We start from the raw sequence: 72,089 nt of genomic DNA, 5'->3' as shown, positions 1-72,089 counted from the left end.
GAGTGTGAACAGCTTCCTATCAGACTACTAGTTCAGTCAATAATCCTCGTTATATGTCACTATACAAATAAGGAATATGTATCAAAAAATTAGTAACTTAAAAAATAAATTCCCAACCACACATATAAATACACGTGATAGTACTTATGCTTCAGCCACAATAAAAAAAATTTCTCCAATATCACATTAGGGGACAAGAATCCTCAATCAATTGCGTTGTGTCCGTTTTTCATAGGTTAGAAATCATTTAAAATTTTTAATTTAAAAATGAATATAAATACTATCTAACAAAAATTGATCGCACAATATAGGATGAACAAACAAAAACTGATCACACGATATATAATGAACGAATATAATTGATTAATTTCTGAATCCCCACAAAAAGGATCCGAAAACAATCCTTGTCCCACATAAGGCTTAGATTACGGCAGTGCAACTTTTATTTATTTGTTTTTGGCAGCTTTTCTCTTTAGCAAGAAATTTATAGTTATGATAGGAACACGAATGGTACTTCACTTGTTTTTATGCAGGTGGTGAAAAATTTTAATTTTTAAGTTATTAACCTTTTTACACATATAAAATACTATTTATATAAAAACACGTGATGTACCACATCGTGTGACAATCACATTGAAAAATTTCTTGCAGCCCAACTCCATCCGTGTAGAGAAAATGTCTTGTTTTTGGCATGAACAAAAACTGCCGCAGGTTTCAGAAACAACACTTGACAAAACAGCCGCCTAATCATTATCATTATCTTATTTCATTTATAAACAGACGCCTAATCATTATTATTAATTAATTTATACTCAAACAGACGCCCTGAGAAAAAGAGCAGCAGAATCAGCCGGAAGCCCAACGCAGTTCGTCTCCCTCAGTTCCGTCGTCAATCCTTTCCCTCCGCCGTTCGCCAGCGGATGCACCCCATGCTCGGGCCCACTCATATACGCCCGGTTCACCTTCTCCTCATCAAAACTCACCCCGTACCTCTTCTCGACGTCCCTCTTCAATCCCTCGTCCAGCTGACCGTCCCTGGTTAACGCCATCATAACCTTCGGAATCCCAAGGGGCAGATAATCCCCCTTGTCCACCTCCCAAAAATGCCACACCTTCCCATAGGTCTTGCACACCTTCTCGAGATCCCGCCTCTCGATCACGCCCGGCACTCCAGGCATGAACAGGACGCCGCTCTTGACCTCGTGCGAGTGCGAGTGCCATAGCGGCTTCTCCTCGTCCGGGAGTGTCATGAAGAGTTTCTCTGAGATGACGTACTCGAGGCCGATCAGCTTGGCGTTGGCCTCGGGGCCATTGTAAATGAGGCACTGCCTCATCTCCTCGTTCTGGTGGGCGCAATAGTGGTGCGCCTCCACTTGGCGGGTCATGTCGTGGGAGTAGAAGTGGAAGGCGCATAGGTGTTGGTGGATTCTGTTGACGGGGCCGAAGGCTTGGATGGCGGAAGTGGCGGTTTCAAGAAGGGCTGTCCCCGTCTTGGTTGGCTCGCCAGGGACTTGTGTGTGAGTCGTCGACATTATGATTGTGGTGGTGGGTTATTTTTGGAGGCCGTCGGTAAAGGGTATTTAAAGAAAAGGGATGAGGTTGTTGCAAATTACATGCATGCAGTGGGTATGCGTGGTGGGAAGATAAGGTGTCCATGTGTTGTTTAGTTGTAACGTGGCTATATAACGATGCTTATTTTGAGGAACTATTAGAACGTGCGCACATACATATATATAGAAGAACGTTTTGGGATGTGATGCAACTCAGCAATTAGTCTTTGTAAAACATGTATACTATCCTCAGGAGAACAATTTGTACGGGTCCATCGGCTGGTGTCATCTTGCGCCAAAGGATATGGAGAAAAAAATTTGCACGTTTCTTTATATTATTAGTATAGAATGTCATGTGATAGTATATAGTGTCATACAAATTTTTTTGGGAAATACTTTAAAATGGGACAATTTTTTAATTTTGAAACAAAAATAAGACAAATCAGGCCATGCACACCATGCACAAAACTAAAAATACTAAAAATACCCAAATATCAATGGGTTATTTCCTCCAATTTTCTGATTTCTCTCTCTACTCTCTCTCCCTTCCTCTCTCTTCTCTCACTTTCTCCCTCATGCACTCTCTCCCCTTCTCACTGTGCACACACAGTGCACTGTCATTACTGTTGGAAATGTGCCCTAAAACCAATCATATGATAATACTTTACGGACATTTCAAACTAATGTAGTTTAAATGTAAAGGGCAAACATTATTGTTTGAGCCGTCTCATATAAATGTTATATGCTTAAACGATAAGTCCAAGGAATATGTGATTGGAAGAATGCGATCTAAAGAAGTTAGATTCATGAGACCATTCTTTCGTTGACACATCCTAAATGTTCCTGATCATAGGATTGTCAATTGGGCATTGACAGTCCGTTAAGATCAGTACGTGCTATGTCTTCTCTCAGGGAGAGTGACTAGTCTCGAGTCATTGGTGTGTGTGACATCAAGACAAGTACGTAGGTGCTCAATAGAGAATGAGTTCACTGAACACGATCAACGAAGAGTTCTCATATTCATGTCACATGAGAACTCATGGTTGGGATAATGCAAATTAGTCTTTTGACCTGAGGCATCACAGTTGTCTTGTGGTTAGGTCCTTAATCTTTGATTATGTCAAAGTCACTCCATCAGGAGGGTGTCCATGGCATCGTTGGGGTTAAGCCACTTAGCCATGGAGGCAAGTGAATGCGCAACAAGGGATCTCTAACCTTCAAACTGTTTGAGGGAGAATACTCTATGATATGATTAAGAATCTTTGGCCAAAGTATGAATGAGATTTAGGAATGTGTTCCAAATCACATTCAAGGTAATCATATAAGCACAAGACTCACATTGGATAGTAGACATGAATAAACTATCAAACCAAACAATGTGGTCAAGAGTATTGTATTAGAGAAAGACCGTATTGCATTTGTAATCCTAAAACTGAATAGGTTCTCCACCTCTTCTGATTAGCTTGGGTAACCATGACATGCTGCTAGGCGTCAACCATGGTTTGTGGAAGCCCTAAAAGTGTATTATCACTAACGGGAGAATTGAAAGTAAGTTTCAATTCACAATCGATTAGAAAGAGTTTTAATCGCCCACTGCCTCGCTAAAAGGAACCTAATGGATCGTTCACCGAGTAAGGTAGAGTTTGAAGAAACAACGGAGATGAGTAAGAATAATTAAATGGTTTAATTATTTATCTAAGGCTAGGATTAATTAATATGTTAATTAATCAAACGAATAAGTTCGTTAAAGACCTCGGGTTAGTTTTGGGCCGCAAGGCCCAATGGGATTTGAATGTCAAGCCCATTAACTCAAGTTGTATGACAACTTGAATAAACAAAGGGCTTGAAAGCCCAATAAACCCTATAGGCTTGCCATGTTAGAAGAATAGGGCTTTTGGTCCATTAGGTCACTTATTTGAAGGGACTATATAAAGGACTTTATAGCCTAAAATTTACATATGGTAATTTTTGGGGAAAGGATGAGAACACAAGCTCTCCTTTCTCTCTAAAATTTAGGCCACCTTGGAGGGATCATCTAGCAATCAAACTCCTCCAAGGTCACTCATTTCTTCTTCATTATGCCTTGGTGATGAATCATTAGAGGTTCTCAATTTTGGGAACTTGGAGAAACTTTTTCATCCATCCAAATCCATGGATCTAAGATGCAAGGAATGAAGGCCCTCTCTTTGGGTGATTAGCCTTTGCTTATGCAAAGAGGAATCTACAATGGTATTGATTTCTCAACTCACTTTGTTTTGAGTTGAGTCTTGGTTCACCTATCTACTAGGCTTTGAATTTCATGGGTAAATGTTTTGTTTTTAAGTGCATACAAGCATGATTCCGCCTTTAATTGTTAATTGCATGCTATTGATGTTGCTTAAATGAACATGTTTTTCACAAATCTTCCTTCAATTACGACCAACACTATCCAAATCGAAGTCACCACCAATTTCATCTCGTCCTCACGAGTCCAAAACACCTAGCCTTATCACGAATCTCATCTCCTATCGTTGGGATCAAAACTCAAGCAAGCTGTGAGTTTTCCAACCATTTTCCAGCAACACGACAAACAATCGAGGCTCTAGACCACTACCACTAGACTCGCATCGAGGGTGGGAACAAATCTCAAGCATTAAATGTTGGTGCTTTGTTGGATGAATTTTTTAGGATTTGTTCATTGTATGTACACAACATGCACATGATATTCTCACAGATTTGAAGTTAAATACTTAGAAGCCCAGTCATTAAATGGGTTGTTTGTAAGATGAATTAATACTTAGAAGTTAAATTAAGGTTGTGTTTCATGTTAGGGCCTATGGATTGTGGAATAAATTTCAAGTTTTGACATACTACAAAACTGGGATGGAACAATTTTTGGTTCAAGTGTCCAATTGTAGAAATTTGTGAAATTTTTTCTGTAATGTGCATGTGGTGTGCATATGGTGTGCATGGTTACATCTTAATATGAAAAGCGGGAATGTTCACTAGATATGATGCACATACGTTGTGCCCCGGAATTTAGCGAGTATGACCACAACCTAGTCGGCCTCGGCAAAAAACTAAATTAAGAAAAAGCTTAGAGGATGTTAAGGATCATGTGTGTCCATGAAATAACAACAATGAGTATCATGTTTTCCACATGCACGATTAAGCGGTGATTGATATACTTAACAAGAATTTTCAAACTGCCATTGTAACCTTATATACATAACAATTATGTTTTAATTGTACAGGAGAGAGAAGTGAGTTGGTCTCGGCCCAGGCGAGTCTTGTCCATTATACCAATAGGTTGCCGTTAAAGTTTCTTATTAATGTGAAAAGCAGCTCGTTGCTTGATCTCCAATTCTGTGCATATCATGTGCATGTATTGTATATATGATGTGCATGTGGTGTGCATATAGTGTATATGGTGATGACATCATTGTTCTGATTTTGAAGAGAGAGCTGTGAGCCCTTGGGTTTTTGGGCTAGCTTCTGTGAGCATATCATACGCATGTCGTGTACTTATAGTAAGCATATCCTGAAAAATTCATCCAACAAAACACCAATTTTTGCCAATTTTTAGGAAACACCATCACAAACATTCAAACAAGGCAGGGAATCCCATTGATTAAATTTTTCTTCACTATTACTTCATACAACTTCTGGGTTTATTCTCCCCTTCCCTAAATATGAAAATGCTCACTTCTTTAATCGCACTAATTTGAAAATATTGGAAGGAAGAGAGCAAAAAACAAATAGGTTTTGTGCACCCGCAGTTAATGACTGGGCTTTGTTCCCACTTTCGATGCAAGTCCAGTGGTGGTAGTCTTAAGCCTCGTGAGCCTTGAATGTTTTTAGTATTGCCAGAAAATGGCCGGAAAACTCACGACCTGCTTGAGTTTCGATCCCAACGATCGGGGATGAGATTCGTGACAAGACTAGGTGTTTTGGACTCGTGAGGACAAGATGAAACTGGGGGTGGCTTCGATTTGGACGGTGGTCTAGACGACTATTCACCTTGTGTGCACAATGAGAAGTAGGGAGAGTGCGTGAGGGAGAAAGTGAGAGAAGAGAGAGAGGGAGAAAGTAGAGAAAGAGAAATCAGAAAATGGGAGGAATAACCCTTTTATATACGAGGGCAATTAAGTCATTTCAAGGTGTAGGAAAATCCTATTTCTGTCTAATTGTTGTGCATGGCGTGTGCATATTTGAAATGTCCTATTTTTGTCCCAATATTAAGAAATTGTCCTATTCCGGGTATTTTTACCAATTTTTTTTTCATGTAAAAATGAAAAAGAAAAATTACAACAGATGACCAAAGAATGACTAAAAAATATCACATGAATACCTATGGGATTGCTTGAAAGAGTTTGGGAAATTTTATGTGAACTTGCAATCTTATCTCTACAACTTTTTTTTTTTTTTTTTTTTTTTTTTTTTTTTTTTTTTGAGAAAAAAAAATTTATATTCCAATTTTGCCCCAAAATAAAAAAATGGGTGTAGAACTGGCAAATGGGTGGGTCGTCGTCGGAAATCAAGAGGGTTTGTTGGGTTTGGTTGCTGGTATGTAAGGAATGTAGCCATAGTTGGATTAGATTCATAAGAGAAAAGAAAGGGGTTATAATGTTGCAACGATAGTAGCCTCCACCTCCTCCTCATCGGCCGCTGTCTAGTATTGGGTCACCACTCTTTCTCTCTCAATTTTGGTCTCTCATTGTAACCATAAACCCTAATAGAAAAAGGCAACTTTGGATATGGTGCATACTCAAATTCACCATTGCCACCCCAACCCAAATTCACCATTGTTTCACTGTCCTCCATCATCAAACCCAAACTCTCAAGAAAAGCATCAACCCTATAACTCAAAAACTAGCTTAATCCACAATTCTCTCTCGCCCTCTCTCCCTTAAACAACAATCGGCGATCTTAATTATTAGTTCATTGAAGAAAATGAAATAAATCGGAACAAGATCCAGCACTATGGAGGTTGCTTAGAAAAACTAAACAGCAACGCGAGGAAAGATTTTTCAGTATAACCAGTACACGAGATGGTACACCACGTGTCACTAAAGATGAAGTTAAACCACAATATTGCTAGCCCATTGTGAGGCTAAGCCCACTCCCTCTCCTTAGTGTAGGGATGGGAAATTTTTCTATAAACCGATTTATCAACCGAACCATACTGATCGGTTCATAATGGTATGGTATACGTTTGGCATTTTTTTCATAATCAGTTGGCATTACCAAACCAACAATTAATGGTATGGCTTTGGTACTGGATTTTGTATACGGACTGTATTTTAGCGTTTAAAAAATATATTTTCTATTTAGATATTTTAGGTATTTTTTACATGCTTGACTCCTCAGTTTTAGGGTTTTAGAAAATAAATGACTGCTTAATTTTAGCGTTTAAAAAATAAAGGTTGTTAAGTTTTTTTTCTAACTCTTGCAGGATTTTGAGCAGCCTTGATCTCTCAACTTTCTTCGTCTCTTATAATAAAAACTATATAAATAAATAAGTTTATCCCACACAGACAGTTATTTTAGTTTTTGTTGATAAAAGTGATTAATTGGCAATGGAGCCTAGGTCCAAGCAAGGCATGGTGTTTGAAATTTGTTCACCACCATATGGTATTGTGAAATCACCTTAAGCACACTCTAAACTACTCAGGTTAGTAGGGCGCCTGCACACTATGAGTGGGCACCAAATAAAAGTAGTAGATTAAATTTATAACAAATCCGAGTTCACAACACAAATGCCCCTATAGCTTAGTGGTAGAGCGTCAATCTTGTAAACTGAAGGTCTGTAGTTTGATCCTGCATGGGGGTATTTTTATTATTTTTGTTGCTCTACGTGTTAAATTTATAAACAAAATTTTGTAAACTAAATGACATAGAAATTGATTTGATTATTACTTAAGCGTTGATAAATGTGCTCATTTATATTGATGATACATATTTAGTTTACAAATTTTTTCTACAAATTTAATTTCTCTAGTAGGACATATTAACGCAGGTTAAGACAAATATTCGAGGCAACCATTAAAAGACACATTTGCTTTAAAAATATTTCCTCGGATATGCTTTTAGTAGCAATTTTTTGGGGCATGGAAATACACAACTGACTGCAGTATCTGATCTCACATCAACCGCTTGTGTGTTATGTAAGAGAGGAGGAGCTTTGGCAAATAGACTATATATTCATAAGGAAATTACAAAAGAGAGAACCAGAATGAACAATAATTCCTCCCTACTCGGTACCTACTGATACCTCCGGTGAACATAATTCTACCGTCAAGTTACCCAAAATCACTTAACTACCTTGCTGATTTCTATGCAAAAGATTACCAATTGATCGATGCGCATGTGACTCCACGGAGAAGGCAAGAGTCATGACACAACGTTTCTTCACCATGTAGCTTTGGCACGGTTCTGGTCCTGAATTACCTTTTACTTATACCAAAAAAGAACTTAAAAGAACGAGAGGCATTGAAGTTTTCTCATCACCAAGGGGCTTTAGCCACCTCTTGAAACATAAGCTCAAGCTTCTCTGAACTCGTATTTAGAGTCTTCATCTCAGAGTCGAGCCGATTAATTCCGCTCTGAACTTCCACAAGCTTTGCCTCCAAGTTTCTCTTCTCTTCTTCTGCTCGGTCCTTTTCAAGTTTAGCCTCTTTAAATCTTTTTGATTTTAAAGCAAGACTTGCCAGATGGTCCAGCCGGGCACGCAGGAACCCAACATTCATGCCTAAATCGTCAAAGGCTTTCAAAGTCGTATCCCAAGTGGAAAAGTTACCTTTTGAGGTAGTTCTTTTGCAGGCCCTGATGGCATCTGCAATGTTGACTGTCTCAGAAATTACTCCAGCAACCAGTTTGCAGTTCAGACCCTCGATAAGCTGTTCATGAAGGAAAGCGTTCTGACTGCAGCAAAGCTCATAGTACTTTCTCAGAATGTGTTTTGAAAACACTGAGTTTATGTTTAAACCATTGACGAGAACGTTGAAGTTCTCCATGCAGTTCACTTCTTCAAAAGTGACAACAGTTTCTGAAAGTCTAAGTCCATCCAGAACTTCAAAATCGAGATTTTCACTATCATTTCCGGAATGGTCTGATGACGGACCAGATTTTGTATCAAAGGCTATTGCGTTGTCCTCAGGAATAGATTCCAAATTCTCACTATCTTCCCTTTCACATGCAACAATGTCTCCTGCATGATTTAATTTAAAGAAATGATACAGGGGAATCAAGAAAGTAAGAATCGTGATTGTCAAGACATTTGGCAAAACAACTTGGTCAATATTGAAGGGACTTACCAGTATCCATCTGTTTAGTGCAAGCATCTAATCTCATCAGGCCAAGAGCACCGTCCAAATCATCTGAACCATTTGATCTGACAATGTACACCTAAACAAGTAGGGAAAAAAAAAATTGAGTTGTTCGTATGGATACATAAGTAGCATCTTAAAGCGGTGAAATTCCTATAGTCTATGCTCAACAGCCTGGATTTAAGGGATCCACTAGAATTCTTAACTTTAGTGACAAATCCGGATGTACAATTAACGAAATTGTTCTTTCAAATTGCAAGATAAACATTCTAGTTATCGTCACAAACATAATAGCCACCCTAGCATCTAGCTTCTGTATAAACTCATTGATAGCAATTTTGATTTGCATGCTTTGGTCCAAAATTATGACAACATTTTCTAAAGGCATTGATTGTCTTCTCCAATTCAACAATTTTAACATGATGTATCATAAGGCACTTGCAACCTAACAATTTGTAGAATATTCACAATGGATGCACACATACACATTTCAAGAAGTTACCAATTACCTTAAGCTTGGTAGGAGTGAGTACATGGAAGACGACAACATCTCCCTCCAGCAGGTCGTGAGCAATCGAAAACCCTCTCCATCCACCACTCAGTCCCACCTTCTCCAAAAGATATTTCGTGTAGAACTCCTCCCCACTTTCGTCCTCCAAAACAATTATTGTATCTTGTTTTGGCAAATGCTCACAGCAGAACTTCTTAGGAAGACCCTGCCAAACCAAATTTAAGTTCCCATAAATTACATCTTCATACTAGTCCATGTATGTAAATAACACAAACTGTGAAGAGAGTGAGATTAGGGTTTACAAGCCAGAATCCTCCGGTAACATGTGAAGGCAGCATAACTTTGAGCAGGACAGGAAGCCTAGGATCTAGGGTTGCTTCCACCTCCTTGGCTCTTTCCAGAACAAAAGACTGTGCTTGGCAAGTACCATACAAGCTATCTACTGTAGCTCTCTTTCTTTTATTACTGTTAGTAGGAAGACTAAGATTAATTATAATAGCAGACACGAGTCAGGCCAATTAAATAAGACAGTTAATCCGCTATATGCATTCAAGTTTAAACCACCGTGTAAATTTAAGTAGTTTAGGGTTTAGGATATCGTCGTGTAAAGAACATTTATTATAACTAAAAAGAGATTAAAATATACCACTGACCTTTTAGGATTGGCACTGACCACCTGCATTCAAGAATTTGCAAGGTTTTTCAGTTAACTCAGTATTTGCATCAACTGAAAGGGAAGAGGAAACATTAATAAAACAATTAAAGAAATTAAAATGCTCACAATTTTTTACAACCGAGATAGAAAGGAGAGGAGTAAAGTTCTTTTTTCGGGAGAAGACAACAGAAAACTTGCAGTAATGATTTGTTCTACAATTTACCAGAGGATTAAATTTTGGAGTGATGCTAGGGAGGATTTTTTTTAAAACTAAATTGCAAACCAAATGATGTGTTACTAATAAGAAACAAGCACGTTAATTGATACTTAATTAATAATCCAATCATCTACAATCACACATCATTTGGTTTGCAAATTTAATTTAAAAAATTTAGTTTCTCTAGCATTACTCTAAATTTTGCCTTGTGAAGACCTATAAACGACGCTCAACAAACACGTGGCAGTTGCCCAGTAATGCCACTACAGTTGTGCAGCTCCCCCACTAACTCCTACTGTCTACCTAACTTGTAGAGCAAGTAAAATGGTAATTTCATTTTTTTTTTCCTTTTAAAAAAGGAGGACAATGTATAGAAAATCACTATTATCCATTTCTTTCGAATGTCGGAAAAACTCACACAGACATTTTAATCTTTCTCTGACCATAATTCTGACTTCCACAACAATAATGGGTTTCGAACTTGAAACCTCCACACATTTTTGTAGTGGTTGAATGAAGCTTTGTAATCTGCTATTTACCATTAGACCACCAACTTGTGGTTAAATGGCATTTTTCTTTTGATTGTGTGATTTCTGAGAAACTCAACAAACACGTGGTTACTTAAATTTTGATAATTTTATTCAAGAAAATACTTATTGCTCAAAAGATTATTGCTAACTTAATTTTAAAAGAAAACAATTTAATTTGAAATTTGAACTAAAAAAATAAAAAAACTAGGATAAGTTTGCAAAGTAAAAGAGCCACCACGTACAGGCAGTTAACCCATTTCCCTTTTTAAATTATTTTTTTCCTTTGAGCTCCATGTCAACATGGATACACTCGAAGCCTTAAAATTCAATTTTCCATGCTACTACTTTGTATTTTTATTTTTCAAAAGACAAAAGCCTAATGAGCTAGTGCATTTTAGTCCGGCCCAATATAAAAAATATTGTTTGAGACCCAAACAGTTTTGAGGATTTTCGTAAGGCTTAATTGGATTATCAGTTTCCGTAGTGATTAGGTGGTTTGAAAATACTGTTTGTCCCAAAACTTTCCTAGCAAAAACCCATTTCAAAAATTTCATAATATTCGATAAATTTCGAACTTAATATAATCATGAAACCATGTACAGTTCTAAACAAGAAAATACGAAAAAAGAAGAAAAAATATGTGCACAGGAATTGGTAATACAATAAGAAAACATAGAACATTATATATGGTGTTGTTTCATACAATGCTTTTAGTCGTCGGTTTCAGACATGAAGATTTCTTGCTAAGCAACTTTTCCTTCTCCTTCGGTGGCCTCCCCCTATTACTCTGCAAAACTCATATCAGCAGAAACAAAAAACAGTCAAAAACTCAGATAAAGTAAAATTAAACATCCAAAAATCTGAGAGAGAAGAGAAAGGAAGAAAGATTGGACCTTGGGGCACTGTTTCTGATCTTGAGGAACAGCCATTCTCTCTCTCTCTCTCTCTCTCTCTCTCTCTCTCTCTTTGTTGGTGCTTAGTAACAGTCAATGGCTTACTCAGTGTAGAAAGATGAAAAGACCGTTCGATTCAAATTTTTGCATTTTCTGTCAGACTCTCAATGACCACGAAGCTTGCCTAAAATGGAGCCAAATTTTCAAATTTAATAGGATTTTTGGGAACACCAGGGCCAAAAGTAACTTTTCATACCATTTTAAAACCTTTAATTAGGGAGGGGTTGGGTAAAAACACAATACTTCTCTCCGTGACGTGACTATATTTCTCCGCACAAACGTCGTAAAGATTATCTTTAAACAAATTCATTTAACCTGGACACCTTTGTCATTTGCATGCGTTGAACAAATCAACAACAATTGTAGTAACAAAATGACCGTTTATTTTTATAATAAATCGTTAATTTGTATGATTCATATGGATGATTAAATGAGTATTTTTATAAATAATATAGAGAATGAAATATTTCGATTATGATACTAGAAATGCTCTAAAAGACGTTAGGCGCTAGTCGGACGACGACAACTTGGGGCCTATCTCCTAGGCAGTTAGGCGGAACCTAAATGGACTAGGTGAATTTAAGTAAATATATTATATATCTTATAAATAAGTGTCTGCTTATATTAAAATATATATAATTTTATCATAAACTGCAAAATAAAATGACAAATATATTATAAAGTATTCAAACCTGATAAAAGCATAGGACATGACCCGCCCCAATCCCGGTGTCTGAAGGACAACAAGATGGCCACGTGTCGGTTGACACCCGAGGGTGACACCAGAAGTTGGTGGAGATAATGTATTTATAAGGAGGAGGTCGGTCATGGGTGCAGGAACCCTACACATGATGGCATCGTTGGCCAAGGTGAGTCGTGTGTAGGATGAAAGAGAAAAGAATAATCCCAAATATAGTAATTATATTTTGGGAAAATCTTTGGAAATATCCTTAAGCGGATATGATTGGAAATTCTTGCTTATTTGAGTTAATCTTCAATCATGAGCATATTAAAGATAGGATTTGGTAATTCATCTTATCTTTGCATTTGACTTTTCTCCTTGTCATGGGCAGAAAAGTTTGATGATGTCGTAGTCAGCTGCTCATGTCTTCAAGAGGTGGAACTATGAGTACATTAAATGCGAGCCTTGCCAATTTAACAAAGGCATTCTTGTCTTCTACAGAAATATTTGACGTGGCAACTCTATGATTTTTGAGATTATTTTTTTACTCCAAAATTCCAACCGCAACTTGAGAATGAAATTACTTTCCAACCTACCAACTCTTTTTCCCAATTCTTGGCTTTATAGTAAACATCCATCACCAGCTCACCATCACAAGCAGCAACCCAATCAACCAATTCACGAAAAGACCCCAAGCTGTCTCCTCTTGGTCGAACCTCACAACAGTTTCTGCCTTGTACTTGGAAATAAAAGATGGAGTAATCTTCAATAGGAGTGTCACCATACAAAGGGTTATCTACATGTCCATGTTCAACGATCTCATCGAGAACATACTCAGGTAAATTAGTTAAGTCAGGCAGTTTTCGATTGGCAGTGTTGTCAAATGATGGGATTCTTCATCTAGTGTGATCCCGTAAATGTCCAAGGGCATTTTTTCTTCTATTTCCTTAGGATCACCAACATCATCACCTCCTCACCATCGTTTCTTTTTTGCCATATGCTTCAGCATCCTTTTCTCCTTCTTCCTCTACTTGACCTTCAACTTCTTCTTCCGCATCTGCTTCATCTCACTGTCACTCTCATTTGTTCGTTTTCTTGAGATAGAAGTGGTCATCTAAAGATCTATTTTCTTTGGGCCTAAAAACCAAAATAAACCACATTACTTTGTTCTTCAAAAAAAAAAAAAAAAAAAACCAAAATAAACCCCTTATTTAGTTAGTTGAATTGGTGGATTTTGAAACCATTTATGAGGCCCTGAGTTTGAAACATTCTGGTGTTGTTTCGAAATTTTCCTCTCTTAAAAATATGCACAAAAAACAACTGGAGGTGGTGCAGGATTTTAACCTATAAGACCAACTCCAATGGTTGGGTTAAAACCAAAAATTTAAGTTTTAAACTCATACAAAGCTTCTACAATCATTTGGCTAAAAATGTATGGGTTAAAACATTTTTTTGGGCCAAATTTAACCAAGAAAATGAGCCAAGGTTAATTGTAACATCCCACATCACCCAAGAATCTTGTTAGCCTTATATGTATATTCTCATCTCTACCTAGCACACGGCATTTTGGGAGCTCACTGGCTTCGAGTTCCATTGGAACTCCGAAGTTAAGCAAGTTCCGGCGAGAGCATTCCCAGGATGGGTGACCCACCGGGAAGTTCTCGTGTGAGTTCCTAGAAATAAAACCGTGAGGGTGTGGTCGGGGCCCAAAGGGTACAATATTGTACTACAACGGAGTTGAGCCTGAGATATGGTGGGGGCCCAGACCAGGATGTCACATTAATAGTTGGGAGTAGTACTAAGACCCAGTTGGTGACACTGTTGGCCACTTGCAAAAAGCCAAAGACTTTTTTTCTATTGGATGGCCCACGTGGTTAGACCGTTGGTTGAACCAACAGTCTAGATTCAATTTTTTTTTTTTTAAATCAAATTCATAGATACATTAAATCCAATGGTTGAGATCGAATATGAGCAAATTTAACAATAATAAAAGATATACTAACCCAAAATTAAATCCTACGGCTTAAGCAATTGAAAAAACTATTTAAATCAAAAGTCACCCAAAACTATATAAATTCCGATGTATTTGTTTAAAATCCACACAAATTCACTTTAATCAAATGATTCCTCTTTTTTTTTTTTTCTTTCTACCCACCTATGTATTTGTGAATACAAATGGGGTAGGTTGTGTGGTTTTTCATGTGGTGCATATGTGTATGAAAGACCTAGGAAGGCCTTGAAAGAAACTATAAGAAAAGATATGAAGTACTTGGTGCAAAACCCAGCGCAATAACTTTCTAGGATTCATATAGCCGACCCACTTATTGGGATAAGGCTTGGTTCTTGTTGTTCTTACCTTTGAATTAATCATGACGGTTGATTATCAATTTTTTTTTTTTAAATCAGATCCTCTAGATTGTGATTGTGTCACATGGCACAACTTAAAAATTTCAATATTTTTAACGTTGAAAATCTAACAATTCAAATGAAAGAACCATTGGAAATCCATCGGCTATGAAGCAGGAAAAGGGGTGGTGTCACATTTCGACCAGGGCCTCCACCACATCTCTGGCTCGACTCCACCGTAGCACGATATTGTCTGCTTTGGGCCCCTACTACACCTTCACAGTTTTGTTTATGGGAACTCACATGAGAACTTCCTAATGGGTCACCCATCCTAGGATTCCTCTCGCACGAACTCGCTTAACTTCCGAGTTCCAATAGAACCCAAAGCCAGTGAGCTCCCAAAAGGTCTTGTGCTAGGTAGAGATGGGAATATGCATATGAGGCTTACAGGATTCACTCCCTTGGGCGATGTGGGATGTTATAGGTGGTTGTGCATGTGAGTGGGCCACACATAAGCATTTCTGTAGCAAACAGGCGTAAGCTCAAGCAAAGGAAGCTAGGGCAACTGAAAGACATTAGCCCTAGGCCTAATCGCCTCCACTTTTTCCTTTGCTAAGAGTAGCTCCACCGTATTCAATAGCTCGATAGACTAGTTGTTGCTCCAACCCAATTGCCCTAGGTAGAAGCTCTAGCCCATATGGGCGATGAGGCTCAAGGAAGGCCCAAGCGAGAGGCCATGCAAGAATTGACAGTCCGAGAGTCTAAGGGTTGTGTGATGTGTGGATGATGTGTGGCATCAGTGCATGCGGCAACCTTGACATCTCCTCGTCCTCTTTCAACATATTGTTGTTGAAACTGAGGCTTCCGACGGAGTTCTGCACCACCACCAGCTGCTGCTGCAGCTGAACCGTCGACTGAGACTGCTCCGTTTGCATCATCTTATCTTCAACCTCCTCTACTTCCTCTTCACAAAAACAAAAATCAGCCCTTTTCGTGAAATTCTCTATATTTTCTTATCTCTTTCTTTTTTGCTTTTGCTTTTGGAATGATGGGGTTTTGAAATTTTTGGTGGAAGTGCTCTGTTTTTTTTCTTTCTGTTCTGTCTTTTTTTTTTTTTTTTTTCTTGCAGAAGTTATGAATGGCTGAGGCTGGGAGTTGAGAGGGTGGTGTTAAAGGGTTTTAAAGTGTCAAGCCAGCAGCAAATTGTGTTATTTAGTTCCACCAATGCCGCATGCAAGGTCATGGTTGGGTTCCTTGAGTTCCAGGGATTCCAAAAATATTATTTTTGAGCTTGATTTGTTGAAGGTTTGAAGAGGAAGGAGGAAGAGAGCTCACGAGAGTGAGCTGAAAAGAGGGAGAGAAAGAAAGAGAAAGGAAGAGAGAGAGAGAAAGGGAGAGAAAGGGAGAGAGAGGAAGAACCAGTCAAATGAGGGGAAAAATGGAAAGGGTGATGGGGATGTCTGATGGATTGGGTGAGGAAAAAAATACTAATATGTTATTTCCTATTGCCATGGCTATTTAGTTTTAGGGGTCGAGATCCAAAAGGCAGTTACTATTCACTGGGTGGATTCAATAGTAAGTTGTCCTAGGGGGCCTTTGCAAAGCTGGAGTTGTTCTAAAGCAAATTTTTTTGGATTGGGGGGGCAATTCAACACAATTTCAAGCGTAATTGAGGAATGGGTGGAGATCTGACCTTGCGTGAAATTGAACGAAGAAACACCAATTTTGCTAAGTGCAAAATTTGGTATTTTATTATCCAAGAACATACATAACCTATATATTTGTATCAAGTTAATTATTTTCGGCCTTTCAAAATCAGAGGCTTTGGTCCTTCAAACCTAACCCTAACGCCATATGTGCAAAGTACAATATAATATGAAATTTTATGTTAGAGCCTATGTGTAAGTACAACATATGTGTAAGTACTGCTTATGTTTTATAAGTTTTTGTCATTATCAAAAGGCATGTACATCCTTTACCTATTAACAATAGTACATATACTGAAGAAAAAAGAAAAAAACAAGGAAAACTTTAAAGCATGAATACCCTGTCAGGCTAATAAAAGTGTGTGTTATGGAGTAAACCCCCATATTTTGGATCTTGACAAAACCATCCCTAATTAAGATTTCTAATTATGAAATTAAATTTCGTGAAAATTATAGCATGAAATGAACATAATTGTCTATGTATTTGTATCAATGCAATATAGAATAGGTGCATTTCATCAAATCTAGAAAAAATTGCCAAATCTTCTAATATTGGATCCTACCAAATCATCATCTTAAATCGATTGAGCGGAATTGGATCGTAGGTACCAAGTAGCTTATGAAAGGCATGAACAAGCCACCACATTTCAGCGAATCGTTATCAATGATCATTGTTTTTAGGGTTAAGTATGAATAATTACCCAACCTTTATAGTTGATTCTAAATTAGCCTTTAATATTCCAAATAACTACCTGATTGTTGACCATAAAAGCCTTCGTGGCACTTAGACCAAGTAGCTATGAGTTAATTACATCCTTCTTGTGAATGCAAGGGTGCTAACTTGCAACTGAGCTCGGTCTGAAGGAAAATTTATGTCCTTACTAAGAACATGTAAAGAACATTTGAATACATAGGCAAACTATTAACAAATTAAAGTAGGCATGCATCCAAAAACAATTCATAAAACCCATGACTTTCAAAGCCTAGTATATGGTGAACCATAACTCTTTAACAACATTAAAGAGAAGAAAGGATTTAGAGAATCATTACCCTTGTAGCTCATCCTTGATTACACAAGGGATTCACCCAAGTGGAGGGCCTTCAAGTCACCTCCTTTGCTTCCTTGAGGATTTGAGGATATGTTCTCCAAAACACCAAAAGCTTGATGTCTCCAAGTCTCTACACCAAAGATTAATTGTGAAGATAAAAGTGGATGACTTAGGGGAGAGGAAATTGCTAGATATCCCCTCCCTAAGTGGCCGGCCTCCCTTGTTGAAATAGAGAGAATAATTTCATCAAGAAAAACCCTTAACAAAATAAAGTTATAATTTTGAATTTATACTTCATTTCTTGTGAGTGGCAAACTTGTAATTAACACAAGTTTGGTACCCCTCACTATCCATGGCCGGCCTCTCTTAAGTGTTTGTGCTAATTGCCCATTTTGTTTTAGTTATCATACAACTTAAACATAATGGGCCTTGTGGACCAAAACACTTTTGGGCCCCTAAACCCAAAACCAACTCAGAAGTCCAATACGAACGTTTCGTATAATTAATTAACTTTGACCATACTTCAATTAACCATTTAATTGCTTATCCATTTCATTTAATTACCTCACTTTCATCCTTACTCGGTGTACGATCCATTAGGTTCCAATTAGCGAGGCAGTGGGCGATGTTACTCTTAACTATCGATTGTGAATTTAAACCATATTTCAATTCTCCCTTAAGATTAGTGTTTGCTAATCTTTAGGGCTTCCACAAACCATGAGTGACACCTAGCAGCATGTCATGGTTACCCAAGCTAAGTAGAAGTGGTTGGAGAACCTATCCAGTTACAACTACAATGCAATACGGTCCTTCTCTAATACAATACTCTTAATCACATTGTTGAAGTGATAGTTTGTTTCATGTCTACTATCCAATGTGATACTTCCCTATATGATTCGCTTGAATAAGATTTGGAACAAACTTCCTAAGTCATATTCATATGCTTTGGCCAAAGACTCTCGAATCATATCTTAGAGTATTCTCCTTCCACCATGGAAGGTTAGAGATCCCTTGTTGTGCATTCATATGCCTACATGACTAGATAGCTTGACCCCAACCATGCCGTGGACACTCCAAAGGAATGCCATTTGACACGATCAAAGATCAAGGACCTAACCATTAGACATCTATGATGCCTCAGGTCAAAGGACTACTTTGCATATTGTAACCATCGAGTTCTTACATGACATGTATGTTTGAACTCTCTTTTGATCATAGTTCAGTGTACTCGATTACTCTTTTGAGCACCTATGTGTTTGTCTTAGTGTCCAACACTAAATGACTTGAGACTTGTCATATCCATACTTGAGTCGACATAACACATACTAACCTTAGCGGATTGTCAATGCCCAATTGGCAACCCTATGGCTAGGAACGTTTTAGGAATGAACAAAAGAGAAAGGTCTCGAAAATCTAACTTACTTAGATCACTTATCTCTTAGATCAAATACATTCCTTGGATTCCCTTATTGCTTAAACACAAGATACAATAAATAGTGATTAACAATAAGCTTTGCCCTCCATTAAACATATAAAAGTTTAATGCATTAAGTATTCCAAAAAGCTATTACATCAAATGAGTGGCTTTATGGGCGTACTTCCAACAATCTCCCACTTGCACTCAAAGCCATCCTCCCATGTATCTAATACCCATCTTTTCCATATGGCGGTCAAGTTGGATTTGAGACATTGGCTTCGTTAATGGATCTGCTACGTTATCGGCTGAAGCAACTTTGAGGATGTTGACTTTCCCCTCGGCAGCATATCTTCTAATGATATTAAAGCGCCTATCAAAATGCTTGTTCTTTTGATGTGCCCTGGGTTCCTTGGCTTAAGCTATTGCCCCACTATTATCACAGTACAAAGTTACTGGTGATGTAATGGTTGGAACCACTCCAAGTTCAGTGATGAACTTCTTCATCCAGAACGCTTCTTTGCCGGCTTCAGCTGCAGCGACATATTCAGCCTCTGTCGTGGAATCAGCAATTACACTTTGTTTCTTGCTTTTCCAACTGACAGCCCCACCATTCAGAGTGAATACATATCCGAAGTTGGAACTTCTATCATCGATGTCAGATTGGAAATCTGCGTCTGTATAGCCTTCCACTCGCAACTCTGTCGCTCCTCCATAAACGAGGAACATGTCCTTAGTTCTTCTTAAGTACTTAAGGACCGTCTTGACAGCTGCCCAGTGTTCTGATCCTGGGTTAGATTGATATCAACTAGTAATGCTCACAGCATATGCGATATCAGGCCTTGCGCATATCATGGCATACATGAGACTTCCTATGGCGGAAGCATAAGGAATAGTATTCATTTGCCGTATCTCTTCAGGAGTCTTAGGTCCCATGGACTTAGAAAGGTGAATTCCATGTCTCACAGGAAGAAAACCTTTCTTAGATTGTTCCATCTGGAACCTACTTAGCACCTTATCAATGTACATAGATTGGGATAATGCAATTAGTCTTCTGGTTCTATCACGATAGAGCTTTATCCCAAGTACATAAGATGCATCTCCTAGATCTTTCATGTGGAAGGTTTTGGACAACCACAATTTTACAGAAGAAAGTACTGCAGTGTCATTCCCGAATAGTAATATGTCATCTACATATAACACTAGAAATACCACTGCATGCCCTATGACCTTTTGATAAACACAATTGTCGTCTTCGTTTTGAGTAAAATCAAAAGATTTGATTTCAGTATCAAAACGAATGTTCCAGCTCCTTGAGGCTTGCTTAAGTCCATAAATGGACCTCAGAAGCTTGCATACCTTAGTCTTTGCAGACTTGGACACGAAACCTTCGGGTTGAGCCATATAAAGCTCTTCCTCTAGGTAGCCGTTCAGAAAGGCCGTCTTCACATCCATTTGCCAGATTTCATAATCATTGTACGCAGCTATAGCAAGCAAAATCCGAATGGACTTAATCATGGCTACAGGAGAGAAAGTTTCTTCATAGTCAATCCCTTCTCGTTGCCTGTAACCCTTGGCTACAAGTCTAGCCTTATAAGTCTCCACGTTCCCATCAACGCCTATCTTCCTCTTGAAGACCCATTTGTTTCCAACAGGTACTATACCTTCTGGAGGGTCTACAAGAGTCCAGACCTGATTTTGATACATGGAATCCATCTCGGATTTCATGGCCTCTTGCCATCTCTTTGAATCAATGTCGGACATTGCTTCTTTGTAGTCCCTAGGGTCCTCCTTTGTGTCATTGTCACCCAGAAGGTACAATTCCGCAAAGTCATTGTCTAAGCCATACCTCTTAGGTGGCTTACTAACCCTTTCAGATCTACGTGGAGCTTAGGGTCCAGGAACAGGGTTGTCAATATGTCTTGTGCTTGTTTGTGTTTCATCTTTAATCTCATTAATTTCCATCTTTTTACTTATAGTTCCTTTGAGAACAAATTTGTCCTCTAGAAACTTAGCAGTTCTGGCGACAAAGACTTTTTGGTCGTCAGGATGGTAGAACTTATATGCCATAGTTTCTCTAGGATATCCCACAAAATAGCACCTTACTGATCTCGCTTCAAGCTTAGTAGCTTCAAGCTTCTTGACATATGCTTCACAACCCCAAATCTTAATGTGATTAAGACTTGGCTTTCTTCCATGCCATATCTCATAGGGCATTTGTGAAACTGATTTGGAAGGTACTCTATTAAGCAAGTAAGCTGCTGTATATAGAGCGTATCCCCAGAATGTTACTGGCAGATCAGCGGAACTCATCATAGAACGAACCATGTTCATCAAGGTTCGATTTCTCCTTTCAGAAACTCCATTGAGTTGTGGAGTTCCCGGTGGAGTCCACTGTGATATTATTCCACACTCTTTGAGATAATCTAGGAATTCATTACTCAGATATTCACCCCCTCGATCTGATCTTAGGATTTTTATCTGTTTCCCAGTTTGCTTCTCAACTTCATTCTTGAATTCTTTGAACCTTTCAAAGGATTCTGACTTGTACTTTATAAGATACACATAGCCAAACCGAGAGTGATCGTCGGTGAATGTGATATAGTAGGAGAAACCTCCTCTCAACGTAGTAGACATAGGTCCACATACGTCAGTGTGGATTAACCCTAGAATTTCAGTGGCACGCTCTCCTTTCCCAGTGAATGGAGATTTGGTCATCTTCCCTTTCAAACAGCATTCACAAGTACCCATCTGGTCATTACCTAATGGGCGGACATATCCGTCTTTCGACATCTTGCGAATCTTTTCAAGGTTCACATGTCCAAGTTTAAGATGCCACATCCTTTCTTGGTTAACTTCTTCTCTAGCCCTTTTGGGTTTTGAGGTATTCCCGCTTTCAATACAGTGCATCCCACTATTCGTCTCTAGGTGAAAAAGTCCCTCTATCATATTATCATGAGAGATAATATAACCGTTCAAGTATAAAGTGCAACTCATTTTGTCAAACAATACTGAGTGCCCATCTCGTAAAAGCTTAGAGATAGAAATCAAATTCTTTATACATGAAGGAAAATATAAACAATTTTTAAGTTCCAGGACTTCCCCAGAAGGTAGGTTAAGCATGTAGGTGCCTATTGCTTTTGCAGAGATTTTAGCGCTGTTCCCAACTCGCACAACCATCTCCCCTTTGCGCAGTGTCTTGCTCCCTGCTAGTCCCTGTATCGTATTACAGATATGTTGACTAGCACCTGAATCAAATATCCAGGAATTAGAGCTCACTGTAAAAGCACTTTCAATGACAGAAATAGTTTCTTCAAAAGTTCGTGTCATAAGGCTCGCAATGCGCACCCTGTATTTCTTCTTCCAACGTCCATCCTTTCCACAATGAAAGCATGTTCCTTTGGATTTTCTTGCCTTCTTCTTATTTAACCTTTTCCTTGTGTTTTCATTCTCACTCCCACTGTCCCTTTTGAAACCTTTTTCAAATTTACAGCACATGTCAATCATCTCGTTAAAAGTATGATCGAATCTATTCACTTTATAGTTTACAATAAACTTAGTGAAATCATTTGAGAGAGATGCAAGGAAAAAATCTTGGGCCATTTTCCCATCGATGGAAGTTCCTAAACTTTCAAGATCTTGAAAGATCCTTTCCATCTTTTGTCCATGTTTATGGACCGATGCCCCTTTTGCCATTTTGGCATTTAATAGATTACAAACATTTGAGAATCGTACTTTACTAGTCTCAATGTCATGCATCTTATGCAAACTTTCAACCATGGCACATGAAGTGACCATGTGCTTATGTAGCTTCACAAGCTCCTCACTAAGTGAAGTGAGGATTAAGCATTTGGCTTGTAAGTCATCCTCATAGCGTCTTGCATAATCATGACACTCTTCCTTCGAAGCTAGTTTCTTAGGAGGTACATGAGGAGGGGATTGCTTAAGCACATACAATATGTCTTTCACCTTTGAGACATTCTCAATGTGGCGATACCAAGCAAGGAAACGTTGGCCCCTAAGGCCCCTTTTGTCAAGTATAATGGTGCGTATAATTTTAGGCATGTCGTTCACTACATAACATAACAGAAATCGTATTAGATTGTTGATAAAATACTTGATTGGGTCTTGAATCAAATAGTACCACCCACTATTTTTGGCAAATTCCATATCCCTCAATAGAATCCGAGAGTTATATTGAACTCTTAGCGGGGTATGGGAGACTCACCATTACCAAGCCCACCTCACGATGATACGATGTTGGTTAGCAAAAATAATGATGAGAGAATAACGCTTTACTCATTTACAACGTTTGTAATTACCCATCTTGTTTGGCCTCTAGAGAATGTTGCCTCACGATGATACGATGTTGGCACTATTGCACTTAGTTAAGTTATTCCCACCATGCTTAGTTCGTGTAGGGGTTCAAGAATAACCTCACGATGATACGATGTTGGCTATCCTCGTTGCCTACCTCACCACATCATGTATGTACATATGGACTCCTCCTGAATGTAAGCACATACTTTGAACTTCCCCATGATAGGGTGAAGCCGGTGTAGGAGTCAAAAACGATTGGAGTCCACCACGGTGGAAGGCCTACGAAGAGATGTTCAAAGCATCTCTCGCTTATCAACTTAATATCCATTTTATTTGAGGGAGTAGTGTTGGGCTACATCAAAAACATTTTAATCATATTAAAAGAACATGGGCCTATCACAACTATTGGTCCAAGTTAATATGAATTAGTAGCATATAATACTCCCACTGTTTCGTTGAAACAAGCGAGACTATATGGAACTACTAACGAACGCATTGCATCCTCATATGGACTATATAGTCGTTTTAGGTTTTAGGATGATTATGAACCGTTTGATTTGATCCAACACGAGCCTTGTGTTGGACCTTGGGTTTTAGGTAGATAGTTTGTTGATTTTAGTTACGCGTTTAATCTAATTAAACCGTTATTTCCTATTGGGCGTTGAACCCAACTATTCCAATTTGCATACAATTAAACAAATAGGAATACATGAAATAAAGAGAAGGGCTTATGCCCTTTTACAACACATTGGAGGACTTATGCCCTTTACAACAAACTTGAATTAATCAAATTGCATTCAAATCTATACTACTAAACCCAAACATTCATAACATTAAGCGGCCAATCACATAGCTCAATTATCGAGGCATTTGATTCATAATCACCCTTTTCTTAATCAATCAAATTAACTAAGAAAGCAACTTTAAACAATTGGTTTTTGGATCCATAGAATTGATTTAAATGGAACTAAATATAATGAAAATCCAATTCTCATTAAAGAGACAAAACAATTTTTGTTCTCATTTTATTTGGGCCATTTTGCAAAAAACACAAACTTTTGGGCCAAAATACAAATACACAAAAGTATCAAAACTTTATTTAATTGCACAAAAGTACCCCACTAGAGGGGTGGCCGGCCAAGGATAGAAACATTGAGATTTTTGATAAAAAAAAAAAAAAATTTTGTAAGTGGATTTTGGTGGGTGAGATTAAAGATGGCGGGGATGGTTTGAAAAGAAAATATATCTTTGACATAATTAAAGCCATTTAATCATTTCTCACCAATAATCATCACCCATCAACTAATAATCAAAAATATATCTTTGACATAATTAAAGCCATTTAATCATTTCTCACCAATAATCATCACCCATCAACTAATAATCAAAAACTTCAAGAACTTCAAGAATTTCAAGAACTTCAAGAACACTCATGAACATTGAAGAACACTCATGAAAACTCATAATAGCTCCATGAATGTTTTCACTTACCAAAACTCAATTTTTCACAACTCAAAAGAGGGTTAATATCCTAGGGTACTTAGGGGTTCCAAAAAGCACTTTAAAACCATTTTAACAAGCCTAACATGAACCCAAAAAATCACCCTTTGGATTTGGCCGAAAATCCCAAAATACTTGGCACCAAATTTTAGTTCCAATATTCATGCTTATATGAACTACATCTACAACATTTGAGATGCTAAATTTTCAAACAAAATTTATATTCAAAGCAAGAACAAAGCTTGTAACATTTACAACATTTAAATCACATATTATGAAAAATCACAAAACCCAAAAGGATCCACCATAAACTAGGCCTAGGCTCTGATACCACTTGAAGGAAAATTTATGTCCTTACTAAGAACATGTAAAGAACATTTGAATACATAGGCAAACTATTAACAAATTAAAGTAGGCATGCATCCAAAAACAATTCATAAAACCCATGACTTTCAAAGCCTAGTATATGGTGAACCATAACTCTTTAACAACATTAAAGAGAAGAAAGGATTTAGAGAATCATTACCCTTGTAGCTCATCCTTGATTACACAAGGGATTCACCCAAGTGGAGGGCCTTCAAGTCACCTCCTTTGCTTCCTTGAGGATTTGAGGATATGTTCTCCAAAACACCAAAAGCTTGATGTCTCCAAGTCTCTACACCAAAGATTAATTGTGAAGATAAAAGTGGATGACTTAGGGGAGAGGAAATTGCTAGATATCCCCTCCCTAAGTGGCCGGCCTCCCTTGTTGAAATAGAGAGAATAATTTCATCAAGAAAAACCCTTAACAAAATAAAGTTATAATTTTGAATTTATACTTCATTTCTTGTGAGTGGCAAACTTGTAATTAACACAAGTTTGGTACCCCTCACTATCCATGGCCGGCCTCTCTTAAGTGTTTGTGCTAATTGCCCATTTTGTTTTAGTTGTCATACAACTTAAACATAATGGGCCTTGTGGACCAAAACACTTTTGGGCCCCTAAACCCAAAACCAACTTAGAAGTCCAATACGAACGTTTCGTATAATTAATTAACTTTGACCATACTTCAATTAACCATTTAATTGCTTATCCATTTCATTTAATTACCTCACTTTCATCCTTACTCGGTGTACGATCCATTAGGTTCCAATTAGCGAGGCAGTGGGCGATGTTACTCTTAACTATCGATTGTGAATTTAAACCATATTTCAATTCTCCCTTAAGATTAGTGTTTGCTAATCTTTAGGGCTTCCACAAACCATGAGTGACACCTAGCAGCATGTCATGGTTACCCAAGCTAAGTAGAAGTGGTTGGAGAACCTATCCAGTTACAACTACAATGCAATACGGTCATTCTCTAATACAATACTCTTAATCACATTGTTGAAGTGATAGTTTGTTTCATGTCTACTATCCAATGTGATACTTCCCTATATGATTCGCTTGAATAAGATTTGGAACAAACTTCCTAAGTCATATTCATATGCTTTGGCCAAAGACTCTCGAATCATATCTTAGAGTATTCTCCTTCCACCATGGAAGGTTAGAGATCCCTTGTTGTGCATTCATATGCCTACATGACTAGATAGCTTGACCCCAACCATGCCGTGGACACTCCAAAGGAATGCCATTTGACACGATCAAAGATCAAGGACCTAACCATTAGACATCTATGATGCCTCAGGTCAAAGGACTACTTTGCATATTGTAACCATCGAGTTCTTACATGACATGTATGCTTGAACTCTCTTTTGATCATAGTTCAGTGTACTCGATTACTCTTTCGAGCACCTATGTGTTTGTCTTAGTGTCCAACACTAAATGACTTGAGACTTGTCATATCCATACTTGAGTCGACATAACACATACTAACCTTAGCGGATTGTCAATGACCAATTGGCAACCCTATGGCTAGGAACGTTTTAGGAATGAACATAAGAGAAAGGTCTCGAAAATCTAACTTACTTAGATCACTTATCTCTTAGATCAAATACATTCCTTGGATTCCCTTATTGCTTAAACACAAGATACAATAAATAGTGATTAACAATAAGCTTTGCCCTCCATTAAACATATAAAAGTTTAATGCATTAAGTATTCCAAAAAGCTATTACATCAAATGAGTGGCTTTGTGGGCATACTTCCAACACGGTCTACAAGTAGAATAGAAATGGTTGTCTTATCAAATGTGTTGTTGACTTCTGCATCGGAGTGATTATAGTTGAGGAAGGAATGCATCTCGACCTTGAATTTTAGAACCTAAAGAGAAGGTTACTAGATCATTGCAAAGTTCGATAATTGGTTTGGCTTTCGTTATGCCGAACAAGGGGTAACTTAGAAATACCTCGCTTCGTCAAAGCTGATGAGATGACCACTTGATACGAGAGAATAGGGAATTCTTCATCTGTTGAGACTTGATAGATAACCAACCAAACAGTTGTAATGTTGCTAGTCCAAATTGAAAGTGCTCCTTAGTTGTTTGGTTCTACGGCTCCAGTGTTATTAGTCCAAACTGAAGATGTCTGTTGTGTTCCTTTCAAGTGAAAATATAAGGATAGTATTATGGCACAAGTAAGGGTGTCGAACAACAGAGACTGATTAGAGCTATACAAATTACTAGTTTTATGAGAACCCTAACTAAACAATGAAAATGCAAACTGAATTTAGATTTTCCAATTGGAAACTAAAATAACTTAAAAATTCAAGAAAGATAAAGATAAATGATAGGTTGATTCAGAAATAATGGGAATGGAACTAGGGATACTGATTTCACCATTACAAGCCAATTCCATGAAAATTAAGTCAAAATGCATTCAACTCTCCAATCTGCAACTAGGGTTCGTTTAACTCATTTATGATCATCCATTTGATGTGTGGTTGTGATCAAGTACTCCTAATCTCCAACCAGTTGTGATGTTCAACTTAGATTACCAAATAAAAATCCATTAAGAACAAGAAAACTTCCAAGAACCAAAGAAATCACATGTACGCATAACATTTCTTCATTCATTCACATGTCTACCAAGATTAAGCATGATGTGTGCTATAACCTTGATCAAATAGTCTGTAAGAAACCTTAGTGGTGATCAAACATTAAGATAAACAAACAAATTGAACCATAAAATTAGTGAATGAAACAACAAAACAGATTGATGAATCAAATACTTTAACTTAATAACATAGAATAGTTTTGCAAGGCTACATCAAAATCCCCAGCTATGAATTTAATTACACAACATGATTACAGAATATATATAAATATCAAGAACAACATGAGTGAAATTAAATTCATAGAAGAAACCTCTCTCAAGCAATTCTGATGTTGAACTTTTCCAAGAACAATGTGGTTGCGTGGTTTCTTTGATGGCAGCGGATGGTGAAGGAAAATAGGGTTTTTTTTTTTTTCTGGAAGAAAGGCCAAAGAAAGAGAAGAGAAAGAGCTCTGGACATCCCCAAAGGGGGCTTGTGTAAAAGTGATCTGAAACCCTAGTATTTATATGCTAAATTGGGCTGCAGCTGATTCCAAGGTGACCTCAACCATTAAGCCAAAGTTTTGAATGTTTTTCCTTATTTGGCTCCTCCAAATCAGGCTAGATATTCCACTTCCTTTCCCATTCAGCTCTTGGTCACCTAACCAGCTAAATTAGCTTTGGATTCTTTATTTAGGCTTCAAAACAAGTAACAACTTTATTTGGGCCCCAAAACAGGCCACTAAACTTCTCTCTACGTTTGAATAAGGGTTAGCTCCAACAATGGCATGTTTTCACTTCTTTTGCCTTCAAATTGATCCTAAAGTACATGTAAATGCACACTAACACAAAATAAGGTAAAATGCAACCAGATTAACTCAAAAAAGTCACAAAGAGACTAGAAATGGATGGTATAAATGCATGAAATATATGAGTTATCAATGTCATCGGATGTCAATGCAGTGGTGTTCACTTGTTTGAACTAAAGATGTCTTAATGAGAGGGTTAGGATAACTAGCGCTTTTCTCAATGGTTTGAGAAGGGTTTCGCGTAGAGGATTTTGAGTTGTTTGTTGAGTTCAAGTATAACATGTGTGGAGATGAACCCCTTAGCTAGCTTCCCATCCATTCATTTCCGTCAAATCCGTATTTACAATTTGTTTTCTTTGCAATCTATCCATTTTAGTTTAATCTCGTCCGAACCTAAATCCCCCCTCCATATTTTGTTTAAGTCTTAGTCTTAATCTTTCTTATTTTTAGTTTTGCATTCTTCGCATTAAATAGTGTTTTAAACTTGTTTTTACGTTTTTGAAGTCAAATCCAAGTGATTAACAATCCCTCCTAATCCCCGGTCCAGAACGATCCCTACTTATACTTATACTACAATTGACAAAAAGAGGGTTTAATTTGTGTGCGTATAATTCTCGCATCAAGGGCCTCTTGAATTGTAAAACCTTCTCTACTTATAGATGAATAGATGAAGCCTCTGTAATAAACAAGCCTACTGAGGCAGAGTCCTGATAGCATTGTACCTGCTCGGCATCTCCTTGAATATTCCCTTGTTCTCTTTTAGTAGCCAAAACATCATCTCCAACATGCCTCGACCTTTTTACTCCAATTAGGGTTCTGAATTTGATCTCATTATGAGACTTATTCATCTTATCTAATTACCAAGGCATTCTAATCTGTGGGATAACTTATATTAGCTTAATCCCTTGGCAATTTCAACTCATGTAAGACTTGACCGAGCCCTCTTTGTGAGCCGAAAACTCATTAGGATGGAAGATGTCCATTGGGCCGAGGTTCACAATTCTTATGTCGGCCCAAACTGTCATATCAGGCCCAAGCATTGCCCCTTCGCTTCTGGAACCCTCATCCATGGATAATTCACCTGAAGGTTTTTAAGAAGTGAATATTTTTTTCTAAATTGCCCATTATCTTGCAGTAAATGCCTCGATCCCAGCTTGCACGCACACTTCACCTCCACTGATACATATTTCCCTTATTCCTGCCATGCGTCAAATTCTAAAGGCGACTCTTCAAATTTCAGCTATAAACGTGCCACAACTTTCTATATAGAGCCATCAAAAGGTATTTTCCTCTAATAGGTCTACCTCAAGAATCAAACCACCACTTTTAGAAAAGCCCTTGGGTAGCGCAAGCATTTATCTGAGTTGTTCGATCATTACAATCACAATGATTACAAGACATATCTGAAGGTTATCCTTTCGAGTCTCCCAGTCAGAAACCCTTTAGCTCCTCAATAACTTGTCTATAAAAACCGAGAAGGCTTCCTTTCTATCTCACATCCTACCTTTGCTCAATGAAATTGCCATCGTCTTATTCTAAAACTTTAATATGTTTTTCTCATGTTATCCCTACTCTATTAAAAAAAACAATGAGGGCAAATCTTCCTGACCCACCCTCTAAAAAAAAAAATCTTTGGGCAAGCTTCGCAAAGCCCAATTTCAATGGTGCTTGGTCTCTTATGTCAACAGTATAAGTTTCACAAGCCAACAACTAGAAGTTTTCTCCGTCAATTCTGAGAATTGGCTAGGCTCTTATGGCATAGTCAAAATTTCAATGCATATTATCATTTTGATCGAGATGGCAATGGAAGACTATACTAGCGCCATTCTCGGTGTAGACACCTTCACCTTTCATCATTTGGTTTCTACTGGGATCGTCGTCTATTCAAAGGTTGCAGGATTTCACCACCTTGTGCTTTTAGTCGATCTTGTTGGGCTTGGTGCGAGTTTAGTTTTCTGGCATCTTGTGGCCCAACTATATAATCAACTGTTTCTGGATGTTGTAACCGACGAAGGTTCAACGGCTTAACATTAGGCCATGTGTTTTGGTAGGCAAAGTTTTGCGGTAAGAAAGACTTCAATGATTTTTGCCGACAACTCCTCAATATATCCCTTTTTTCTCTAACTTCCTTGGTGTTGAATTATGGCAAAGTCGAATTTATTTGTAATCTATCATTTAATTAATATAATTCTGCCATAGTTGTACCCTGTCAACTGTGCTCGGCCATCTCCAAATAATTGGATTATACTTTTTCAAGTACTTCCCATTGATTACATTTTATGTAACAAACCAATTTTATCTGCAAGTTGATATGCCCTATTGCCAAAAACTCTGTGAATAACAAAAGGCATTTCCCATTTGGCAGACCATTTTCCATGTCTTGGATCCATAGTTTCAGTGGGCAAAACTATTTTCCATACCAAGTCTCATTCGCTGAATGACTTTTGCTTAACCCTCTTGCTATATGCTTTTTCGGCAATCTTCTTTTGAGCCATAAGAAGATTGCTTGTGTTGAACCTTGGTTATTCCAAATCTTATAATTCTTGCATCATTGCTTGTGTATATTCTCCGCTTGATAATTGGGTCTACTTGGCGACCTATAATGAGTTAACACTCATTTTCAATGGCAAGATTGCAACATACTTGAATGTTGCATCATACCCACAAACCAGGTTTTTCCCTGACCATCTTTTTCAAGATGCCTACCATTACTTGGGTCACTTCAATCTGCTTAAGACTTAGCACTCGAAGGCCATCTTCACCTTATATGTAGAGTTCATTTTGATATATGACGTACCTCGTAGCATAATACTTGATCTTTGGATTATGTTTCCCATGTATTATTAAGATATTGCATGATTGATTTTCTCCACTCTGGTGGTATTACCTCTATGACGTAGATATCCTTTGGTACTCTGCACTCTACCAATGGTGGCAAAAACATTAGTCAAGTCCTAATTAAGTTGTCTCTCTAGTCGGCTTGTTGATTAACTAGAGTCAAGAGTAGCCATTTTCCATCGTCATTACCCGTCTCATTTTGCCTTTCGAAAGTTGGGCACAAGAGGCGATTTGGGCAAGTTCATTGGAGTCACACTTTTTTGCCTTGGAAATATGTTTGAACATGATATCAGAGAACATTTCGGCCAAATAGGTAGCTACCATACGATAAGGAGTTAGCGTATAAGAAGTCTGCTAGACGGTCTTGGAGGTCCTCAACCGTTCTCACATTTATTTCTTCTAAACGGTCTTGGACCTCAGGTTGACTATCCTCGAGTTCGATTGACGCTCAAAAAGGGGAGTCGAGATATCGCACACTAATGGGCCATCAAATGTTCCATTATAGATGAAAATGTGGCCTCTCTTTCTATAGTGTTGGTGTGATTACGTATCAAAATACTCAATGGGATCAGCCAAACCGACTCACATTGAATCATGTTGAACAGTTTCGGCGCATACTTTGACAGTTTTCTAAATAAAGATCTTGATGGACCAGTCATGTTCATTGAGCCCTTGGAGTATGATGTAGCTAACCTAGTCATCAAAATAACAATCATGGAGCATATTAGTCTAAAACAGTTGCATGTCGGCCAGGTGAACAACATCCATCTTGCCATGCCAGAAAATCAAGAATTGGTATAACGATGAAGGGATGCAACCAATCTGATGGATCCAATCTCGACCGAGCAAAGCACTATACTCGGTTCTTGAATAGACGACGAAAAATGTTGTCATAAGTGGTATGCCAGCTATAGTAACTTGTAGAGGTAGAATGCCCTTGGTAGAGGATTTGTCGCGGATAAAGCTGTTCATGGTGATGCCAGACGGTATAAGCTCATCCCTGGATCTCTTTAACGGGTTCATAACGGAAATTAATGATGAGTCAATATTATATTATATATTTCACCCTATTCTTAGTATAATTTGGTAATTATTTTGGTAGAATGTTGATACTTTGCTTTATATTCTCAACGTAGGACATTAGACTTCCTCTGGAGCAAAACATGACCAAACGGACGAATTTTGGAGTGATTCAAATTGGAGGATATTCGTGTGTTCCTTAGCTTGTTCGTGTCAAAATCTCAACAATTTCTACTAAGCGGTTATTTTCTGGAGATTAAATGAAAGAGCAGTGCGCGATGCTGGAAATTGACGTTTATGGGTTTAAACTGCATTTTTGGAGCCAAAGATGACCTCAGATGGGTTCGTGGCCTTCTGGAGAAGTGTTCAGAATAGTCGAAGCTTTAAATCCAGCTATTTTGGGCCCATTTTGGAGCTGATATGGGTCCAAAACGTGGCTGTGCAAGATTTTGGGCGAATTTACCAATTTAATTTAGGATTATGTTTCCTATTTTATTTTAATTTATTTAGTTCCCTAGTCTTATTCTAAGACCATTTTTTTATCAGGAGGGTAGTATAAATAAGCCTTTTTGGCAGACCTAGGGTTAGAAGGAGGGAGAGAGGAGAACGCATGCAATTTTTGGAGAGAAGATTTTGGGCAAAGTTTAGAGATTTTCAGATTTTATTCTACAAGGTGTTTTCTTTTCATTCTTTTTCTATTTCAATAAAGACTATGATTTTTAGTATGAATATGCGTAACTAATTCTTTTTGCTAGGGCGAGGCCATGATCCTTAGCAAGAATATGTAGTCTCTTTTTACTTTGCTTATGAATTTATGCATGTAGGTTTTGGAATGTTAATCACTGTGCTTTAAACTATCTATTTGTCTTAGTGATTCGCGACCATTAGGATATTTGGAAAAGTTATTTGATGCAATTTTGGTGGAGGATTGTCCCTAAAATTGACTAAAGCTTCTTGTGGTTAATATGTGTAACCTCTTAGGATGGACGACACGTTTTAAGGGTTATATGGTTTTTTTTAAGAAGGTTTTCATAAAACTTAATGAGTCTTGCATGTTCACATTCGATCTGAACACCACGGACGGGTTGCATGTTAGATATACATTCTATGTTGGAGGTTCCAAGTAGGATATACTCTAGGAAAACCTAACCTTCAAAACATACATGTATGGTTCGTAAGTAATTTAGAAAAGCTACATAGGATTGTTAGGGTGACGGCAGAACCCTAGTACTTTCTCTCTTTGAATCCTAAAAATTGTTTCCCTTATCTTTCTTTAAAGTTGTGGTTTTTAAGTAATCTTTCTAATTAAATTCGTTTTTTCTTAGTTTAGGTCATTAAATCACCTCTTTCAAAAGAAAAACTTTGTTTTAATTAATTAGTTGAGAATTGATTTTGCTTTGATCTCTTTAAATTAATCCTTGTGGAAAACGACCTTGCTTGAGCCAATTATACTACAATAACCTTGTTTCTCTTGCAAGTATTTTAGGTGTTTTTAACCCTTTTACGCAGGTGGTAAAAATCCTATCAAGAAATTGGCGCCGCTGCCGGGGATTGATTTTAAATAGATTTTTGTCTATCATATTCTCAATTAATTATTCCCGTATATAAAAAATAAAAATAAAATATTTAATTTTCATTTTTTTTTATTCTCTGCAGATTGTGCATGGTCTGTACCAGATCACACAAACAGCAAATTGCAAATTTTGATCCAGAACCTGAACGTACTGCCAGACAGAGACTTAGAAAGCAAAATCTACAGTGTGAACCTTCACTGCAGGGAACAGTTTTGCATAATCGGTTTACTGGGGTTTTGGACAGCGAGGAAGCTATGGCATTTGTTCTACCAACAGCGGGACAACCACTGAGGGAATCTTTGGCTGCTCATGCCACAGAGGTGCCCAGCTGCATTACCTATCCTGAAGTTGAAGATGGGTCTACGTTTGAGATACGACATCATATGTTGGAGATTCTACCTTCATTTCATGGTTTATCAACAGATGATCCTAACATGCATCTAACTGAATTTCTAATGGGATGCAAAAACATTTTGGTGAGAGGATTTTCAGCAGAATCTATCAAACTCAGACTTTTTCCGTACACTTTGAAGGATGGTGCAAGGAGATGGTTACTCACACTACCATCTGGAAGCATTACTTCGTGGAACCAACTTAGTGCTGCATTTTTAAGCAAATACTACCCAGCTTCAAAAACACTTGATATGAGTACTCAAATTTTAACATTTGCTCAGAAACCTAATGAAGCAATTCATGAAGCATGGGAACGTTACAAGGATCTACTCAGGAAATGTCCACATTCAGGCATTAATGGTGACACTCAAATGAATTTATTTTACAGAGGGCTGAATTTGACTACTAAGACTCTTGTTAATGCTTCTTGTGGAGGAACGTATTCAGACAAAAATGCACTGCAAGCGTATCAATTGTTTGAGAACATGGCGACAGAATCTCAACAATGGGCAATTGATATACCTCAGACCAGGGGTGTTTTTGAGATGTCTAGTGGCTCACCTCATGTATCTGCACAAATAGAAAAGATGGAGAAGAAGTTAGAAAATTTTGATGCAAAATTTGACATGCTTTTACAAAGAATGGCAGCACCTATGCAGCAGGTTGCTGTCCAGCAGCCTACTGCAGCCGCCTGTACCATTTGTGGCATTACAACACATGATTTTATGGGTTGCCCACATAGGGACGCATACCCGGAGCATGTTACAGAGCAGATTAACGCATTCAATAATTATCAAAGGCCTAGAAATGATCCGTACTCAAATTTTTATAACCCCGGGTGGAGAGATCACCCAAATTTCAAGTGGAATAGAGATCAACAGGTTAAACCACAGTTTCAACAACAAATACAGCAACCTGATGCTCAAGCTAAACCTTCTTGGGAAGTCGCAATTGAAAAATTGGCAGATCATACTAAGGCAAGTTTTGATGCAACAAAACAAGAAATTCAAAAAACCAACCAAAACATTCAGAACATACAAGCAACAATGAAAGATCTACAGCAGCAAATGGGGCAGCTTTCACTCCAGTTTTCAGGCAGAGAACCAGGAAAATTTCCCAGCCAAACTATCCCAAATCCACGTGGAAATGCAGATTGTAATGCTGTTAGAATATTGCGTTGTGGTAAAAGTTATGACAACCGTGATGCAGAAAATAAAGAAAACAGTGCTGGAGCTTCACGGGTAGCACCTGTGCAGCCACAAACAGGTTCTGAAAGTTCTGCAGAATCTACCCAACCACTGGACAGATCCAAAAATACTGCAGTGCCTACTGCAGAAAATGCAGAAAAGTCAAAACGTGTTTATGTTCCACCTATGCCATATCCCGAAAGATTGAAGCCACATGCAAAAGATCAACAATTAACAGATTTCATGAAGACATTGGCTAAAGTTCAAATTAATCTGCCATTAATTGATGCAATCAAGAACATTCCTTCATATGCCAAGTTTTTGAAAGATGTGTGCACAAATAAAAAGAAGCTTGTGGACTTCGAAAAAGTGATTCTCACAGAGCAGTGCAGTGCAGTGCAGTTCTATTACAAAAGCTACCACCAAAGAAAAAAGATCCAGGGAGTTTTACAATTTCATGCACAATTGGAAATTCTGAGTTTAAACGTGCTTTAATTGATTTGGGTGCTAGTATTAATTTAATGCCTTTTTCTGTTTTTAAGCGGCTGGGACAAGGAGAAATCAAACCAACATCTGTTATTTTACAGTTAGCAGATCGTTCGGTTGCTTATCCTAGGGGTATTATTGAAGATCTTATTATTAAAGTGGATAATCTCTACCTTCCAGCAGATTTTGTGGTTTTGGATATGGATGAAGATATGCAAACACCAATTATTTTGGGGCGCCCATTCATGGCAACTGCTAGAACTTTGATAGATGTGGAAGCTGGCACATTGACGCTTAGAGTACAAGAACAATCTGTTGTGTTTAATTTATTTGAAGCAACTAAGAGGCCTAGTGATATGCAAGATTGTATGAGAGTTGACGTGTTAGAAGGCATCATGCATGCAGATATTATGCCCAGTTTGACAGCAGATCCACTGTTAAAAGTTTTACATGGTTTTGAAGACGCCAAAACTGAAGATGAAGAAGCTTTTGAGTATGTTACAGCTTTGGAAAGTGTCCCTTTACACCAGCCAAAGTGGAGGCACGTTTTTGAGAGTTTGGGAGAACCAAAAATGCCATTACAGCCTTCAAAAATACAGCCACCTAAGCTGGAAATGAAGCCATTACCAGCACACTTAAAATATGCTTATTTAGGTGCTAATTCTTCACTGCCAGTTATTATTTCTGCAGATTTATCTCCAACTGAGGAAGACAAATTGCTGCGTATTTTGAGAAATTTTCAAGATGCCATTGGGTGGACAATTGCAGATATTAAGGGGATCAGCCCAACACTCTGTCTGCACAGAATTTTGATGGAGGAGGGTGTCAAACCCACCATTGATGCTCAATGCCGATTGAATCCGATCATGAAGGAAGTTGTTCGAAATGAGGTTATGAAGCTTTTAGATGCTGGAATGATTTATCCAATTTCAGATAATAAATGGGTAAGTCCTACTCAAGTGGTACCTAAACGCACTGGAATTACAGTTGTGACAAATGACAATAACGAGCTTGTGCCTACACGTTTAACTACTGGGTGGCGAATGTGCGTTGATTACAGGAAGATCAATACAAGTACTAGAAAGGATCACTTTCCGCTACCCTTTACTGATCAAATGTTGGAAAGATTGGCTGGTCGGGCTTTCTATTGTTTTTTAGATGGGTATTCAGGCTACAATCAAATTCCAGTTGCACCGGAGGATCAGGAAAAGACCACATTCACCTGCCCTTTTGGTACATTTGCTTACAGAAGAATGCCTTTCGGATTATGCAATGCACCTGCCACATTCCAACGATGCATGATGAGCATATTCTCAGGTTTGGTTGAACGAGTTGTTGAAGTATTTATGGATGATTTTTCTGTTTTTGGGGATTCGTTTGATCATTGTTTGCAGAATTTATCTTTGGTTCTTGAGCGTTGCAAAGAAACTAATCTCGTATTGAATTGGGAAAAGTGTCATTTTATGGTTAAACAAGGAATTGTTTTAGGGCACTTGGTATCTAGCAAGGGTATTGAGGTTGATAAAGCTAAGATTGATGTTATTGCTAAGTTGCCCTCTCCTACTACTGTGAAGAGCATTCGTTCGTTTCTTGGACATGCTGGGTTTTACAGACGGTTTATCAAGGATTTCTCCAAGATTAGCCGACCTTTGTGTAACTTATTGGCTAAGGATGCACAGTTTGTTTTTGATAATGCATGCTTGGAGGCTTTCAACAAGTTGAAAACACTCTTAACTTCAGCACCGATTATTGCAGCTCCGGACTGGAACTTACCTTTTGAACTAATGTGTGATGCATCAGATTATGCAGTTGGGGCAGTTCTTGGACAGCGAAAAGACAAGATTCCTCAAGTCATTTATTATGCTAGCAGAACTCTCAATGATGCACAGCTGAACTATGCAACCACTGAGAAAGAATTGTTGGCAGTTGTTTTTGCATTAGAGAAATTTCGTTCGTATTTAATTGGGGCTAAAGTAATTGTCTACACAGATCATGCTGCTTTGAAGTATTTATTATCTAAAAAGGATGCTAAACCTCGACTTATTCGGTGGATTCTTTTACTTCAAGAGTTTGATTTGGAAATTAGAGACAAAAAGGGCAGTGAAAATGTGGTGGCTGATCATTTATCAAGATTAATAAATTCTGCTACTGCAGAAGAAGACACATTGCCTCTCAATGAAAATTTTCCTGATGAACAATTGTTGGCTGTCCAGCACAAAACACCATGGTTTGCAGATTTGGTTAATTATTTGGCCAGGGGAGTTATTCATCCAGATCTAAGTTATCAGCAGAAAAAGAAATTTTTGGCAGATGCAAAATTTTATTTTTGGGATGAGCTGTATCTGTACAAATACTGTCCAGATCAGATTATTCGTAGATGTATTCCAGAAGAGGAACAAGACAGTGTTTTAAAGTTTGCACATCATTATGCTTGTGGTGGCCATTTTGGGCCTACAAGGACAGCAGCTAAAATTCTACAAAGTGGGCTGTTTTGGCCTTCTCTTTTCAAGGATGCTCATAACTGGTGTAAATCTTGTGATCGTTGTCAGAGAGTGGGAAATCAGTCCAAACGGAATGAGATGCCACAACATGGTATTTTGGTTGTTGAATTATTCGATGTTTGGGGTATTGATTTTATGGGACCATTCCCATCTTCACATGGCAATCAATATATTTTGGTCGGGGTTGAGTATGTTTCTAAGTGGGTCGAGGCGATTGCAGCACCAACTAATCAGGGATCAGTGGTTCTAAAATTCCTCCAAGGGGTCATATTTCCACGATTTGGCATCCCGCGAGTTATACTTAGTGATGGGGGTAAGCATTTCATTAATAAACAGTTTGCTGCATTACTTGCAAAATATGGGATAACTCATCGTGTTGCCACTCCTTACCATCCACAAACATCAGGGCAGGTTGAGGTTTCAAACAGGGACATAAAGCGTATTTTGGAGAAAACAGTTGGCTCCACTCGTAAAGACTGGAGTTTGAAATTAAATGATGCATTGTGGGCATACAGAACAGCATTTAAAACACCCATTGGGATGTCCCCGTTTCGGCTTGTGTATGGCAAAGCTTGTCATTTACCTATGGAGCTAGAGCATAAAGCGTTTTGGGCTATTAAGGAGTTAAACTTTGCTTACGATTCAGCAGGGGAAAAGCGTAAGCTGCAGCTCAATGAGCTTGATGAAATTCGCCAGGAGGCTTATGAAAATGCACGCATATACAAAGACAAAACAAAGGCCTTCCATGATAAACAAATTCTCAGGACAGATTTCCAGCCAGGGCAGAAAGTGTTGTTATTCAGTTCCAGATTAAAGTTATTTCCAGGGAAATTGAAATCTCGATGGAATGGACCCTACTTGGTTACTAAGGTTTATCCTCATGGAGCAGTTGATATTACAAGCCAGATTAATGGCAACACATTCAAGGTGAATGGTCACAGGCTGAAACCATACTTAAAGTCACCCTTTGACAGTGCAGCCGAGTCTATGACTCTGAAGGATCCAGCAAGTTAATCACCAGGCTTCTGTTCAGTCTAGCTACAGACATTAAATAAAGCGCTTATTGGGAGGCAACCCAATTTTCTAACTTTTTCATTACTTTCTGTTTGTTTTTTTTCATTATTTTCCGTCTAGCTACATTTAAATTCCTAGGCTATCATTTAGTGTCGACAATCTAAAAAAAAAAAAAACAAAGAAAAGTTCAAAAAAAAAAAAAAAAAAAATTAATAATAATAATAATTCTTATTTTACTTGTTTAATTTTTAGTTTACAGTTAGTATTTTCTATAATCTATCTCTGATCTTATAATGTGGGTTTTTGCAGACAACAAACAAAGCAAACAAGCATGTATACACAGAGAACTTATTTTAGGCTGGAATCACGCACCCAGTGGCAAGTCTACATTACCATCAACCACATTCCTAGACCATGCCGACATATAATGTAGAAATTACAAAGCTCTTGCAGAATCATAGATCCAGCCACAAAACGATAGAACGTTATACCTCTGTTTTGCTACGCGGCCATTCTTCCATGCACGCCTTAGCCGCCATTGAGCTGCTTTTGGAGATCTCCAGTGTTCCTGCAACAAAAAAAAAAAAAAAAAAAAAAAACATCAAGTTGATACATACTGAGGAGCTATCATTATTGCTATGCAGATCTACGCCATTTAGTTTCGAAGATGCCGGGTATGCCATTATTTAAGTTTTGGGGGGTGAGTTCTTTATCCATCCTCAGAACGGGTCAAATCCAAAAAGTTCGTACATATGTTCAGGGGTGATCCAGGTTGTCATTCACGAATATTATAGGGAGAAGCAGTGTTTTAAGTTCCAAATGGTCCGCATACATGGTCCCTATACAGATCTCAGTGTTATTTCTTTTGTCCAGCAACTACAGTGTCCAGTTATTATTTATATCAAGTTTGGGGGTGATCTCACAGATAATACACCCATGCAACCCAGCAGATCCTCAACATGCAGGCATACCACAGTCACATAAGAGTATGAATTGTTACCTTTGGTTTTCGATCCGTGTTATTTGTGTCTGGCTTGGCTGTTTTTCGTCATCCAAGTTTTCGAACTCTGCTGTGTGCATAAATAAGAACACGGATGGATGTTATATTTTTTTTCGCCCTTTGGTCAGTCACATCACAGAAAAATGTTACTTAAAATCTAGAATCAAAACCAAAGTGTAGGGGAGACTAAGTTTCTACCTGCTGATGGATGAGTTTTGGAGTATTAGCTATGGATCTATGAAGATTGGGTGTTGGTGCCTTACTTTTGCTGTGGATCCAAGAGTCCTCGCAGAGAAAAGAGTTGCATGTGTTAGTTCTTTACTTTTCCCATCAAAATAAGCTCTCTAGCATACAATGGCAGCAAGGAAAGAGTTTTACCTTTGCGATTTCGGGTTGTGTTACCGAGACATTGATGTTGCAATGAGGTTGGAGGAGCGGCTAATGTTTTCCAGTATAGAGGAATGAGAACCATTTTAAAGAAAAGAGGGTTGAGAGAAATGTGAGACCTCTCCGTTTCTCTAGAGCAAAAAGGCTTAGGATTTCTTAATATAATTAGAAATGAGAGAAAGGAGAAGTTTTGAAATGGTGAGCTCTGGGCTCGAGGTTAGAGAACATGATTGCGCAGCTGAGGGTTTTGAGAATGCATGCCTGCCACTCGATTTGGGTTTGATATATTCATACGCTTCATCAGAAACGATGAGGGAGTAAAGAAAGAGCCGTTTGGCTCTAGGCTCGAGGTTACATGTGCAGACATGGGAAGGGAATCCTAAGTTTTTTTTCACAAGCCGGTAAGCGTGGGGGTGTACGGATGCATTCCGTGTGTCTCCCGTGCTTTTGTATTTTTTTTTGGGCCATCACGTTTGTCCTGCATAATGGGTTTCCACCCACATGTTTTTCAATGGACCCTTGTGTAATCTTTCCACTGCCAAATGTTTGTCCAATGCCCAAAATTTTCAAACTCCAACCCCAAATGCTCAGTCAGCCTATATAGCCCAATTCCAGGTCACGGGTTCGATTCCAGGTGTGTCCACTTCCTTTTCTTTTTAGTTTATTCTTTTGTAGTGTATCATTTTATTGGTCGCTTGTCTTTTGTTTTATTTTTCATTTGTCTATTTCTAGTTATTTAGGGAGGTTATTTACTTTTATTTTGTTGTGTTAGTTTATTTATTTTCTTTTTGTTTTTCTTCTATTTTCCACACCTTGAGGACAATGTGTGATTTAAGTTTGGGGGTGGGAATTAGAATTTTTAGGTTTTTAATTTTTGAATAAAAAAATAAAAAATAAAAATCATTCTTTTTAAGTTAATATCCATAGATTATTTTAACCGTTAGAACAAATGGACATGGTGAAGGTTAATCTCACAGTAGAGTCTTTTCTATTTATCGTTGCTTAGACACTAATTCATGGGTTATACTTTGACAATTTGCACATTCACATCAACATGGTTTGTGGGGAGTGAGATTGAAACACTTACTTTTAGTCTAAGTTTAATTTTAATTTTTGTTCTAAGCGAAGTTAGTTATTGTTATGAATAAAGTAATAATTGTTCCACCCGAGGTTTTGCCTAGTAACCGGGCCAGTCCTGCCTAATCAGCAGTGATTCTCGCGTCAAACGGTAGAGTTTTGGCATGGGGCGGGGTGGTTAGTCGGTTTTGTAGCCTTTCCAACTCGAGTTAATAAGTCCTTAGGGGTGTTCTACACCTAGTGCCCTAAAGCCCTTGTGGTTTAGGAGTCATTGACCTAAAGCTCGCTACATGGGTTGGACAGAAAGCTTAAGTGAATTGACATTGCACGACCACTACTGTTACTGAAAAAAAAAATAGAAAAAAAAATATAATAAATAAATAGTTATAAAAAAAAAATCGAAAAACAAATAGCTATCTTTAAAGTTAGTATGAGTGAAATAAAAAAGGACAAAAGGTAGAGGTTTTAGTCGAGTCTCCTTAACCATGTTGGTTCACTTTTCACCAAAGGAAGTTCATGAATTCTTTTCTAATTGATTCTAAATGGTTTAGACTCTATGGTGGGATTAGCTGAATCTTTTGAAAAGATGTTCTGGTTTTTAACGTTTTCTATGGATTGCAACTTTGAAGGGAAAATTTTTGTCATTTAGTTTTAGTTAAGTTCTAGTTTGTTAGCTTTTATTTTTGTTTCCTAGTTTAATTTTGCTTGAGGACAAGCAAAAAGCTAAGTTTGGGGGTATTTTGATGAGTCGATATTATATTATATATTTCACCCTATTCTTAGTATAATTTGGTAATTATTTTGGTAGAATGTTGATACTTTGCTTTATATTCTCAACGTAGGACATTAGACTTCCTCTGGAGCAAAACATGACCAAACGGACGAATTTTGGAGTGATTCAAATTGGAGGACATTCGTGTGTTCCTTAGCTTGTTCGTGTCAAAATCTCAACAATTTCTACTAAGCGGTTATTTTCTGGAGATTAAATGAAAGAGCAGTGCGCGATGCTGGAAATTGACGTTTATGGGTTTAAACTGCATTTTTGGAGCCAAAGATGACCTCAGATGGGTTCGTGGCCTTCTGGAGAAGTGTTCAGAATAGTCGAAGCTTTAAATCCAGCTATTTTGGGCCCATTTTGGAGCTGATATGGGTCCAAAACGTGGCTGTGCAAGATTTTGGGCGAATTTACCAATTTAATTTAGGATTATGTTTCCTATTTTATTTTAATTTATTTAGTTCCCTAGTCTTATTCTAAGACCATTTTTTATCAGGAGGGTTTAAGGAGGGTAGTATAAATAAGCCTTTTTGGCAGACCTAGGGTTAGAAGGAGGGAGAGAGGAGAACGCATGCAATTTTTGGAGAGAAGATTTTGGGCAAAGTTTAGAGATTTTCAGATTTTATTCTACAAGGTGTTTTCTTTTCATTCTTTTTCTATTTCAATAAAGACTATGATTTTTAGTATGAATATGCGTAACTAATTCTTTTTGCTAGGGCGAGGCCATGATCCTTAGCAAGAATATGTAGTCTCTTTTTACTTTGCTTATGAATTTATGCATGTAGGTTTTGGAATGTTAATCACTGTGCTTTAAACTATCTATTTGTCTTAGTGATTCGCGACCATTAGGATATTTGGAAAAGTTATTTGATGCAATTTTGGTGGAGGATTGTCCCTAAAATTGACTAAAGCTTCTTGTGGTTAATATGTGTAACCTCTTAGGATGGACGACACGTTTTAAGGGTTATATGGTTTTTTTTAAGAAGGTTTTCATAAAACTTAATGAGTCTTGCATGTTCACATTCGATCTGAACACCACGGACGGGTTGCATGTTAGATATACATTCTATGTTGGAGGTTCCAAGTAGGATATACTCTAGGAAAACCTAACCTTCAAAACATACATGTATGGTTCGTAAGTAATTTAGAAAAGCTACATAGGATTGTTAGGGTGACGGCAGAACCCTAGTACTTTCTCTCTTTGAATCCTAAAAATTGTTTCCCTTATCTTTCTTTAAAGTTGTGGTTTTTAAGTAATCTTTCTAATTAAATTCGTTTTTTCTTAGTTTAGGTCATTAAATCACCTCTTTCAAAAGAAAAACTTTGTTTTAATTAATTAGTTGAGAATTGATTTTGCTTTGATCTCTTTAAATTAATCCTTGTGGAAAACGACCTTGCTTGAGCCAATTATACTACAATAACCTTGTTTCTCTTGCAAGTATTTTAGGTGTTTTTAACCCTTTTACGCAGGTGGTAAAAATCCTATCAATTAACATAATGTTCATTGTGGCTGCAACGCCTTTAATAGAGGTAGTTACATATAAAAGCTTGAGGTGTCGCAGATTAATGGCCAAATCATGAGCAAAAATTTAAAAAAAAGTGACCTTTAACCATACCTCTTACTTGAGTGTTTCAGTTAGATCAGTTGTCACAAAATCAACCTGGGCCATGTCTCCAACTTTAACATCCCCACTAAGTGCATTTGGTTGGCCTTCTTTGAACTGAAACTCGGGAAGAACGTGCACCATGCTAATCTCCATATTGTCCATAATTGAATGGCCTATGGCATTCCTTTGGTCTTCATCAATCCAATAATTCCCCTTTGCTGGGCTCCCCATCTTCATCCTTAGCATCTCACTCTTGAGGTTGGAGACCTTATTTAGATATCTTTGAGGCGTCTTCAGGGAATGGGGACCTAGTACCTGAATCCTTCGTGGCCAATTTTGATGCAATATTGTATTTTGCCTCACCAGTCTTTGACATGTCTTTCTCTCGAGTTGCCCTGCGAAATTGGAGCTGAACTACACTCATGGATCATGAGCGTCGATAAACGAATTAAGTCACTCAATCCGTTCCAGCTCCGCTTAAGTTAGACCAAAAAGACTAATGGCCGAAAACACTTGGAAGTTCCCACGAAGATATTGCAAGTCTTCCATGATAAAAGGGAGCTCTTTATCATTGACATCAGTGTATAGGTTGAGACCAATTTGAAAAGGTTGAGACCAATTTGAAATTATCCCTTTAAAATTGGGTAGTTATTCGTACTTAACCCTACTTTTTAAATAAATGATATTGGATAAAATAAGCCTGACCTATCATGCTTCATGCTACAACATACAATCACAATGGCCAAAAAAAAGGGGGAGGGGGCCTTAAAAACTTGCATAAATAACAATACATGTAATTGGGATGCCCGGGTGATCACAGGCCTACAAATGCGTCACTTCGTGTTTTATTTTCATTATGATAATGATTTAGAACATCACTTTGGCGTCCAGTTGCATATAAGTGTGAATAATGCTAGGGAGATCAAATTTGTAACTCAAATAATATGTCACCAATAAAAAATAAGTACGTTAATCAACACTTACATAATAATCTAATTATTAACATCCACATCATTTGGTTTATAAAATTTGATTCAGAAATTTCTCTCTAATATTACTGATAAATTTTTTATAAAAAAGAATAATTACAAAGTGAAATTATGACTGAGTAACTTGCTTACCATCACGTGATTAATTTAAAATACCGCACGTGATTTTAACCTTCCATTCGATGTCACTTGTACGGTTATTTCCATTTTGGTAAGTTAAATACGCGGTTTGGACATGTCTCCAAGCATCCCCTATTATTTTTTAAAATTGGCTCCATATTTGAGGCCAGATTCTTTTGAAATTAAACGGTCCTTTTCATTTCCCCCCTCTCTCTCTTACACATCTGTCTTTCTATATCAATGCCAATTGTAGAGAGAGAGAGAAAGAGAGAGAGAGAGAGAGAGAGAGAACATGGTGGAAGCAATGGCTATTCTACAAGACCAGAAACAGAGCTCCACTAACCCACTGCTACTGCTACCGCCGCCGCCTCCACCGCATGAGGTCCACTCTCTCTATTTGTTTCTCTCAGATATGATTTGCATTTTGCTTGTAATCTGAGTATGTGACCTTTCGTTTCCTAATGATTGCAGGGTATGGCAACCGAAAAGCCGTTTGGGCAAAAACCTCCATGCCTCCAACTGAAGACTACAAGCAACGTGAGAAACAATAATATATGTTAATTTTTATTTTTTCCGATTTTGTATTGGGTTCTTGTTATTTCCGATTTCGAAAGCTACATGGTTTGATGATTACCATTAAGTTCGAAACTATATAGATTAATTTCAATATTTTCAAGCTATAAGCTTTTTGACATGGGAATTTCGATGAAATCTCCATCTCAGATGGCTATCAGACGGCGAAGAATTAAATTTTAGAGAATTGATCAGCAACGTAATTAAAATATTAGGGTTTAGGCCTGTAGCATTGATGCAATCAAGCGATCAACGAAAAAATTGTGTCGTTTTTAGGCCTGTGGCGCTCCTTAGCGAGATTCTGAATACCACATTCTTGTAGTTATGGAATTTTCGATTTCTTGTCAGTAGATTCAGTATGAGGATCCTCTCTGGATCTTGTGAGGATCCTCCTCATATCTTATCCGTTTATCGTATATCGTGCGGCCAATTTTCTTTAGGTACTATTTGTGTTTAATTTTAAATAAAAAAAACAAAATGATTTCTGGCCGCGCGTGTACGATGAAGGAATAGGATATGAGGATCCCTAGGATCCTAACAATGAGGATTTGGATGGAATCAAAATCGGTAGATTCATACACTGAACTAACTCAAATATTTTGCGCGTTCTTGAATACAGGTGTTGAATGCTAAAACTAATCCCATTATGTTGGAATGGTCAGTGAATTTATTTAGTTTACTTTGTAATTTGCTTTTACTTATTAAAACTATTTGTAATAGTTATAAAGTAACATTGGACCCTCAATCTTTGTACCAATAGTCGTAAACGAAAGACCCCGGTAAGAGTTACAGTAGAAAGCTTATATGAGAGCTCCCAAGCTCGGTCTTCTGTTATGGAAAGAGCAAAGAAGATCGAAGCAAGCCTAAACCCCAGGTTTCCTTCACTACTCAAAGTTATGATGCCGTCACAAGTTTCGGGAGGATTTTGCCTCGTAAGCCTCACTTGCTCTTTTCAACAATTTGTGCAGTTATCTGAATGCATTGACTAATTAGGATGATATACATATTTGAACTAACTTTGGTTTGGCAGAATCTTGCTACGAAATTTCGCAGGGAACATATGCCAAAACAAGATTCAATGATTGTTTTGGAAGATGAAAATGGGAGAGAATTTGAAACAAAATATCTTGTGGAGAAGGGTGGACTGAGTGGTGGATGGAGAGGGTTTTCAATTGCTCACAAGATAATGAAGGGAGATGCTGTGATTTTCCATCTGGTCACTCCTTTCAAATTTAAGGTAACTGATGGAAAGTTCTTGAATTTTTTGTGTGGATTCTTTGTTTAATAACTCCGAATTGTTATATTCTAAGTTCCCTTATGCAACATATTAACATATAATTAAAATCGACGAGCTCAGAGAAGAGAAATTCAATTCCTTAAAAGAAATGATCATAGGCTTGCAAACCTAGTCTTGTAAATCAGAGTTTCTCTAAATGTAGAACTATATATAGACGATAGATTTCAGCGATGCCATTATGATTGTGACAAAGATGAAAACATTTATTCCACGATTTAAAGAAACAAGGTCACATAATTTGGTAATTGTACATTTTTTTTTCAGTTTGTCAAATCGTTTATCTTAAATTTAGGTGGGGTTTCCCTTGAATGGAAATTTTGAGAAAAAAAAATAAAAGATTTATATTATTGCTTTGAGATGCTACTTCTGAATGCATACGAGATACTCAATTCTTTTGCTATCTATTTGTTGCAGGTGTATATCATTAGATCAACTGAAGTGGACTGTAATTTTCCCCTTATGAGGGTAGATCCTCCCATCAAACAGGTGGATACGGGTAAGTTGTTTCAAAACTCATCAAATTACGTGTGCCAAGTGACTTCGTAATTATAACTAACTCTTACTTTTCTGATCCCTTCATGCGATTTAAATCATACAGGAGGCGTTACTGCACGTGGAAAGGAACGTGAGATTTTGGAACCTATTCCGCAGGAGAATGCAATAGTCTGTTATACGGACTCTGGTCCAATATCAGATCAGTCTGAAAATGATTGTGTAGATGTTGGTTCTGAATTTCTGGATGGTCTTAGACTTTCAGAGTCAGTTGTCACTTTCAAAGAAGTGAACTGTTTGGAGAACTTCAACGTTCAGGTCAATGGTTTAATCATAAACTCTGAATTTTCAAAATACATCATGACCAAGTATTATGAGCTTTGCTGCAGTCAGAACTCCTTCCTTCATGGACAACTTCTCGAGGGTCTGAACTGTAAACTGATTGCAGGAGTAATTTCTGAGACAGTTAACATTGCAGATGCCATCAGGGCCTGCAAGATCACTATCCCGGAAGATTGTCTTTCGACCTGGGATAAGACTCTGAAAGCCTTTGATGATTTAGGCATGAATGTTCGGTTCCTGCGTGCCCGCCTGGACCAGCTTGCAAGTTTTGCTTCAAAATCAAGAAGACCTAAGGAGGCAAATGTTTTGGAAGTAAAAGAGGCCATGGATAGTCGACTTGACTCTGAGATTGAGACTCCGAATTCAGAGGAGCAGGAAATTATGTTCCAAGAGGTGGCTAAAGCCCCTTGGTGATGGGAAAACTTCAAAGAATCTGGTCACTTCTTTTTGGGTGTTAACTTAAAGATTATCGTGCCAAAGCTACATGAGGAAGAAATGCGCGTCTTGTGCCGTGATCACTCAGCTTTTTGGTTATTTTACAGGAGATGATCGATCTATAGCGGAGCTGCAGTTATTGTAATTTGTACTGCAGATATTTTGGGTAATTTTCATCAAAGAATAAAGTGCATTGGTGGCATCACAAGTGTTTACCTTTGTGTTTTTTCTTTGGCAATTTCCATTCTTGGAATTATATGATATAGAACAAATTGTAAGATCAAAAGCTCAGCCAATTTATTTATCTATTCTACTGAATTATTAAATGCTACATGCCGTTTGAGTTAAAAGCTCAGCTTTTGGATGCAACACTTAAATCCTTCTCCAAAATATTTGATTTAATGTAGCTATTATTATCTTGTGTGTTTTTTTTTTTTTTTTTTTTTTGAAAGAACATGTAGGTAGGTATTATTACTAGCACAAAAATCAGTCTTCCTTGAGATACACAACTGAATAGATACTATATTCACATTCAGTGTGATCGTAATTATGATTCCCGAGCCTCTACATTTTTCTTTGTTGCATTAAGCCGCATTTAATATTAACTCTTACGATGATCTAACAACTCAAAACATAACACGTCAATGAGGTTTATTCAAAACCAAAAAGGCTAAATCCAAATCGTAGGCTATTTAACTAGCATTCAGTTCAATTGCAAAATTTTTTCCCAGAAAAGTACTAGGTCATCAATTGCTGAACCCCGAAGTCTTTATAGAAAAGGGAGGAGATGGTGTGGCTAATCGTGACGGGGGAGAGACAGAAACATAACGACAGTTTAGAAAATAATAAGCAAAATAAAAATGAATTTAGTGCAAAATGGTGTGTCAATTATTATTATTATTTTTGGTTGAGATGTGTCATGTTTTGAGTTCTTAGATCATGGTAAGAGCTATGATGAAGTGAAATGCAGTCAAATGCAACAAAATTAAATACAAAAACTTAGAATCCGAAACTTTACATTGTTTTATCAATTTATCAATTCATGATAAGTCACATGACAAAAGAGAGCAGTAAAAGCTTAGTTAACTTACAACCGAATGCGCTCCTTCTAGTCCTACAGCACATTTTAACATATGTCCCATGCTCATCGTACAGTAGGTAAACTTAAATTATTATTGGGAGGGAAGTCTATTGGTATTTTATATTCTTTCTGGGAAAGTGGAATAGCATTACGCTGAAAATGGCTAGAAAATTACTGTTCTTACCTATATAGTTTCTAAAATACACTATTATGCTTGAAAATTAACTCCAACTACCACCTAGCCTTTCCTCTAAAGAAAGACTTAAATAAAATGGGTTCAGAACTACGTGACGTCTCTGATAGGAGCATATTTAGGCAACTTAGTTAGTTTGTTTTCGTGCATTTATGTTGTTAGTTCGTAGTTATTTTAGTAGTTTAAGCTATTTTCGTGTGTTTTTAGGTTCATATGGTTAAGGAAACAAAAAGGTGCATTTTGGAGCAAAATTGGACTTGGAATGGATAGCTTATGCTTGGAGCAAAAGGAATGGACGAAATTGAAGACCTAAAGGAGTTAGGATTCCTAATCACAAGAGGATTCCTAATCACAAGAGGATTCCTAATCAAATGAGGAATCCTAGTCAAAGAAGGTTTCCTATTTGAAGTAGGAAAGTTAAGCCAAGGTTTCCTATTTTGGTTTAACCTTTCCTAATCCTAAATGTCCTTAAATTCCAGCAAGTTTGAAGGCACCTTATGTATTTTAGGACACAAATAAAGCTTCCCTTGCAACCTAAATTCCTTGCCGTGGCCTTCCTTAGTGTCTCTCTTCCTTGCCGTGCAAGGGAGGTCCTTATTTCCTATTTTAAGTCATTAAAACACATTCCTTTTTCACCTCAAATTCAGCCACATCTCACATACCTTTTCTATTCCAAAATCTTTGCCTAATTTCAGAAATAAAGAACATTCCCTTTCTTGCAATCCAAGGCCGCAAGTAACATTCCCTTTCCCTTTGATTTCTGACTTTGTGTTTCCTTTTCCTTAGGGATTTGGGGTTAAATCCTTTCCTAAACTATGTAATAAACTCTAGGGATTCTTTCTTCCATATAAATACCAAGGCCGCACCTTTCATAAATCCCTAATCACCCTTCCAAACAATCTGCCCTCATTCACACAGAAACACATCATTGCCGCAGCCTTCCATCAATCCTTCCACCATTCATATACTTCCATACCTTCACCCAAGCCTCCATACACCATCCCTAACCCTTGCCGCACCACCCTACCCTCCTAAATCCATTCACAACCCAGAAAATCATCCACAAAATCACCCTAGACTCTTGTACCGTGACTTAGCAAGGAAGAAGAGAAGAAAGACAAAGCCTTGGACGTTTGTGCATTCAAGTTGGAGTGTTGGAACGTTTTTAGGTGTAATCTATCTTTTGTTTTCAATGTTTAATTCTATTTTCCTTTGTTTTGTTGCGAACATGAGAGGCTAAACACGTTTTAGCTAGGGGATGCTTTGAAACCATGATTACGTTTATAATATGAGTTGATTAATTCCAGTTGTGATTTCATAAATTGTGAATGCAATTTACTTAACCGTTTGATGGATAACTTATTCTTGTATGTTGATTAGGGAGGCCTACTTAATTTGCATGCTTGAATTTGGTGCTAGAATATAAGGGAGTTTCACATAATCGTCACAAACTTATATTCACAAGTAGTTAAGGTTGTTTTCACAATCATGTTAAGTAAATTCCTAGCATGAGTATCATGATGTCATAGTTACAAGTGCTTTGTCAATACTTATGATTTCCATTGAACGTAATGATCTTTGATTGTATCTCTATTATGATGTCATGTAGGGGACTTTTGAAGAATGCTTTGGGTTGTCGTATGATGTCATCCAAGCCAATAACTTAAGGGAAATCTGAGGGTTAATTAGTGATGTCACGGTTAATCTGGGGTGTTGAGGTTCATGGTTTATCGGAAAAGCAACTGGAAATCAATTTATGTTTGAATGTATCATGTGTGGAGAAGTATCCCTTGGCTATTTAATCATCCATTGGTTTTTCCCAAATTCGTCAAAATCTATTTTAAGTCTTTAATTTACTTGTTTTCTTTTAAATTCGTCCAAAACCAAATCCCCTTTTCTTACTTGTTTCAAATCTGTCCAAAAGTGTGTTTTTGAGTCTTTTGAGTCAACACCAATTGTATTTTCGTCCAAATTGAGTCCTAGAGTCTAAATTGAGTCTTTTTTATTGTTTTGAGTTGTTTTGAGTCTTTGAAGTTTGTTTTGAGTCATACAAGTTTAGTTAAGAGTCTTTTGAGTTTGTTTAAGTGTTTTGAAGCATATTTTTACATCTTTGAGTCAATTTTCATTAGATTAGCAATCCCTCCTAATCCCCGGCCTAGAACGATCCCTACTTATATCTATACTACAATTGTTAAAAAGAGGGTTTAATTTGAGTGCTATTATTTATCACATCAGTCTCTTGTCCAACAACGTATTGTTATATGCAAATTTTTCTCTACATGACAATATATTATTGAATTGAAATGCCACATGATGATAAATTCGTTTAATTTAAATTGCCATTAACCATCTTATCATCTTTCCATTATTCACTCTTTATCTCCATAACCATAAAGTTGGAGAGAAAGAGAGAGTCCATGGCCATGGCTGTTCTTCAAGACCAGAAGCAGAAGCAGAGCTCCTCTTGCCCACCACGATCTAAAGTCCTCTCTCTCTCTCTATGTGATATGTAATATGTTGGTTTTGCTTGGAATGTGAGTGTTTTGTTTACTAATGATTGCAAAGTATGGTATTAATGGGTAGGCAATCGAAAGATAATGAAAAGCTGTTTGAGGAAAAAATCTTCTTCTCTCACAAAATCACAGATGGCCAAAAGAATTGAGAGAAAACCACTATATTTATTTATTTATACATATTTTTTTTTGGGTTTTTGTTTTTGTTTTTCATATTTTGAATCTGCACATAATCTGATTAAGTTTAATCATTTCAAGTTATAAGCTTTTTGACATGGTTTGTTTTTGACAATTTCATAAATATGACCCTTATAGAAAGAAATGAAATAACTTTGATGATTTAAAGGGAAAAAAAAAAAAAAAAAAAAACAAAGAAACATGTTTGGAAAATAATTTCTGTGCATCCCTTTGAATTTGCAGGGATTTAAAAAGCAAATGTTTTTCCATCAGGTTGGGGGTCTTGTTTATTGGAAAGGGATTCGGAGAGGATCCCTTTCCTCGTTTATTTTCTATAGGTTTTGGTTGCACCTGAACTAGTGAGCAATTTAATTTCTCAACAGTTTCAAACACGAAATAAACTGAAAAATTTTGCTCTATTTTTAATACAGGTAGTCAATTGCAGTAATGCTAATCAAAAGATGCCTCAAAGGTCAGTGATTATTATATTTCCTCTATAATTACATCAACTTAGTGATGTGGCAGAAACTAATACACAAATTAAACCTTGTATATTATGCAATCGTAGTACGAGTAAGTAGGGATCGTTCTATTCCAGGGATTAGAAGTGTGACAGCCCGTCCCGAAATATTTTTTATCGATGGCATGGAATGACAATTTTGCCCTTCAACGTTAGTTGGTGTCGTGGGTGATTTGTTTTTGGTTGGTGACTTAGCTGGACATCACACACTCACACACACCCATACCCTTTCCCATTGACTCTCTCTTTCTCCTCTCTCTCTGATTTTCTTCCATTTCAGTACAATCGTACGGATAAACCTCAAACCAACCTTTCCAGTCACAGTTCAAGATCGTTGTTGGTGTTTTTGGACTCCTTGCAAGCTCAGGAGTCGATCCATACCTTTGGTTGGACGTGAAGCCTTCGTTTTCCCGAGAAACCAAGAACCGCGATTTGATTTACTGTTCATGCAATCGTGATCGTGAAGTTTTTAGAAGTTTTTAAGCTTCTAGGGAGCTTTAGAACGTCTTCACGAAGCTCGGAGAAGAAAAACGAAGTGTTTTGGACGTCGGGAAGTTGAGTTTGGCGAGTTTCAATTTTGGCCGGATTATCATAGGTTTTTCCGGGAAGATTTTGTTGGATTTAAGTCCTAAAAGTGGTAAGGTTTTGTTCTACTCGTTGTAAGCTTCATTTTGGTACAATTTTCATGGAATTTGGTTGAGAAATGGAAAAGATATGAAGTTTTAAAGTTTTTCTACAAACCAGCGAAAATTCAAGTTGCAGATAGCGGCGTTGACGGCGGTGGCGGCGGACGGCGGATGGCAGTGACCGGCGAGGCTCACCGGAGAAGGAGATGAATATTCCGTCAGAGTTGATGGAATATTCTAATGGCGTCAGGTAACGTCGTTAACTTCTGTTAAGGTTTTAATGGAATATTCCAAACGGCAGTTAAGATTCCGTCCAGCGTGCCAGGCACGTGCCTTCGTGTGGCCACGCATGTGGCCGTGCCTTGGTAGGCGCGTGGGTGGTCGAAAAAATTTTCTAAAAATATGGGGATATTTGTGGTGTTAAGTAGATCACATTGGTATATTCAAATACCCCATTTGAGCATTGTATGAGAAGTTATTAGCTAGTTTCGTTTATATGCTTTAAATTAACGTTTTTATAGTTGTTCGGCATATAGGTGAGACCTATCCTCAGGACGAGCGTAGTTAATCGAGGCTTGGGGGCTACGACCCTTCCACATACCAGTGAGTGGGCTTTTGGTTTTCTGTATATACCTATATACTTGAGATTGTTCCCAGAAAATCGATTTAAATGAAATTATGTTTGAAATGCCATGCCTATTGATTTATGCTTAGACTATGAATTGGTATGATATGTGCATATTGTGATTTGATGTTGTGGATGCTCAGGTAAGTACTAGGTGAGTTGTAGATTGTTTATGTAATTGATGTTTATGTTGAGATGTGTTGAGAGCTCATAAACCTGCACCCCGATGTTAGTGCACCTGCCCAGAGTTAGGGCATAGTCCTTCACGTGATGTTCACCTCCCGCACCATAGCTCACCTTGGATCTAAGTTAGGTGCACAGTCCTGTCGTATATACCATTATAGGTGGTTCTGACTCGTAGGTGACCCGCGATCATTCGCACAGTTTTCATGTGATCGTAGCACTTGAGCGTATTTATTTACACCCAGTCCTGTCGTACAGACCACTTTAGGTGGTTTTGACTCATGTGCAGGTATATTTGTTGAGATGTGGATTTGAGTCGTACAGGTCATGTTAAGTGACTTCGGCTAGATGGATGAGCTCTAGATTCAGCCGTACAGGTCACGTTAGGTGACTCCGGCTAACAAATCATTTGCATTGATTTATATCACCTGGCTTACATATATTTTTATGCTAATATATTCGACATGGCATATTTGTGAATTTTGGCTATTCTAAGCATGGTTGTGGTATATATATTCTATTTTCTGGGAAATTATACAGGTGTTACGGCGAGGGGTTAGAACTTTTGAGAAATGAAATGATTTTGAAAAGCCTTGTTTTTGCCAACTCACACTTTCTGTTTTGCGCCCCTCCAGGTTCTAGTTAGGAGTGATTTTTGGTGGCTTGCGAGGAATCCACGGTAGCTCTAACAGATTATCACCATTGTAGGATTACCTTTGGTGTTGTATAATTAGTATTCGTCCTATTGGACTGCACTTAGGGCTGGTTTGGTATTGCTGTGCTTTGAAAAAAAGCTGCTTCTGTTGTGCTGTGAGAATAAGTAGCTATGAAATAAAGCAGCAGAGTGTTTGGTAAACTTTTTTGTAAAAGTGCCTTTGAAAAAAAAAAAAAGTAGTATTATAGTGTTTGATAAACTTTTATGTAAAACAGATGTGAAAAAAGTCGGTTTTTCAAAGCTGGGTTTTGCAGCTTCTTGTTTTTGGCTTTTTGTCACTCAAAACTGTGAAAAAAAGCTGAAGCTGAATGTTTACCAAACACAAAAACAACTCCCAGCATTTTTTGATACCAACTTTTTTTCAGAATCACCTCAGTACCAAACCAGGCCTTAGGCTACTTATGCTCTGGTTGTGAATTCACACTTTTTTTCGTCTTGTACCTTATCTTATTTAGTTCTCCAGTTAGTTTGGTTTTTATTTATCCGCATTTCTTGTATTATTATTGCTTCTGCACTGTGCACATGGCTACGTCACCCTCATGTGACGGCCAGCACGCCTTGATTTCGGTCGGGGTGTGTCAAGAAAGGATGCTAATCAACACAAATTAAACTTATAAAACTGAAAACTAAGTTAAACTAATAACAAAACAATGACTGGGGGGATTTTGGACGAATTTAATTAAAACAAAAGTAAATGACATCCAGTAAATTAAGTTGTGAATGAAATATGGATGAAAATGTAGCTAAAGGATTCTTCTCCACACATGAATCATATGCATACAAATCGATTTCTAGTTATTCTTCCTATAAACCTGTTTGTACTTGATTTTATGTCATCGGCCCGAGTAATTGAGGCCGTTTGAATATGTAAAATTTTATACCGTCAGATGATTTTGAATATTAAGAGGCCGTGATTTTGTACGGACTCGGCCCGTATACTTTGAGTCATTTGATGAAAGAGACCATATTTGATATTACCATTTTGTTAGGAATTTATTAAAATGGTAATTATCTTATAGTTGCAGCTTGGGAGTCAAATAAATAAGAGAAGTTGCATTGTACAAGGACTCTGTGTAGTTACGCATCGTGCAGCTTGGTTGGTTTGCGTTCCTGATCAACACGGAAGATGTTACTTATCAAAATCTAAGGATAAAGACAACATGCAGAAATATGAGATGTGATTAGGATGAACTTTTTGATAATGCATGGTTTGCATTTGGTTGGAAGTAAAATGATATGGATGAAAGGCATTTTGGTTAAATGTCTACATTCTTATCAATATAAAATGAGTGCTTATCTTGTTTAAGCACGTGGCTGCATGTGGAGTGAATGTGAATTTGGTTGCATTTTTGACTAAGTTCACAAGGCCGGTATTGTAGGATTCGACCGAAATTTGAACGGTGGAAGAGTTTTAGTAGGATGGTGGAACTTCAATCAGCTTTAGAGCTTATCAACCAACATGCACTCGTCCCTATAAATAGGAGGCACCGTGCAACAATCAAAGGACCTCCAATTCAACACACAACTGCCCTGCGCAAACCTCTCAAACATTGTGAGATTTTTTTTATTTTCTTTTTCCGTCGACACATCTTCAGTTTGGATAAACAACACTGTGAAGGCAACCAGCGAACATTTTCGGTTTGGATAAACAGCACTGTTGCCATAGAACCATAAAACCGCAGAGCACCTTCAGTTTGGATAAGCAGCACTGCATCGAGGTCGATTGGTTATCTATCCAAGTCTCGGTTGAGAAGGATTTTCGAATCCTTATTGGCAGAGGTTATCTCATTAGCCTTCTCGGTGAAGTGAGGTGTTACCAGGTTACTACATTCGGCACCCTGAGAGCCGAATTTGATATTGAACTTCGTAGAACTAGCAGCCTTGTCTTCAGGCTCGAGAATCCAAAGGCCAAGATTTGTTCCTTCCTCGGTTGCAATTGCAAGATCAAGAAGTCAGCAGCGCACTCAATGCAACATCAACAAATTTTACTCCTTGGCCGAGCTTGGCCGATGAGTTGGCACCTCCGCATTCAGCCGAAGGACATAGTTAGCTTATTAGTTACTCGGCCTGCGCACCATGTAGGCTTTGTAATTTTTAGGGTCAACAAAACCATGAATGACAATGCCCCAAATTAATTGTGAACAACACTAATTAACTCTTAGATTTTCCTAAATTCATTGAATTGGACTCAGCGACGCAACCAAATTATTCTTCTCCAGTTCCCTAACTATGAAAAGCATGATAGAGATACATCTCAGAGATCATTAAGTTCTTTGAAAATCATAAGCATTGACAAAAATTTGTAACTATGAAAAGCATGATACTCCTGCCAAGAGTTTACTTAACTCAATCATGACTAGTTACTTTTACTACTTACAAATATAAGTTCATAACGATTACGTGAAATTCCCTTATATTCTAACATCAAATCCCTGCATGCAAACTAAGTATGCATCCTTAATAAACATACAAGAATAAGTTTTCTATAAAGTAGATAAGTAAATCGCAGTCATGTTTTATGAAACAATAACTGGATGTAATCAATTTATATAAAACATATGATCATGGCTTCAAATTCACCTCTAACTAAAAAGAAACTTAGTTACACATGTTCATCATAACTGAAAAAACAATCTAAAACAAACATTGAAACTTAAAACAAAGAGAGATAGAACTCTGAAAATTCCAGCAACTTCAATGGATGAATGGTAGGTGAGGCACACCTCTAAAATGTTGCAGGACACTTCTTATATACATAGGGCACAACTGAATCCAAGGAGGAAAGGGATTAGGCGTTGTGAATTATTTTAGGACTCATATATACATAGGGCACAACTGAATCCAAGGAGGAAAGGGATTAGGCATTGTGAATTATTTTAGGACTCTAAGACATAGGTTGAGAGTGTTGGAATGTGATTAGAATTCTTCTTTGCAGCTAGAGATAAGATAAGATAGGCTAAGATTTTTGGATAGTTGACCTTTTGTAAATAGTTTAGTTACCTATTTGGGTCCTTGTAATCAGGTTGTAATTAGGAAAGATGTTAATTGATGTTTCTTTCCTTGTAAATCAATCTTGTACATTAAATATTTTCCTCCTTGGTGAGAAGAATGAAATTAGAAAATTAAACCCCAAAATACGCCCTAATTAGCATGGTATCAGAGCAAAGATCCTAGGATTTCTGCTCTGCCCATTCCCTTAAGCAAACTCGGCCTTCCCATGGAGAACCTACCACCACTCCACGGTGGAAACAATCTCATCCTAACCGATTCTACTCCTACACTAAACACTACTACCCTAACCGACCCTACCATGAATCCTACCCTACCTCTACCACAAGTTGTTACACAGATTGTCCATCATGATTCGTCTACTGCTTTGATTGGCATCAAACTCAATGGTGCCAATTATGGAGTTTGGTCTCAAATTGTTGAGATGTTTATTGCTGGAAAAGACAAGTTGGGCTACTTGTTTGGGAGTAATCCCCAACCACCTACTGATGATCCGGCCTTACCAAATGGCATACGAAGAATGCTATTATGAAGGGTTAGCTCATCAACTTTATGGAACCCAATTTAATTGGGTATTTTCTTCGACTACTAACGGCAAAGGAAGTGTGGGACGCGGTTGCTCGCATATATTATGACGGCTCTAATATATCTCAAGTGTATGATCTTACCTACAAGGCCTCTCGCATGAGGCAAGACGGACGACCGGTGGAGACATACTATTGTGACCTTTAATCTTTGTGGCAAGAGATTGACTATCGTCGACCCAATCTAATGAAGTGCGGTATTCATATTGAAATTTATAATAAAATTGTTCAAACGGATCGCGTGTATACTTTGCTTGTAGGATTAGATGAGATGTTTGATAAAATTTGAAGTGATATCCTACGAACTAAGCCTCTTCCTTCCGTCAAACAAACTTTTGCCTATGTTCGCCGGGAGAGAATAAGACATGCTGTTATGAATACCAAGTAGGAAAGCCATGGTGGCTCGGCTTGCAACATGATCTACGGTTCCACATCATCTCTGAGCCCCCGAGAAGCCACTTGTGCCAAGCCCAGGACTGCAAGCCTAGGCTACTGCCCCGAGCCCAGCATAGGGCTCGCTCTTTGCTGCTAAGACAGCCTCACAGCCCACCATGGGTCCCCGCCCTCCTCGTCTTAAACCACTCATCCCGGCTGGTGGTTGTACTTATTGCGGTAGTGATAAGCATGGCCGCAATAATTGCTTCCAGTTGCATGGCTATCCTGATTGGTGGGAACTGTTGAAGCTTCAGAAACAACGGGAAAGAGACAAGCAAGCCAAGCTTGGGCAAGCCAATCTCGCCACCTTCGTGTCCTAATTATCTTTGATATCTCAGGATGATCCTTCTCCTGTTTCGAGTTATTTCGACATGCCTCGGAGTCCTCAGGTAACTGTGGTTATACTTTTAATATGAATAGTGAAGATACTCTATCCGGATGGATCATTGACTCTGGTGCCAAAGACCATATAACTTATGAACCCACTTATTTAGCTTGTGAGATCGTTTCACTTCGACGTAAAATTACTAATGTTAATGGAATCACCTCATCGGTAACTGGTGCTGGAACCGTGCGCCTCATGCTCACTCTCTTTTTGCCTCATACATTACTTGTACCTTCACTAAAGCATAAATTGATGTCTCCTGGCCAAGCTATTGAGCAATTAAACTGTTGTGTGCTAATGTATCCAAAGTTTTGTCATGTACAAGATATTCTCACGAAGGAGATAATTGGTTGTGGTACTAAGATGGGGGATCTCTATTTTGTTGATGATGTCAGTACAAAATGGGTCAATCTCGCCCAATGAGCCGTTGATCACAAGCAACGTCAGATATGGTTATGACATCACCGTTTGGGTCATCCATCTATCAGTTATTTGCAGCATATTTTTTCAGATTTATTTGTTGGTTGTTCAGTTTCAGACTTTAAATGTGACACTTACATACTTGCTAAGAGTCAATGTGTTTCTTATCCACTAAATTCTAATAAAAGTGTTATTCCTTTTGGTTTTGTTCATTCAAATGTTTGGGGACCATCTCCGATTACTACTTCATCTCGTATTCGGTGGTTTGTAACATTCATAGATGATTACACACAGATGACTTGGTTATCTCTTCTTAAGCATAAAAGTGATGATGTATGTTTTTAAAACCTTCCACACCATGGTTCAGACACAGTTTTCTACTAAAATACGGATTTTGCGTGTTGATAATGACGGTGAATATGTTAATAATGATTTCTTACATTATTTAACTAATCACGGAATTCTTCACGAAACTACCTGTCCTTAGACTCCTTAACAGAATGGGGTGGCTGAGCGCAAAAATCGCCATATCTTAGAAACGGCTCGCTCACTCTTGATTAGGGCGCATGTTCCCCGCTCCTTTTGGGATATTGCGGTTCAAACTGTCACTTATCTTATCAACCATTTTCCATCCAAATTTCTGGATTTTCTTAGCCCCTTACAAGTCCTTGCTACATTCATGCATCTACCATCGGTTTTGGTACTCCCATCTCGAGTTTTTATATGTGTTGTATTGTTCATCTTCATAAAAATCAACGGACGAAACTTGACCCGTGCGCTTTCCGTTGTATTTTTATGGGGTACGGACTTCATCAGAAAGGGTATAGTTGCTACCATCCTTCTTCCTGTCGAATGTAAGTTACTATGGATGTTACTTTTTCCGAGTCTGAGATGTATTAACCTTCGGATTCTTCTAATCCTCCTTCTTAGGGGGAGACACGACATGATGAGAATGATTGGATCATGGATGCTACTGTTGATCTTCTGCTGCCATTAGTTGAGCCTATAGTGGATGTGCTTCCAACCTAGCTAATAGCAGTTGTAGTGCTGCCCATAGAACCAACGGCAGACACGGTAGTGTCGTCTTCACGCACGGCAACAGTGCTGCTACTTGTCAATTTTGAGACTTCTACTGATACTACTCCCTCCTCGACTCCAAATATAGTACCACCGGATGACCATACTTCTGAGAATATTCCTGAGGTAAGCTTTACTATCCATGTTGATGTATCCGTTGTTTCGAATTATCAATTACCTTTCAGGCACAACCGAGGAAAGCCACCCAATCGATATTCACCGGAAACAACGAAAGGCTCTAAATACCCCTTTGCCAACTATGTGTCATCACAAAAATTATCAAAACTCAGCAAAGCTTTTGTACAACAAATATCCAATGATAGCACACCAAGTTCATTGAAGGAGGCACTATCTAATGATCGATGGACCAAGGCAATGGAGGAAGAAATGGCTACACTTTAGAAAAATCAAACATGAGATTTAGTTCCATTACCCCAAGGAAAGAAGAGAGTTGGGTGTTGATGGGTGTACACCATCAAGTACAAAGCTAGAGGGTCCGTTGAATGATACAAAGCACGATTGGTGGCCAAGGGATACACTTAGACGTATGGTGTTGATTATACAGAGACATTTGCCCCGGCAGCAAAGATTAATATGGTAAGAGTATTGCTTTCATTGGTGGCCAACTTAGATTGGCCATTACAACAATTTGATGTGAAAAATGCTTTCTTACATGGTAATCTTAAAGAAGAAGGGTATATGGATATTCCACCTGGTTATGCATCGATTTTACAACCCGAAGTAGTGTACAAGTTGAATAAAGTGTTGTATGGGTTGAAATAATCACCTCAAGCATGGTTTGGTAGGTTTAGGACGGCTATGAGGAAATATAGGTTTAGACAGAGCAATTCCAATCATACACTTTTCTTGAAACGTTGAATGGCGAAATTGACGACATTTATTATTTATGTGGATGATATGATTGTTATGGGTGATGACAAAGAGGAAATCTCAAGGCTCAAAGATTACCTAGCAACCGAGTTCGAGATGAAAGATCTTGGTGGTTTGAAATATTTCTTGGGAATAGAAGTAGCTCGATCTAAATAGGGTATATTTCTGTCTTAAAGAAAATATGTTCTAGACTTGTTAGCTGAAATTGGAATGCTTGATTGTAAATCGGCTAACACCCCCATAGTCCAAAATCACCATCTTGTCGTGCACCCTGATCAAGTTCCTGCTAACAGAGATCATTATCAAAGGTTAGTTGGGAGGTAAATTTATTTATCTCACACCAGGCCTGACATTGCATATGTAGTAAGTGTTGTTAGTCAGTTTATGCATTCATCAAGTGATACACATATGGGTGTGATTGAACGCTGATGTGGTAAAAACTAACACACAAATTAAACCCTTTTTAGACAATTGTAGTATATGTAAGTAGGGATCGTTCTAGGCCGGGGATTAGAAGGGAGGCTAATCAACACAAATTAGACTTAAAAACAAAAAACTAGACTCTAATGACTCAAAACTGACCAGACTGACTCAAAACAGTGCAAAACAAACAAATTGACTCAAAACAGGAACTAAAGGGTGATTTGGATGAATTTTAGACTTAACTTGACCCAAAATACTAACGGGGGACAGGTTTGAACGAATTTTAAAACTAAACTAACACGACACAATGGCGGGGGGTTTGGTTTGGATGAAATTTAAAACTAAAACTAAGTAACTTGCAGAAAACAAACTAATTGATACAAATTGGGGTGAATGAAGGGGGTGAAAGGCTATTTAGGGGGTCCTTCTCCACACATGACACATATGCAACACAAATCAATCTCCAATTACTATTCCTATAAACCATGAATGACAATGCCCCAAGTTAACCGTGAACTACACAAATTAACCATCAGATTTTCCTAAATTCATTAAATTGGACTCAGCGACGCAATCAAATTATTCTTATCAAGTTCCCTATATGAACTGCATGATAGAGATACATATCAAAGATCATTAAGTTCTATGAAAATCATAAGCATTGACAGGGCATTCATAACTATGAAAAACATGATACTCCTGCCAGGAATTTACTTAACACAATCATGATTAGTGATTTCCACTACTTATAAATATAAGTTCATAACTATTAGGTGAAATTCCCTTACATTCTAGCATCAAATTCATGCATGCAAACTAAGTAGGCCTCCTTAATCAACATACAAGAATAAGTTATCAATCAAACATATAAGTAAATTGCATTCACAATTTATGAAACAATAACCGGATGTAATCAATTCATATCATACATATGTTCATGGCTTTGAATTCACCTCTAGCTAAAACGAAATTAGTTCCACATGTCTATCATAACTAAAAACCAAATTAAAACAAACATTGAACTAAAAACTAAAGATAGAATACACCTAGAAACGCTCCAGCAATCCAAAGGCCTCAGATGGCAGGCACAGCTCCAAGCTCTCATTCCTTGCAAGCTGCAGCACTATGTGTTTATTCTCTGAAAATCAAGCTCTTGTGTGTGGTGTGTTTTTTTTTTATTATTTATTATGTGGCACCTTTGATTGTATTTATAGGCTGAGGGCACGACACAAAAATTGTTTTGGAGAAGGATTTGGCACTCCAATCCCACAAGGAAAAGTTTAATTATAAGGTAGAAACCAGGAAGGATAAGGACTAGAATATTCGGCAGGTTCCTAGCAGAAAAGATAAGGGCCTATGCAGCACCTTTTTAGGAAAAGGGTGTGGCTTCTAGAACCAAGTTTTTAGGTGTCCTAATCTGAAAATAATTCCCCCTTGCAGCTGGAATTTAGGTAGAATAGGACTAGGATGAGGTAAGATAAGATGAAGTTAGTTTGGATAATGTTTTGGATAATGTTCCTTCCTTTTAGCTGATTCCTTATCTTCTATGTCTTGAATTAGTTTCTCCATCTCTTTAGCACATTCCTAGCCTCATTTGAACTTCAAAAATGTCCATCCACCTTGCTCCATGCATGTGCTATCCATTCCAAGTCCAAAACTACTCTAAAACACTCCAAAATGCCCTTTCTTGCCAACTTTGCCATTTGGACCTACAAACACACGAAAATGGCTTAAAACACTCTAATAAATAGAAACTAACTTACTAAATGCAAAGAAACAAGCTAACAAAGTCACATAAATATGCTCCTATCAAATGCATCCTACGATACCTAAAGTCCTGACCAGGTAGAGGCATCATGTTTTCCAAGAATGATCATTGTCGAATAGCAGGTTACACCAATGCAAATTGGGTAGGAAACATTATTGATCAACGGTCCACATTTGGTTTCTTTACATTTGTGGGAGGAAATTTAGTTACTTGGCGGAGTAAGAAACTGAAAGTGGTTGCTTTATCAAGTGCAGAGGCTAAATACAGGGGTATGGCAAAATGAGTATGTGAACAATTATGGCTTCGAAGGTTACTTGCTGAGCTCGGGTATCCTTCAAATTCGACCTCGGATTTGTTTTGTGATAATAAAACAGCTATCGATATCTCACATAACCCAATCCAACATGATCGCACGAAACATGTGGAAGTTGACAAACACTTCATTAAGGAGAAGTTGGATGGGAATATTATTCAATTCCCATCCGTAAAGTCAGAGGATCAATTGGTGGATATCTTAACTAAAGTTGTTGCAAGTCAAGCGTTCTACGACTCTCTTGTCAAAGATAATGTTTATCTCCAACTAGAATTCCTCTTTCTTGGGTAATTCCTTGTCTTCTAAGCCTCAATTTTAATTTCTCCAAATTTTAGCACATGTTTAACACCTTTTAAACATAAAAAACATCCAACCCATATACTATCCACGCATGCTATCCAATCCAAGTCCAAATTTGCTCCATATTGCTCCATTTGACTATTTATTGCCATTTTTACCAACTTGACCTACAATAATACGAAAATAACTTAAATTACTATAATAAATGAAAATTTAACCAAGTAAATGCAAAGAAATAAGATAACAAAGTCGCATAAATATGCTTCTATCACTTACCAAGGAATGTACTGTGTGGGATCTGGATAACTTTACTTGTTTAATTAAGTAGTTCCATTGGATTAATTTAGTTAATTTGATGAATTTGTTACAAAAAATACTAGTTAAAAAAATTGGTCATTACTCTGCAAACCAAATCTTGTAAGCCAAAGTCGTTCTCACTGTAAAGCATATTGAGAAGATAGATGGTAGGGCGGCCGCTATGATTGGGAAATTGAAGCGAATATTTGGCTAGCGATTCGAAGAAATAGGGTAGGAATAATGCAGTTCATTGTAGAGTTTTGAGCTTGTCTTCCAAAATTTGTTTACATTAAGCAGGGTTTCACTTGAATGGAGATTTTAAGGAAAGGATATAGATTGATCCTTCTGAGAGATGAATTCGTAATGCTTCTTAAATGTGGGCTGTCAGCCTGTCAGGCATAGTTTATAGACATTTTACTGCATCGAGATTCTACTTCCGAAATGCATATGAACCACTCAATTCTTTTGCTGCCTACTTGTTGTAGGTGTATATTATCAGATCAAATTTTTTGGATTGCACTATTGGTCTTATGAGATTGGATGCTTCTATTAAACCCGCAGATATTGATAAGCTGTTTTGAAATTTTTGCTTGAAATTCATAACTATTACTTTCTCTGGCCCCAAATCATATAATTGAATTCATGCAAGAGAAATTATTGCATGTGAAAGGGAAGAGATGAAGAATTTGGAAACTATTCCAGAGGATAACGCAATAGCTTTTGATGCAAAGTCTGGTTCGATATGATTGTTGAATTATAAGTCTATAACTGATTAGTATTAGTGAAAATAAGATGAGTTTAATTTGTGTATTCACTTGAGCATATCTGCCAAGTGTAAAGTCAAAAGATGTAAGGCCATGAGTGTCATGTGTTGGTTCATCCATGTAATTAGATAGATGAGTGACTAAGATGAAATGTAGTGTTTTGTGTGGTCCAAAAGCTAAGGCCACCAGTTAATGTAAAAGCAGAGTTAGTGCTCATTTTTCGAATATAAGAAATATTCCTCTGCAAAACTTTTGCAAGAGAGAACAAGAAAGAAATCATTCATTTCAGTTTTCTCCATCTTTGTTTTCTATTCAGCTTCCTGTAGATCAAAACCCATAAAATCAAGTCACACTAACATGGCCTCAGAGCCAGGTTCGATCATTTGAGATCTGGGCGTAAACTGTGAAGCAATTGAGCTACACTTGAGCTCGTTCCGGTTCAAGCGAAGTTGCCGAAACTCCATAGATTTTGATTTCGATTTGTGTTCATCTTGTCTAAGCTAAGAGATGGCTGGATCTGGAAGTTCTGAGGTGAGAACTCCGATCTTCTCCGGTGAGAACTACGAGTTCTGGAAAATTAAGATGGTGACGATCTTCAAATCTCATGGGTTATGGAGATTAGTTGAAAAAGGGGTTACGATCTCAGAATCAAAGAAGAAGAAGGCTGAAGGAAGCTCAGAGGAAGAAGAAGACGATGAGAAAATGGTCGCAGCATATATGCAAGATGCAAAGGCTCGAGGTATTATACAAAATGTAGTTTCTGATTAGATCTTTCCTAGGATTGCCAACGCCGACTCAGCTAAGATGGCATGGGATCTACTGTATGGAGAATACCATGGTGGTGATCAGGTTAGATCCGTAAAACTTCAGAATCTTAGACGAGAATTTGAGTATGCTAGAATGCGAGATGATGAATCCCTATCTAGTTATCTCACAAGATTGAATGATTTAATTAATCAGATGAGAACATTTGGTGAATCCCTTTCTAATGAGAGACTTGTGCAGAAGGTTCTGATTAGTCTAAGTAAACCTTATGATTCCATCTGTTTAGTTATAGAAAACACAAAGTGTCTAGAGACTGTAGAGTTGCAAGAAATTGTTGCAATTTTGAAGAGTCAAGAACAACGATTTGACTTGCATAATGTTGATACCACTGAGAAGGCTTTTGCATCATTCTCAGTAAGTCCAAAGGGGCAAAATAGAAGTGGAGCTCAATCTGGTTCATCAAAATTCCAGAAGAATTGGAACTCTAAGGGAAAGAAATGGGATTCAAAACCTCGATTCCAACAGAAACCTTTCAATAGTCCTGCACCAAATCCATATCAGTCACAGTCAATGGGTCAAGAGACTATCAAACCACAGTGTAGAGTGTGTTCTAAGTATCATTTTGGTGAATGTCGATATAAGGGGAAGCCTAAGTGCTATAATTGTGATAAATTTGGTCATTGGGCTAGAGAATGCACTGTAGGGAAGATTGTGCAAAAGGCAAACTCTGCAAATCAGGTAGAAGTGTCAGGAAATTTGTTTTATGCTAATAGTGCAATCTCGGAAACAAATGTCAATGGAAATTGGTATGTTGACAGTGGTTGTAGTAACCACATGACAGGGAATGCTGATCTCCTTGTTGACATAAAAACAAATGTTGCTGGAAAAGTGCAAATGCCTACTGGTGTGTTAGTGAATGCTGCTGGAATGGGTTCATTGCAGATAGACACTAATAGAGGTAAAAGGTATGTCAGGGAAGTCATGCATCTGCCAGGGTTAAAAGAGAACTTATTAAGTGTTGGACAAATGGATGAGCATGGATATTATCTAGTGTTTGGAGGAGGCTTGTGTAGTATATTTGATGGACCTTCACTTGAAAATCTTATCATCAAGATTAAGAAGAAGGAAAATCGATGTTACCCTCTTTCTCTGGTAAAAAATAATCAGTTGGTTCTGAAGGCTAGCATGGAGCACTCTACTCAGATTTGGCACAGAAGACTAGGTCACTTGAATTTCAGAGGGCTTCAGCAACTTAGTGAGAAGAATATGGTGCATGGTCTTCCATACCTAGAAGCAATCAAAGATGTATGTCAAGGATGTCAATTTGGAAAACAACACAGAGATTGGTTTCCAAAAGATCAAGCCTGGATAGCAAATTGTCCTCTGGAACTTATACATGTTGATCTCTGTGGTCCTATGCCGAATGCATCCTTGGCTGGAAACAAATATTTCATGTTATTTATCGATGACTGTACAAGGATAATTTGGGTGTATTTCCTCAGATACAAATCTGATGCATTCAATTATTTCAAAAGGTTTAAGTCAATGGTGGAGCTGCAGAGTGGTTTCAAACTTAAATGCCTAAAGAGTGACAGAGGTGGAGAATTCTTATCATCTGAGTTCTCTAAGTTATGTGATACTGAAGGCATACAAAGATAACTTACAATGGCTTATACTCCTCAACAGAATGGAGTAGTGGAAAGGAAAAACCGAACTGTGATTGAAATGGCAAAAGCTATGCTTCATGATAGAGATATGCCATATTTTCTTTGGGCTGAAGCTGTGCACACAGCCGTATATATTCTAAATAGGTGTCCTACAAAGGCACTTGGAAATACAACTCATTTTGAGGCTTATAGTGGTAGAAAACCAGGTATAGCACATCTCAAGATTTTTGGTTCACTGTGCTATGTACATGTGCCTACTGAGACAAGACAGAAGCTAGATGCTAAGAGTGTCAAAGGTGTGTTTGTGGGATATGCTACATGTGAGAAAGGATACAGAATATTTGATCCACGCACTAAGAACCTAACCTTGTCAAGAGATGTAGTTTTTGATGAATCTAAGACTTAGAATTGGAAAGAAAATTCACAAAATTCAGTTGCTGCATCCTACATTCAGGATCAACCTGAAAATGTAATTGGTGTGAATTCATATGAGTTGAGCGAAACTAAAGAAAGCTCCCTCAGTTCTAGTTCTCCCTCTTATGCACAAGAACAAGAAATCTGTATCCCTGAGTCTGCAAAGATTTCAGAGACTTATGATCACTCACCTCTAAAATCGAGAAATTTGAATGATGTTCTTGCCTAATGCAACTCATGCATTCTGGAACCAGAAAGATATGCAGATGCAGCTCAAGATAAAACATGGTTAAAGGCAATGGAAGATGAATTAGCTATGATTGAGAAGAATGGCACCTGGAAGCTTGTGGATAGACCAACTGAAAAGCCTGTTATTGGAGTTAAATGGGTCTATAAAACCAAGTTGAATCTTGATGGGTCAGTTTTAAAAAACAAAGCTAGACTAGTTGCAAAGGGTTATGCTTAAAAGCCAGGACTAGACTACAATGAAACTTATGCTCCGGTGGCAAGATTGGATACTATCAGGACTCTTGTAGCTTTGGCAGCACATAAGAGCTGGACATTATATCAGCTTGATGTAAAATCAGCTTTTTTGAATGGTGTATTGGAAGAAGAAGTTTATGTAGATCAGCCCGAAGGATATGTAGTCAAGGGAAAAGAAGATAAAGTCTACCGACTGCATAAAGCCTTGTACGGGTTAAAGCAGGCTCCAAGGGCTTGGTATGGAGAAATTGATACATACTTCTCTCAGTGTGGTTTTGAGAAAAGTTTGAGTGAACCAACACTGTACACCAAAGCAAGGGAGCAAGACATTCTGATTGTTTCTATCTACGTGGATGACATAGTCTATACTGGTAGTGATAGATTGATGCTTGAAGAATTCAAAGAAGACATGAAAAGAAAATATGAAATGACAGATTTGGGTCTTCTCCATCATTTTCTTGGAATGGGGATAATTCAGACCAATTCTAGCATTTTCATTCATCAGAAGAAATATGCAAGTTCTTTACTAAGCAAGTTCGGTCTGAATGAGTGCAAATCTGTGATCACACCACTTGTGGCAACTGAGAAATTAACTAAAGATGATGGAAGTGGAGCAGTAAGTGAAGAGCTATACAGAAGCATTGTGGGAAGTCTTCTATATCTCACAACTACTAGGCCGGACATCATGTATGCATCTAGTTTACTTGCCAGATTTATGCATTGTCCTACTAGCAAGCATTTTGGAACTGCCAAACGTGTGCTCAGATACATCAAAGGGACTCTAGACTATGGTTTGGAGTATACAAAAGGCAAGAAGGCAATGTTGATTGGCTATTGCGACAGTGATTGGGGTGGATCACCAGATGATAGCAAAAGTACATCTGGATATGCATTTTCTTTTGGAAGTGGAGTTTTTTCTTGGGCTTCAGTTAAACAAAGTTGCGTGGCATTATCCACTGCAGAAGCAGAGTACATAAGTGCATCAAATGCCACTGCACAAGCAATCTGGCTTAGATTTGTCTTGGAAGATTTTGGGGAACTTCAAACTGAAGCAACTCCATTGCAGTGTGATAACACCTCTGCAATAGCAATCACTAAGAATTCTGTCTTTCATCAAAAGACCAAACACATAGATAGAAGATATCACTTCATTAAAGATGCACTGCAAGAATGAATCATTGATTTGGTTTATTGTCCCACTGAAGAACAGATAGCAGATATTTTCACAAAACCTTTGGCTAAGGAACGGTTCAACTATCTCAGGAATATGCTTGGAGTGAAATCAGCTCAAGACTTAAAGGGGAGTGTTGAATTATAAGTCTATAGCTGATTAGTATTAGTGAAAATAAGATGATAGTGAACATCATGATTTTGAAGTTCTGGATGGACTTCGACTTTCAGAGCCTGACGTCGCTTTCAAAGAAGTGAAAATCATGGAGAAATTCAATGTTCTCGTCAATGATTTAAACATAAGTTCTGAGTTCTCAAAACTGCTACTAACCAAGTACTATGATCTCTTCTGCAGTCAAAAGTCATTCCGTCATCAACTTCTTCTCGAGGGTCTAAGTGCAAACTGGTCTCTGGAGCAATTTCTGAGACAATCAACATTGCAGATGCCATGAAGTTCTGCAGTGTTACGACATTGGAAGGTAATTTTTACACTTAGGATAAGACTTTGAGAGCCTTTGAGGGTTTAGGCATGAACGTCTTCCTGGGTGCTCATCTGGACCAGTTTGTGAGTCTTGCTTCATGATCGAAAAGATTTAAAGAGGCTATAGAGTTAAAAGGGACCAGCGTAAGAAGAGATGAGGTGCTTGGAGGCAAAGCTTTTGGTAGTAAAAGCGGCTGTAAATAGGCTTGACTCTGAGATTGTTGAGAGTCTAAATACAAGTTTGGAGAAGCTCGTGTTCCAAGATGTGTGTAAAGCCCCTTGGTGATGAGAAGACTTCAATTCATCAGGTACTTTTTTTTGGGCATTCATCAAGGTTTATAGTTCAGAACCAGAACTGTGCCAAAGCTACATGGTGAAGAAGCGTTTTGTGGTATGATCTTCGAAGCTTCTCTTGAGTCCCAGGCACGTACCTTTGAATACCATCCATATTTAAACTACACATTAATAGAACCTTTTTTGTCAATCAAAAGAGAATGAAAAAACTATTTAGTTTTTTATCATAACAAAAAAGTTAAGAGCAGTAATGTAATTTTACAAAACAAAATTTTGTTGTTTTATGTTCAAGCATTACATACATGTGATTTTAATATCTCTAATTTTAAAAAATTAAAAAAAAAAAAATCAAGCCTCTCTCCCTCTCTTTATCTCTCCTTCATTTTTAAAAACAAAAATAAAAAATTTCTCAGTGTGTGTGGGCATATACTAGTTAACTATTAATGTAATGTGCCGGGTGGCTTATCTAAATTGGGGATATTTTCTTTTTAACAATGATGTTGTAGAACTCAATGGACAGTACTAATATATTTTTGTGAGAAATGCTAAGAATATTCTTTTAAAGTGGAACTCTCTATGGACTTTTTGTCATTGCATGTTTATGGCATAATATTTTATAATGGTGACACGAAAATTAATGTTAAATTGTGAGGTGGCTGAGAACCAACTTACTTTTGAGAATCTCTTTAGCATTTCTCTTTTTTTATTTCAACAATTTTATCACAACTATTATAAAAGTGTATTTATTTATTAAACTAACGTGACATTATAACATTGCTTTCCACAAATATAATTATTGTTTCAACCAACGTGTAATCCTGACTTGTATAGTGTGCTCGTATTAGATGCTTCATATGTTAGGCAAAAAAATAAAAAATAAAATAAAAATAAAAAAGTGGCAAAAAGTTA

At 37.7% G+C, this 72,089-nt stretch overlaps 3 protein-coding genes, 1 long non-coding RNA gene and 2 other non-coding genes across 6 annotated transcripts; 2 read left to right on the top strand and 4 right to left on the bottom strand.

Annotated features, from left to right (window-relative positions):
- Positions 1–658: 658 nt before the first annotated feature.
- LOC103936528 (oil body-associated protein 1A-like) lies at positions 659–1,544 on the bottom strand. Its single transcript, XM_009346378.3, has one exon. It carries the CDS (start codon positions 1,530–1,532, stop codon positions 813–815), a length of 720 nt encoding a protein of 239 aa, XP_009344653.2. The 5' UTR covers positions 1,533–1,544; the 3' UTR covers positions 659–812.
- A 5,746-nt stretch (positions 1,545–7,290) lies between these two features.
- TRNAT-UGU lies at positions 7,291–7,362 on the top strand. The gene has a single exon. It is a non-coding gene; the product is annotated as a tRNA-Thr (tRNA).
- A 350-nt stretch (positions 7,363–7,712) lies between these two features.
- On the bottom strand, positions 7,713–13,519 carry LOC103936527 (B3 domain-containing protein Os01g0234100-like). Its single transcript, XM_048577050.1, has 8 exons — positions 13,442–13,519; positions 13,055–13,201; positions 11,474–11,557; positions 10,022–10,044; positions 9,671–9,833; positions 9,367–9,573; positions 8,846–8,936; positions 7,713–8,739 (listed from the first exon to the last, which is right to left on the bottom strand). The coding sequence occupies exons 1-8, from the start codon at positions 13,517–13,519 to the stop codon at positions 8,036–8,038; spliced, it is 1,497 nt and encodes a 498-aa protein (XP_048433007.1). The 3' UTR covers positions 7,713–8,035.
- A 21,054-nt stretch (positions 13,520–34,573) lies between these two features.
- LOC125473782 lies at positions 34,574–34,678 on the bottom strand. Its single transcript, XR_007255609.1, has one exon. It is a non-coding gene; the product is annotated as a small nucleolar RNA R71 (small nucleolar RNA).
- Positions 34,600–40,305, bottom strand: LOC125473764. Its single transcript, XR_007255606.1, has 2 exons — positions 40,005–40,305; positions 34,600–34,895 (listed from the first exon to the last, which is right to left on the bottom strand). It is a non-coding gene; the product is annotated as an uncharacterized LOC125473764 (long non-coding RNA).
- Positions 40,306–45,707: 5,402 nt separating this feature from the next.
- Positions 45,708–48,832, top strand: LOC103936521 (B3 domain-containing protein Os01g0234100-like). Its single transcript, XM_009346371.3, has 7 exons — positions 45,708–45,850; positions 45,940–46,005; positions 46,661–46,698; positions 46,802–46,973; positions 47,072–47,278; positions 47,753–47,834; positions 47,937–48,832. Exons 1-7 carry the CDS (start codon positions 45,761–45,763, stop codon positions 48,584–48,586), a joined length of 1,305 nt encoding a protein of 434 aa, XP_009344646.2. The 5' UTR covers positions 45,708–45,760; the 3' UTR covers positions 48,587–48,832.
- Positions 48,833–72,089: the final 23,257 nt, after the last annotated feature.

The sequence above is a fragment of a genome, unplaced genomic scaffold, assembly GCF_019419815.1.
Source record: "Pyrus x bretschneideri cultivar Hongxiangsu unplaced genomic scaffold, Pyrus_bretschneideri_v1 Contig96, whole genome shotgun sequence".
In the NCBI taxonomy this organism is placed as follows: domain Eukaryota; kingdom Viridiplantae; phylum Streptophyta; class Magnoliopsida; order Rosales; family Rosaceae; genus Pyrus; species Pyrus x bretschneideri.
The sequence above is the reverse complement of the archived record's forward strand: the minus strand, read 5'-3'. Positions and strand labels throughout refer to the sequence as shown.

Coding starts and splice junctions, on each gene's coding strand:
- LOC103936521 (XM_009346371.3), top strand. CDS start 45,761: ATGGTGGAAGCAATGGCTATTCTACAAGACCAGAAACAGAGCTCCACT. Junction 45,851..45,939: donor CGCCGCCTCCACCGCATGAG/GTCCACTCTCTC, acceptor TAATGATTGCAG/GGTATGGCAACCGAAAAGCC. Junction 46,006..46,660: donor AACTGAAGACTACAAGCAAC/GTGAGAAACAAT, acceptor TCTTGAATACAG/GTGTTGAATGCTAAAACTAA.
- LOC103936528 (XM_009346378.3), bottom strand. CDS start 1,532: ATGTCGACGACTCACACACAAGTCCCTGGCGAGCCAACCAAGACGGGG.
- LOC103936527 (XM_048577050.1), bottom strand. CDS start 13,519: ATGACCACTTCTATCTCAAGAAAACGAACAAATGAGAGTGACAGTGAG. Junction 13,202..13,441: donor TGCGGAAGAAGAAGTTGAAG/GTCAAGTAGAGG, acceptor ATGGACATGTAG/ATAACCCTTTGTATGGTGAC. Junction 9,574..9,670: donor TTACCGGAGGATTCTGGCTT/GTAAACCCTAAT, acceptor TTGGTTTGGCAG/GGTCTTCCTAAGAAGTTCTG.